The 72,089-nt window shown below is 41.1% G+C and overlaps 2 protein-coding genes across 2 annotated transcripts; both read left to right on the top strand.

The window, feature by feature from the left end:
• The first annotated feature begins 26,749 nt into the window (after nt 1–26,749).
• LOC148046981 (arylacetamide deacetylase-like 4) lies at nt 26,750–33,533 on the top strand. The gene is made up of 5 exons (XM_087711209.1): nt 26,750–27,019; nt 28,865–29,081; nt 30,342–30,400; nt 32,513–32,517; nt 32,759–33,533. Exons 1-5 carry the CDS (start codon nt 26,837–26,839, stop codon nt 33,531–33,533), a joined length of 1,239 nt encoding a protein of 412 aa, XP_087567335.1. The 5' UTR covers nt 26,750–26,836.
• Nucleotides 33,534–63,596: 30,063 nt separating this feature from the next.
• LOC106557393 (arylacetamide deacetylase-like 4) lies at nt 63,597–71,269 on the top strand. Its single transcript, XM_087711206.1, has 4 exons — nt 63,597–63,874; nt 66,276–66,492; nt 67,751–67,814; nt 70,495–71,269. The coding sequence occupies exons 1-4, from the start codon at nt 63,692–63,694 to the stop codon at nt 71,267–71,269; spliced, it is 1,239 nt and encodes a 412-aa protein (XP_087567332.1). The 5' UTR covers nt 63,597–63,691.
• The last annotated feature ends 820 nt before the right edge of the window (nt 71,270–72,089 follow it).

Genomic DNA, 72,089 nt, shown 5'->3' with positions numbered 1-72,089 from the left:
AAAAGGGGATGCTGTCCAACCACATCCAACTCAAGCCCGAGAATCTCGGAAGACTTATCTGACTTCTATGCAGGCCCGCAGTGAGCTCTGAGTGAATTAACTCCAGAAGCTCCAGCCGTAGCCTGTGGAAAGTTCCAGAAGTTTCCATCAGGCAGAACCGCAGAGCAAACAAGTCCGTCTGACTTGTCCGAAGGAACCACTCGCACTGAACTGTGCGGGTCAGGCAGAGCTACGCAAAAGCCCGCCTAGCTGCGTGACTACGTCACCAGCTGGGTTCATCTATTCTAGAGGGGAGGGGTGTCAGATATCCCCGCCACTGATAGAGGTTTCCACCAAGGTCCTCTGTTCCGGCGGGAACAGAGGTCGAATTCCATTGGTCAAGAGGTCTAACAGATCCCTTTAAAAGGGGATGCTGTCCGACCCGTCTGAGACGGATGTTTACTTGACTTGCAATAAAGAGCTGTTGTTACTGGAGCTTTTGTGTGCTTTCCTTTACCCGATCTAACACTGGTGACAAGGATGGGATCGGAAGGCAGCTCAGTCCTTCTCTTTGTTAGATCCAACATGACCAATCCCAGCAACCATTCTTTGTGTGTTTTAGCCTCCAGTCCCCTAATCACCTCTGTTGCTCTTCTCTACACTCTTTCTAGAGTCTCCGCCACTTTTTTACATTGGGGCAACCAAAAGTGGATGTAGCATTCCGAGTGTAGCCTTACCAAGGCCTTATAAAATGGCATTAACACTTCACGTGATCTTGATTCTGTTCCTCTGTTTATGCATCCCAGAACTGTGTTGGTGTTGGAGCTTCTTGATGTTGCTGACCTGGTGAGGCTGGCATTATGGAAAAAAGCATTAAAGGGGTACCTTCAGGAGCCGAGGTGGCACAGTGGTTAAATGCAGCACTGCAGGCTACTTCAGCTGACTGCAGTTCTGCAGTTCGGCTGTTCAAATCTCACCAGGCTCAGGGTTGACTCAGCCTTCCATCCTTCCGAGGTGGGTAAAATGAGGACCCGGATTGTTGGGGGCAATATGCTGACTCTGTAAACCGCTTAGAGAGGGCTGAAAGCCCTATGAAGCGGTATATAAGTGTAACTGCTATTGCTATTGCTAATCAAATAAATTGTGCACTTTTCTTTCTTTCTTTCTTTTTTGCTGCCCACCACCCATTATGAAGTCCTGCGCTGGGAAACCCCGAATCTGACCATTGTCTTACCTGAACGGTCCTTCTATGGGTGCTGCAAAGGGAATCCAATCATGGGTTAACTTTCTCCTTTAGCCTTGAGACTGAGTATGTAAAGTTTGACCACGCCTCCTCTGACTGGACCGATTCAGTTTTCACACGAAGTCCACCAAAGTATGCCAATGTCAATCATGCCGTAGGCAATTCCGGTACTAAGGTACAGTCAAAAAGTCCAGTCAGAAAAAGTGAAAGGTTAGTCACAGAGTCACAATCAAGGTGGAGCCCTGACCATCCGAAACTGTGGCCGGGTTTGGATTCCCTTCGCAGCACCCATAGAAGGACCGTTCAGGTAAGACAACGGTCATTCTCCTGTGTGCTGCTCAGGGAATCCAATCATGGGATATGCCAAAGCAATTAATTCCCAGGGCGGGAGCTAGGCTGGTCAGGCTCCTCCGCAGAAGGAAGGACCCTTTGCAACACTCTCCGCCCGAAGGAGGCCTCAGCCGAGGCATAGACATCAATCTTGTAGTGTCGAATAAATGGTGAGGGTGACGCCCAGGTGGCCGCCCTACATATTTCTTCCACTGATGAAGAGACTGCGCCTGCAGGGTGCAGGGGCCTCCCCAACCGATGGTCCACTTCACGGTTCCAATTCCTGAGACTGCTTCCCAATAAGACACGAAGGCTGCAATCTGGGTGAAATGGCAATCTCTGTCTTTCCAGAGTGCTCTTTTATTGACATGCTTGCATACATACGCCATATATTCCTTAGCCAATAGCAAAGCACCACACATATATTTTAAGTAACTTTCCAATGGCTAATTTCAGTTATGTACCATTCTACACATTCCTTTCAGGTGCAGATTGTTTTTGCTTAAGCTGCGGTTAAGCCGGGTTTCACAATGTCTATTTTCCGCTGCCAACTTCCTTAGCTTGTACTTTCTCAGAATTGTTTCCTTGACACGTCAGCCAACTGGCCTTGGTAAATTTCCACTAGGTTCTTAATTCAGATAGCTTTGTTCTATCCTTCTTTGGCCTAGCTATTTTACCTAGCCTGTCATGGCAACAGTTTGGTTCCCACATCTCCTCCTTTCTTTTTCTTTAAAGGGGAGGCAATTACCATGGGTTGTTTCTTTCTCAAAAATCCCTTTTTCATCGGGCAACCAGGAATTGTCAATTCTGGTGCGTTGGCAGCTACTAACATTGCATTATGTTTTTGAACCGCTGCTTCAGCAATACTCTGCATAGTGGAGCGTAACAATGGTAAAATACATGGTAGCATTATTAAACTTAATAAAATCATACCAATAAAAAACAATCCTTGTTTCCAATTGTGAAATATACCTCCTAACCATCCATCGGTATCTAACCTACCTTTCCAAGTTTGTATTGGAACATGTGCAGTCTGTATCATTTTTTGAGTTATTTTCTCTATTACAGTTCTGGAATCATCTATCTGTATACAACAGTTACTAAGATTAAATTTTCCACATACCCCGCCTTCAGCAGCAAGCAAGTAATCTAAAGCTAAACGATTTTGCATAATATAGGTTCTTGATAATACACTTTCTTTTGCAAGTTTTGTTAATGCCAATGCAGTTTCATTAGTAATTATTTCTAACACAGCTTGTAATCTAATAATTCTATTAAGCATATATATTGGTGTGCGATAGCCCCATGAGCCATCTTGTGCCCATGATGCAGGATCATAATATGCAATAATTCTTTCTGGGGGCCATTCATCACCCTTCCAATTTCCTATTTTTGTCCCTTTGGAAAGATTTACTGAACGTTTGCGTCTTTCAAGGGTGTCATATACAGGTATTCCTAATTTTTGTTTTTTCTCTATCGGAATTAGGAAGAATGAAGGTTGAATGGCACCCAGAATACACGACCCGTACCATCCTGCAGGTAACATATTATAAGCAAAATTACCACATATCCAATACAATCCATCCGGTGAATTCCATTCAATGGTATCATTTTCAGGGTCCGAAATTCCCTGTAATTTAGTCAAATTTATTAACGAGTTTTCAGGTTGAGTCATATTAGTTTGTGAAATCCAAGTATTATTTTCCCATTCATTTGAACATTTCAAAAATCCCATAGGTTTATTTCTATTGGTCTGGTTATTCTTATTTCTAGTATAACATATATGGCCAACAATATGTGAGGTAACTTGCCATGTCTCATTAAATTTATTATTAAAGGTAAAATTCCCATGCCATTGTGCTATTTCAGTATAATTTGCTTCTTGTACGTGGCATGGCCAGCGATCTCCCATAGTAGTACCTCCACAAACAAAACAATTCTTCAACATAAGCTCTCTAGCAACTTCTTGAGCTAAATTAATAAACATATTTTTTGCTCTTGGGGGTGTAGGTAGGTCATTAAGTTTTTCAATTTCCTGTTCATAACTCCAAAAAAACTTTACAGGCTGATTTGTTAATTTTGTGGCTTCAGTTTTTACAAGAATATATCCATAAGGATCCTTCCCTGTTCTATCTATACCAATACCATAATGATAGTACCGGGTACCCAAAGTACCTGCTACATGAGCAGAAAGGCAAATAGGTGTACAGTGATGAGATCGACAATCAGTACTAGCTGGGGTGATGGAGAGATTAAAATTATTAGGTCCCCGACCGCTCGTATACCAATACGCACTAGGTTGTCTATAGCCTCCATAAATATTTACGGTATTGGATATATGATTGTTCCCATGATTGTCCTCCACAAGGCACTCCAGCGGATCCCCACCCTTGTCCTTTATCAATTGCCAAACATGCATCAAAACAAACAGTAGTAGGTTTTTCTCCTCTGGTAATATTATGGGTTATATATCCTGATGATTTCTGTGCTTGAGCAAATTGATCTTCCAGACTAGTAGATCCACCCTTATAGCCATAAACATAAATACTACTAGTAACAGATCCTACTGCTTTTGGTTCATAACATTGTATCCCATTTGATGTGTGGCACTGATTATACTGTGTATTATTATATATACATGGCGGTAATGTAGTCCCATTACATTCTGGTTTCATAGTATAATATATTAAGGTCATAGAGACCTTTATACCCTGCTTAGTTTTTTGTAAACAGGCTGTACAAACGTTTTCTTCTATTGACCTTTTATTTAGGTGGCTAAAAGAACCTCTTCCCATTTCTTGTTGATAACTTAAGAACGCTAAGAACCATTCACTAACTGGGGAAAATTTTATACTTGCTCTGGAAGTTACTTCTGCTTTTATTATTTTATTAGTTAGACCTATTTGATATTGTATACATTGATACCAGCCTATCGAGTTTTTTGTAATTTTTATTTTTATTTGTGATAAACAGCCATTCTTTTTCGGGTGGGAAATACCTCTCACATACTTGAATGCCTTTTTATATTTTGCGGGCAAAAACCGCCATTTAGTTAAGCACGGTGCTTCCGGATTTTTCAAATAACAAGTTAAGGTAACTTGTGTATCGGCTTCTCCATATGTATTACGAGGGTAAATACATATCCCTTGAGAATTGCAATCTTCTCTATTAGAATATGGAATTATCGCTCTTTTTGAGCGATTATGCGGAAATGGAATTTCTTGAATAACCTCTGTTTTTTCATTGTAAAATTCATATTCAAGTGCTCCCCACATTATTAAAAGCACAATCCCCATCCCCAGCATCATAACCAAAAAATGCAACAAAAAATGCTTACAAGACATAGGAGGAACCCAATAGTCCCAAAATCCCATTTTTTCTCCGGGCAAAGGTCTTCTGAAAAAGGGACACCGAGGTTGTCGTGCCCTTGGGACATAAGAACGGCCAATGACTTGTTCCGGACGAATTTTCATTCTTCGTGATAACTGTTATAAAATGGATTGTCAATGGCCTGTTGCACTGTTGGTGTAAGACGAAGGTCAGTATGGGATGGATTGGTATAGGAAAAATGTTCCTGAAGACACTGTTCAATTATCACAATATCACATGGGATTTTACACAGATTACAAAGCACGCAATAGGGACAATGGAAGCAACAACAGGCTTCACAGGGGCAAAGGCAGAACCAACACATTGGCCACAATAGCCAATTAGTAGTCTGTTGCCTAGAACAAAAGTGACAGGCTTGCTTCTGGATCCTTTTTGTTATCCATTTCTACCGATTTTTCATGAAACGGTCGTATGCATCTACCGGGGACCCACAAAACCTTATCCGGGAGTTGTACTGCTGCGTAACCTCTTCCCCAGGTAACGAGTTCCACAGGTCCTTTCCACTGAGGATCTGGCAATTGTCTGTAATAAACAAGAGGGCGGGGAGAAACTACACTGTTCTGAAAATGCCTATCCGCTGCCGTAGAGGCTATAGGCGAGCCTGTAAGATTTAAAAAATTCTGAGTATATAAGGCTTTACTCAAACGGTTTTGAATTTCAGGCAACCCTATTTTAAAGGGATCTTGTTGCTTATCAAGCATCATTTTTAATATTAAATTTGCTCTCTCTACTATTCCTTGTCCTTGGGAATTGTATGGAATTCCAAATTTATGAACAATCTTCCACTGATCACAGAAGGTGGCAAAGGCAGCACTACTGTATGCAGGTCCATTGTCTGTTTTAATTTCCAATGGACTTCCTAAAACTGAGAAGGAACGCATACAGTGATTAATCATTTGTTTAGTTGTTTCTCCTCACTGTGGGGTTGCAAAAATAAATCCTGAAAAGGTATCCACCGTAACGTGAATATACTTCCAGGGTGCAAAAGGAGGGTACTGGGTGACATCCATTTGCCATATTTCACAGCGATTGATTCCTCGGGGGTTAACTCCCATAGGAATTGATGCTCCCTGCTTGCTACAGGTAGGACATTGTTGTATTATTGCTGTGGCTTCCATTTTTGAAATTTTAAACATTTTCATTAGTGCTTTTGCATTCTGGTGAAAATATTCATGACTTTCCCAAGGAGTTACAAACGCGATAAAACCTTCCCTAGCGGCTTTATCTGCATAATCATTTCCTTCTGTTAATATTCCAGGAAGTGACTGATGGCTTCTAATATGAGCCACAAAATATTGACATTTTCTATCCATAATTAATTGCTGTAATTGTACAAACATACTTAACAATTGTTTATCCAAAGCTGGTGAAAGATAGGCATCAAACAAATTATTAATTATTTGAAAAACGTACAATGAATCCACAATCAAATTAAATTCTTGATCTTTCAACTTTTCAAAAGCCAAAATAGAGGCAGCCAACTCTGAACGTTGAGCCGAACTCTGAGGGGTAGTATGGTAAACTACCCATTGTCCTTGAATTTGATACACGCAGGCACCTCTATTTTTTGTACCATCGGCAAAGACTGTGACCGCACCTTTTATTGGCATCTTACTTTGTAATGAGACTAATTGCAAATGTTGCTGATTAAGTAACAAAAATCTATAATCCGTAGGAAGATGGTATTTAATTGCTCCTACGTAATCACTTAAAGCCAATTGAAGTTCATCTGATATTTGAAAATATTTTTCCCACCATGGCAGTGGATATGGAACATAAATCGTTATTGGATCTATTCCTATTACAGCTCGGGTTCTTTCTCTAATCTTCAATATTATCTGAGATAACAGTAGCGGCTTAGGTGAAACTGTTCTTTTTGGAGTATTGGCTAAATGTATCCATTCAACAACAAAGGCTTTTTTCTGTTGTGTTTGCAATAAGCACCCTGTGGGCAAGTTTTCAGTATTAAAAATAGCCGCCGAAAGGGGTACCTGTGGAATCATCCTATCTACCCATCTCTTTGCCATGGCAGTTTGAATTATTTGAATACATTGTCTTTCCTTCTCTCCAATTGTTAACACTGTGGCGGGTTCTTTTCCTCCCGCCAAAAGTGCAAACAATGGTTGTAATTGACCTGTAGTCAGCCCCATATATGGACGTGCCCAATTAATAGAACCCAAATATTGTTGCAATTGTACTAAAGTACATTTATCCATTTCTGGCGATTTTGGAATTACTGGCGAGGCATAAGCTGTCATTATTTTGTGTCCTAAATACATATACGGTGGCATTTTTTGAATTTTTTCTTTAGCTATCACAAATCCTTTATTATTAAATTCTTTTATTATTTCCATCATTATTTGTAAATGTACACCTTGCACATTTTTTTCTGTTGCAATTAAAATATCATCCATATAATGATAAAATAAAATTCCCCTATATTTTAACCTAATTTTTTTAAAAATATTCTTAATATAGTATTGACAAAGTGTTGGACTATTTAACATTCCTTGAGGCAAAACTTTCCATTGATATCTTACTGTCGGTCTACTATAATTCAACACAGGAATAGTAAATGCGAATAATATCCTATCCTTTTTATGCAAGGGTATTGAAAAGAAAGCATCCTTTAAATCAATAACCATTAATTCATAGTTCTGAGGAATAATATTAGGGTTTGGTAGTCCACACTGTAAAGGACCCATTGGTTGTATTACTTCATTTATTTTTCTTAAATCTTGAAGCATTCTCCATTTTCCTGATTTCTTTTTTATTACAAAAACAGGCGTATTATACGGACTATTGGATAATTCTATTTTTTGATCTAACAATAATTGCTGAACAATTGTTTCTAAGGCTTCCAATTTAAATTTGGGGAGTGGCCACTGGTCGATCCATATGGGGGTGCTATCTTTTAGTGTAAGTTTCATAAGTGGGTCCATTTTATTCCAATGTCAAAGTTGCTCCAAATTGGGACATCAAGTCTCTACCCCACAAATTAACATGTAATTTTAAGACAACCGGACGAATACGTGCCTTGGTTGTAGAACCCGGGATAGAAGCTTCTAGCCACTCCACACTGGATTGAGCCAGTTGAACACCTCCCACTCCTTTAACGGCTGCTGCAGTTTGCAAGGGCCAAGAGGCTGGCTACTGTGTGGAACTGATTACTGATACATCAGCACCAGTATCTAAAATACCAGTAAAGGGAACACCATTGAGTACTCTAGTCAGAAACGGTTTTTGAGCTTTTACCCCTGTAGTAAAATATTCTTCATGGGTAGTTATTAAATCTCACAAAGGCATTTTTTCACAATGCCTCAGGGGGTTATATCCGTAGGGGTTGGCTTCTTAGGAAACAGGTATTACAATAGCAGCGTCCTCCCCCGCCCTGACTGTGAGCGGACTACCGCAAATACATGCCAAGGCTAGAGAGGAGATATCTGTATCCTCCAGTAAAAAAGGTGAAGCCAAAACCTTGCGAGATATAAGATCCCTGTGGGGATACATGATTAAGGGAGTTGCTGGTGGAAAATGAGCCGCTGACATATTTAGTGGCAAAAAGTACACTAATCCTGGAGTAAACATTTCAATTGTTTCTGAAGCTTGAATTACCACTGATTGCACAACTGCTTCTTTTTCTGCAAAATCCACTGGTTCTCTAGGGGAAGTTACTATAGCCATGGGTTCTGGTTTATCAGATGGTAGAGAAACTATCGATTTATGACTTTTTGAAATATAATTTGGACAATTTAGCAATAGCAATAGCAGTTAGACTTATATACCGCTTCATAGGGCTTTCAGCCCTCTCTAAGCGGTTTACAGAGTCAGCATATTGCCCCCAACAACAATCTGGGTCCTCATTTTACCCATCTCGGAAGGATGGAAGGCTGAGTCAACCTTGAGCCGGTGAGATTTGAACCGCCGAACTGCCGAACTAGCCGAACTAGCAGTCAGCTGAAATAGCCTGCAGTGCTGCATTTAACCACTGCACCACCTCGGCTTTACATTGAATATGGCTCCTTTGATTACCGGGCTGGAACCGCGCCCGTTATCTAGTTTCCCGAAAACTGTTGTCTATTCTCACTTTCCCTCTGGTTACCTTTCCCTCTACATTCTCTTGTCCAATGACCATTTTTTCCACATTTTGGACAAGGAGTTTTTGGTCAAACTCCTTCATTTCTATTATTTGATGGTCCCGCTCCTCCTCCCGGGGCTCTACATTGATTTTTTAAATGTCCAGGTTTTCCACAGTTAAAACAGTTTCCCATTCTAGGGCCTTTAGGTTTTTGACTATTTTGGCTAATTACTAACGCATCGGCCATTAATTGCGTCTGATAGGCAACTGATCCGACTACCGCGGCTTTGTGCAAGTAGTCTACCAAAGTTTTTGTGAGATCTCCTCTTAGTGGTTCCAAAACCCTTTTACAATCCTCATTGGCATTTTCAAAGGCTAATTTTATCATTAATTCTTTTCTCACTAATGCATTATTAATTTCCCTATTAATTACTTTTTGCAATTTTTCTACAAAGTTACTATATGGTTCCCCGTTCTCTTGCTTAATGGAAGTAAAACTAGATGTACTGGCGGATCCCATATCATCCAAATGAGCAAAAGCAAATACAGCTGCTTTTCCAGAGACCTTTAAAGAAGCTCTCGGAATGGCCATTTGTTGATCATGTGTGGCAAAGTTGCCCACTCCTTGTAACTGATCGGTGGGAAAATTGGCATTAGTACCATGTAATACCGCACATTGTTCTCGATAAATAGCCTTCCATAACATGGCTTGTGTCATACTAAGGACTGATTTTGCAACGGAGTACCATTCATTTGTCAGTAAAACGTAATTGTCAGATAAGTTTTGAAATAAACCCTGCACATATGGAGATTGTAGTCCATATGTTGATATTGCATTTTTCAAGTTTTTTAAGACTTGGAATGCCAGGGGAGTATGAACGGGATTTGCTCCTGCAAAATCAACAGGAAAAGCAGCCATCATTTGTAGATCATCTAATTCTACGTGTCCACTACTTCTTGCGGCCTGGACTCCCGTGGTCAAAGGGCCGTATGGACATCCAGTATTTAAAACTGGATAAATATTAGATTTTTCTTCCTGAGGAGTTTGTTGCATGATCTCCTTTTTATTTTCCTCCTTTACTTCCTCTACAACCTCTGTTGTCACCTCTTCATATTTTGGAGGGGCGCTTGGACCTATTAAAGGTTTCAATTCATTACTTTGTTTTTTGGAAAGAGTAAAAGTATCTCCCTGGTGTAAACAAAGGGCAGTTAAAACAGCCTTCCAATTTATTAATATGGATGGTGGCGCCCTAGGTTCCTCATGTAAATAAGAACCTATATCTGTCCATGTTTTAATATCCAATGATCCATATAGGGATATGATGGACAGTTTTGCCAAGTATATTTTAATAGTTCCTGAACTCCTTTCTTTGTAGGAAGTTCCCCTCTATTCTTTAATATATTTTTATGAGCTCCAACTATTTGTCCAATTTCCTTAAGGTGAGCCACCTGCTCTTTAGACAAATCTGCCCCCATACTTATGAATTTGCGCTGGGTAAGAGATGAGGGTGTTGGGCACGCGATGAGCACCTTCTGTCTCTCCGCGTTGCACCTCGACTGGTTCCTGGCATTGTAAAATGAATCACGTCGGGGTCACCACTTGAAGAGACTGCGCCTGCAGGGTGCCATATATGATAATATGTAGCATCGAGAGAACCACACCTCCAACATTTAGGCTGTACATTCAGATACATAGAAGCTAACTTTTTAGGATCTAAATGCCATCTATAGAACATCTTGTAAAAATTTTCTCTCAGATTTTGAGCTTGTGTAAATTTCACATTTCTTACCCAGATTCTTTCCCATGTATCCAACATTATTGGTTCCTCAATATTTTGAGCCCATTTTATCATACAATCTTTAACTAATTCTGTTTCCGAATCCATCTGTATTAATATATTATATATCCTCTTTATATGCATTAAGCTTTTTTTAAAAAAATATATATTTTATTCATTTTCACATTCCATTTTACAGTCACTTATATACTGAATATTTGCTATAAGAAAAGAAATAAAATAAAATAAAAAAGAAAACACAACTCATCATCATTCACAACCCCACCTGACACTTCCATCCTCCATACACCCCATCTTCCACCTCCAACTTTCCTTTCCTCCCTCTAACACTCCCCTTCCCTACTTCCCTTTCCCCTCAAACCTTCCTTTCTCCCCTTCCTCCTAGCATTCCCCTTACGCCCTCCTTACATTCCCCTTACTCCTTCCTTACTCCTCCCTCCTCTTTCCCTCTACCTCTCCCCTTGGTGTGTTCCTTTATTCAACTCTTATTTATTAATATTGAACTATAATATAATAAAAAATAAAAAATAAAATAAACCAAGGAAAAAAATATAAAGAAAGAAAAGAAAAAAAGAAAGAACAACCGTATACAAGTGCATTCTTCTTCTTATTGAAACTATATTAGCACCCACTCACCCACCCCCCGTAGATCCCCATCCCTAGTGCCCCCAACTTCCCAGGGCCCACACCTGGCACTGCCCTCTGTCAAACCCCTTCTAAAGTATCTTATGATCGTGTGAATTAAAGATAAAAGTAATATAAAAAAAATAGATAAAAAGAATTTACAAATTATAAAAAGGAAAAGAAAAGAAAAAAAAAGAGAAAAAAAGAAAAAGAAAAAAAGAACTCTTTGTATTAAGCTCAGCCCCCCATCTTTATTTATGTTTAAACAGTATAAATCATTCTATATGTATTTTATTCTCGTCTCTTGCTTCTTTGTTATTTACCCCAACCTCCTGTAGACTCTCCAGTTCATCTTCCTTAACCTTATATTCAAATAAAAATTTATACAAATTTGTGCAGACATCAGTTTACAATCTAGCTCAGAATAATCTCACCAAACTTTCCCTTCTAGTAAGATTTAAGCAGCGTGAATCATTCCACATATTCAAATAATACTTTACACAAGAATCAGTTTGCATTCTATCTTAAAATAATCTCATCAAGCTTTCCCTTCTAATAGGATTTAAACAACGTAAATCATTCCTCATGCATTTTACCCTCATCCCTTGCTTCTCTGATGTTTACCACTATTTCCCATAGTCCCTCCAAATAATCTTTCTTAACTTTATTTTCAAACAATAATTCACACAGAAGTCAGTTTACCTTTTAACTCGAAATACTCTGATCAGGCTTTCGCTCCCCCTCCACCTATCCCGCGTTACCCGGCTCCCTCCTCCCAAACTAAAGTTCAGTAAGGTTACCATCTCCACTCTCTTCACTTTAGAGTCCTGGACAGTTTAAATTAAAGTTCAGACATACAAGTCCCGTGAAATATACATTCAGCATCCACATAATTCAGTCCCAATATCACACCACCAATATCCAGTTCCGCTTTTTCTACCAGAGAGAGATCGCAAACCCCCATTCAATCCACAACTTTGGCGAATATTTTGGAATATCTAAATCCTCGATCTCCGCTCTTCTGCTTCTCCGAGAGAGGGAGAGCTACCCCCTCCATCTTGCAGCCATGTGGTCTGCTGCTTGCCTTCTCCTTCGGCTTGTCTTTCCTCTTTTCCAAGTGAATCAGGAAGTCCCGCCTTCAAAGTCTTATAGTAGAAATCTCGAGCCTCCGAAACAGAATTGAGACGAAATCTTTGATTCTCAAATGTGACCGTAATGCCGGCTGGGGCTTCCCATTTATATTGTATCTGGTGGTTTATAAGCTCTTTAGTTAAGAAAGTATAGTCTCTTCTTGCTTTTAACATCTGGGATGGTATTTCTTTGAAGACAATCAAATCCTGCCCATCGACTCGCAACCTGTTATTGTAAAACTTTTGCATGATCGCATTTCTGGATTCTTTTGTGGAGAAATATATAATTATGTCCCTCGGGAGCTGTCGCTGTTCCGCTACCAACGAATTCTGGCGATAGATTTTCCGAATCTGCCAATCAAAATTAAGTCCCGTGCTTCCCACCGCATGGCTGAAGGCCTCAACAAAGGTCTGTTTCAAATTCTCTCGCTCCTTTTCGCGCAATCCTCTGACTCTTATTGCAAATGCCTTCTTGTTAAAATTTATCATAACGAGCTGTTCTTGAGTATCTCTAATTTTTTGTTGTAATGTTTGGATATTAGTAGTCAAATTAGAATTAGCCTCCTCCAAGCTTTCCAATTTATTCTCCATTTCAGCGGTATAATCTGTCAGGGCAGACACGGCTACAAACATATTCGCCTTCATTTGGGCAATCTTAGACTTTAAATTACCATATAGCTCCAATACAAATTCTTTAATTTCCTGTTTAAAGTCATTAAGCATTTTAAAGAAAAATTCCTGTGTTAAGAATTCTCCAGTAGAGGGCGTAGGAGACAAGGGCAGCGATTTCATAGTAGATTCTTTAGATTCATTCGTAGATTCTTTAAGCACATTCGTAGAGAAACGCTTCGATTTTGACCTGGGAGCCATTATAAATAAACAAATAAACAGCGCTCTCGCTCCCCTCTGTTTCCAAAAAAAATTTATTTTGTTAAGGAGCGGTCTGCAGGAAGGTAAAGCCGGCTAAGTACATCCCCTATCAGTCACCAACGGAGAAAAATCACCATTTTGAAGTCCGTTTAAACAAAGAAGCCTCTGGGACAAATGAGGCTGGTGTTTAAGATAGTAATAAAAGCAAAAATCTCACAGGGGTGGGACCCGCCCGTATTAATCATAGCTTCAAACAACTTTGCTTTGTCCTGAGGGGGGAGTCACCTGTCTAGGGCTGCAAAAAAAAGCAGCTGAGAAGAACTGGCTGGAGATAAAAGCTCATATGCATTAAGCTTTGATCTCTTATTTGTTTAAACAGATTATCCTCAACTTGGATAAAACCAATTTTTTGATCTATTTTCTACCTAGCCTGTAATTGCCCATACTGGAACCATGTTTGAACTACCTTCTCCTCTTTTAATACCTCTAAAGATTTTAATTGTAATACCCCCCTTTCTGAGGTAAGAAGCTGTCTGTAAGTAATTCTGTCCTGTTTTTGTGCTGTATTCATATTTTCAATTGCGTGTCTAGGAATTGCCCACATGGGTATCTTGTCATTTAATTTATATTGGTATTTCTTCCAAACCCGCAATAAAGTATTTCTTAAAATATGACTTTTAAAATTCTTATCCAATTTTTTGTTGAATAACAGGTAAGCATGCCAGCCAAATACCAGATCGTGTCTCTCAATATTCAATATTCTATCATTGGTTAAATGAGTCCAATCACTAATTACAGATAATGCCACTGCATCATAATATAGTTTTAAATTAGGTAGTTTCAATCCTCCTCTCTCACGTACATCTTGCATTATTTTCATCTTTACCCTCGGCTTCTTTCCTGCCCACACAAATTTGTTGATACCCTTCTGCCATTCTAAAAGGTTCGCATCTTTTTTAAGTATAGGTAACATTTGGAAAAGAAATAAAAATTTTGGTAAAATGTTCATTTTCACTGCCGCTATCCTACCCAGCAAAGATAAGTGCAATTTCTCCCATTTTTTCATCTCTGTCTGTATGCTATGCCAAAGTGGTTCATAATTATGCTTATATAATTTCCCATTTGAAGTTAAAATGTTAACTCCAAGATATTTGACTTTTTTAACTACCTCACATCCTAGCATCACTCCTAATTCTTCCTTTTGTTTAATATTCATATTTATAGCTAATATTTTGGTTTTCCCTAAATTTATTTTAAAGCCAGACACTTGACCATATTGATTAATCGTATTCATTAAAACAATACTGGATTCCTGCGGTTGTTCCAATATTATGACATAGAGCCAAGGTGGCGCAGTGGTTAAATGCAGCACTGCAGGCTACTGCTAGATCAGCAGTTCAGCGGTTCAAATCTCACCGGCTCAGGGTTGACTCAGCCTTCCATCCTTCCGAGGTGGGTAAAATGAGGACCCAGATTGTTGGGGGCAATATGCTGACTCTCTGTAAACCGCTTAGAGAGGGCTGAAAGCCCTATGAAGCGGTATATAAGTCTACTGCCATGACCAAATCATCCGCAAAAGCGCGGACTCTATATTCTTGCTGCCTAATCTTGATCCCTTTTAAACCATCCAAGCCCCGTATTTTATTCAACAATACTTCCAAAGTTATAATAAACAATAATGGGGACAAAGGACAGCCCTGTCTTGTACCTTTTCCAATTTGAAAAGAGTCTGTTAAACTCCCATTGACTATGATTTGTGCTGTTTGCTGTTGGTATATTGCTTTAATTGACTGTAAAAAATTATCTCCTATCTGCATTTTTTGCAATATCTTCAGCAGAAATTGCCAGTTAACTCGATCAAAGGCCTTCTCAGCATCCAAAAATATAAACGCAGCAGGGATCTGGTTGTTCTTTCCCAAATATTCTAATGCATTAATAATTAATTTGACATTACTTTTCATCTGTCTCCCTTGTATAAAACCTGTTTGGTCCGTATGTATCAATTGTTGAATAACCAACATTAACCTATTTGCTAATATTTTAGTAAAAATTTTATAATCTACATTCAGTAATGAAATAGGTCTATAATTTTTGGGTTGAGTAGTATCTTGATCTTCTTTGGGTATCAAAGATATAAACGCTGTCTTCCAAGATGGAGGGACTTTACCTTCCGTTTGAATCATATTAAATAATTCTCTAAGAGGTTCTACCATTTCTAACTGTAAGTTTTTATAGTAAATCGCTGTCAAGCCATCTGTACCTGGTGCTTTCCCTGACTTTAATTGCTTAATTACCTGCAGGATTTCCCCCGAGGTTATTGGTTGATTCAATTTTTGCCTGTGCTCTTCTCTAACTGAAGGTATTTTCTCTTTGTCTAAATATTTGTCTATGTCTAAACCATTAATTTTATCCCTTTTATACAGTTCTGTAAAAAATTCCCAGAAAGCCTTTTGAATCTCTTCCTGTTGAAACACCTCCTTCCCTCTGTAAATCAGTTTAGATATATTTCGAGTTTTCCTTTTTTTCCTAATCTGATAAGCTAACCATCTGCCAGGTTTGTTTGCATTACAAAAAGTATTGTGTTTTGCATATAATAAATTAGTAGCTACCTGGTCAGAGATCAACATGTCAAATTGAGATTTTAATATGTTAATAGCTTCCTTAACCTTTGTATCGTCTGGGTTCATTGTTAACTCCAGCTCTTTTCTCTTAATTTCCTCTTCCAGTTCTGTTTGTTTTAACCCTTGCTTATTTCTATGTGTTTTATTTATATTCATCAAGACTCCTCTCATATACGCTTTGCTTGCATCCCATACAAATTCCATAGATATACCCTTATTCATATTCAAAACAAAATATTCAGATAGTAATTTTTTACAATCATTAATATACTTTTCATATCTAAATAAGTTTTCATTCAATCTCCAAGACCTTCAAGGTGGCGCAGTGGTTAAATGCAGCACTGCAGGCTACTGCTAGATCAGCAGTTCAGCGGTTCAAATCTCACCGGCTCAGGGTTGACTCAGCCTTCCATCCTTCCGAGGTGGGTAAAATGAGGACCCAGATTGTTGGGGGCAATATGCTGACTCTCTGTAAACCGCTTAGAGAGGCCTGAAAGGCCTATGAAGGGTATATAAGTCTACTGCTATTGCTATTGCTTCTTGCCTGCACTACCCTTCCCAACTCCATCCAAACTGGGTTATTGTCCGAAAGGACCCTAGCCGCAATCTTTGTTTTCTTGACCCTAGAAAGCAAATCATTAGTGGTTAGAATAAAATCAATCCTTGAAAGGGATTGATGCCTGTCCGAGAAGAAAGTGAAGTCATATTCCTCTGCATTTCTTTCTCGCCAAATATCTCTCAATTCAAAATCATCCATAATGTCAAAGAAAGGTTTGGGTAACTTTGCTCGCATCTTAGTATTTAGGCGGGAAATCTTCTTATCTCTCTTAGTGTCTATCATTCCATTCCAGTCACCCAATAGTATACAGGAACTATAGTCCCACTGTACTAATTTAGCATGAAGATTTCTATAGAATCTATCTTGCTGTTGATTGGGAGCATAAATTCCCAAAAGTAATGTCTTTTTCCCTTCTAAGATTAAATCTAAAGCAATATATCTTCTGAAGGGATCTGCTTCTATTAATTCAGCTTTCATATCTTTTCTTAAGTATACAACTATACCATTCTTCTTTTCCATAGCAGAAGCTGCAAAATGTTGACCAAGTTTTGAGTTGATCGAATATTTTTGATCAGTTGACTTGATATGAGTTTCTTGCAAACAAATTACATCGTTCTTAAACTGTTTGAGATAATGAAATATTTTCTTCCTCTTCTGTGGAGAATTCAGTCCGTTGACATTCCATGTTAAAATCTTAGTTGTCATCTTTGGTTGGTTGAAGCATTTTTAGAGCTTCCTGCATGGCCTGTTTAACCTTAGGTCTAGCTCCTCCCATTGCTTCCAGATTTGTTATTGTAGTTCCTTGATCGATGGACGATGATTGTTGATGCTGTTGCTTTTTAGCTTGTTTCTCCATATGTCTAGTAGTCATGCGGCTAGGTCAGTGATGGCGAACCTATGACACGCGTGTCAGTGCTGACACGCGTAGCCATTTGGGGTGACACGCACAGGATTTCATGCGATTCATCCTCGGCTCCTGCACGGCCGCCGAGGATGAAAGAATCTGTGCTGGAGGAACGGGGGGGCGGGACGTGTGATCTCCCCCGCCCACACTCACTTACTGTATCGCCGCCGCCCCTTTCTGAGTGCCGGGGCTGCTGGTAAGGCGTGCGTGCCATGCACACACACGTCATCAGCGCGGCGAGGGAGGACCCGCAGGAGAGGAGCGCGGGAACAGTGCGCGCCTCTCTCCAGTCAGGCCGGCACAGAGAGTCTACTCCTGGGACTGTTGGTTACGACCGCACCACAGCAGGGAACAGCGGAGTGCCAACGAGAACTGTGAGCACCATTAGCAGCAACTATTGGGGTGCCATGGACTTGTAATTGCCCACAATAACTGAGATAAGTGAGGGGGAGGTTGTGTTAGCTTGTTAGGCTAGTTAACCCCTAATTGGCTATCTATAATTCTATCTGCTGTCACTGGCCCACTAATGGAGCACCCAAAAAATAAAAAACAAAGGTTAAGTAAAGGGAGTGGTAGTGGCAGTGGCCGACCCTTTCAAGAGACATGGAGCGAGATGTATGGCATTATAGAAAAAAATGGCAGATCATTTTGCGTTCTATGTACTGAAACGGTAGTAAGCAGAACGTGGAATATAAATAGACATTTTGAAACTAATCATTCCCAGCTCTTGGAAAAAAGTGAGGATGAAAGAAGTTACTAAGCAGGTATGTTAAATAATTTGTTTTTGGTTTATTAAATACAATTATATATTGCAATTATACATTTTTGTAGTTTAAACTATAAATTGCGCAAAATTATGTTTTTGTCGAAGTGACACACAACGCGAGTTATGCTCGATTTTTTGCCGATTTTTGACACACCACGCCAAAAAGGTTGCCCATCACTGGGCTAGGTCTTGGTTCCACAGCACCTTGCACTTCTAGAGAAGAGAGATGCTCCTTCTTGTCTGGTGGTGGTGTAGTTTGCTGTCTATCCTGTCCTTCTTGTGATCTTTCTCTAGGTCCATATGGTGCAGGGTATCCGGCCTTCAATATATTATAATAAAAATCTCGGGCTTTCCATACAGAGTTGAGGTGGTACCTTTGCTTATCAAATGTAAATATGATGCCAAATGGTGCATCCCATCTATACTGTATCTGATGATTTCTGAGTTCTTTGACCAAAAAAGCGTAGTCTCTCCTGGCTCTTAACATTTGAGGTGGTATCTCTTTCAAAACAGCCAGGTCTTGACCGCCAATTTGAAGCTTAGTGTTATAAGACGCTTGCAGTACCATATTTCTAAGCTCTCTTGTAGTAAAATATATAACGATGTCTCGAGGAAGCTGCTTCTGCTTTGCCAGCCAGGAGTTAACGCGGTAAGCTTTGTCAATTTGCCAGTCTAGGTTGGTCCCTGGTCTTCCCATCAGGCGGTCAAAAGCTTCCGATAGGATCTGTTTCAGGTTCTCCTGTTTCTCCTCACGCAGCCCCCTTACTCTTAATGCAAACTCCATTTGTCGGTACTGTATCATAATAATTTCTTTTTCAGCATTTTCCACTTTTTGTTCCACCACCTCTGTTTTCAATGTCAAGTTAGCATTGGCATCATTAAGAACCTCTAGGCTTCCGGGGGAGGAGCCTGCCGTCGCCGGTGGCTCAAAGGAGCTGCCCTCAGAGTTCTGGTTTGTATATCTAAAAAATCTATAGATATCTCCCCTTTCAGGCAAAAAAGAGGCAGGGAGAAACTCAGTCATTAGAATCTCTTTGTAGTTCACAGCCTTTTGTTTTTCGCTGTGAACGGAAAAGAGGTTCAACAAAAGCTGAGGTTTTTTTTTACTCCAGCCAGATCTTCTCAGCTGTTTTTTTTCAGCTCAAGGCAGGTTGTCCCCCCCCTCAGGACAAATCTAAGCTATTTAAAATCAATCCGGGCAGCGACAATTCCTGAGAACCTTTTTGTTTATTATTATTCAAAATACCAGCTTCAATCTTACAAAAAACTCCTTTGTTTAACTGCTTTTCAAAATGGCGATTTTATAGCTTTCGCATTTGATATATAATATACTTAACTAGCCCCGTTTCCCTGAAGACTTCTCTTTACTAACTGCCAAAAGCTTATTGAAAGTATTTTATCTTAAATCAAGGTGAGCAGAGACTTTGTTTGTTTTCTTTTTTTTCTTTTATAATGGCTCCAAAGTCAAAGCATCTGAAACGTTTTTTCAACAATACATCCCAAGCAATTGCTATAAAGCCGCAGCCTTTGTCTTCTACACCCTCTACTGGAGATTTGTTAACGAAAGAATTTCTTTTTGAAACTCTTAAAGAATTTAGAGTGGAAATGAAGCAACTTGTTTCGGAATTATGTGATAAACTTGATGCCAAGATTGCTCAAACAAAGGAGAATATGATCGAGGTTATAACTGTAATGACAGATTATATTGCAGGAATGGAAGATAAACTGGAACTTTTGGAAGAAGCTAATTCTAATTTGACATCTAAAATTGAAATGTTGCAACGGGAAGTTGAAAATGCAGAAAGGCAACTTGTTATGACAAATTATAAAAAGACTGTGTTTGCAATAAGAGTTAGGGGATTGCGTGAAAATGAACAGGAGAATTTGAAACAGACCTTTTCTGAGGCTTTCAGTCGTTTGGTGGAAAGTCCGGGACTCAACTTTGATTGGCAGATCCAAAAAATTTACCGCCATAATTCATGGACAGCAAAACAGAGACAGCTTCCAAGAGATATAATTATATATTTTGCTACAAAAGAATCTAGAAATGTGATACTACAAGAGTTTTACAATAACAGGCTGTGAATTGATGGACAGGATTTGATCGTCTTCAAAGAAATACCACCCCAAATGTTAAGATCCAGGAGAGACTATGCTTTTTTAACCAAAGAACTCAGAAATAATCAAATAGTGTATAGATGGGAGGTGCCATTTGGTATTACGGTTACATTTGATGACCAGAAACATCGCCTCAACTCTGTTTGGGAAGCCCGATCTTTACTACAAGATCCTGAAGGCGGGACTTCCTGAATCACCCGGACACGGAGAAAGACAAGGAGAAGTAGAAGAGAAACAACCAAACATACAACTACAAGGCGGGAGGTATCGTTTTTCCCCTCCAGAAGGGCAGAAGAGCAGAGAACAAGGATTTAGTTTTGCTTCAAAAACATTTGCTTAATTTTAAGTTGAATAATACTTTGTGACTTCTGTCTTATATAAAATGGTATAGTGATATACCGATGAAGAGACATTAAGGTTGAAAGAAATGATGCTGATTTTCTCAGAAAATATACTGTATGGGACTTAAAAAAAAAGACTTGATGGATAACTTTGAACTTTTATATAAATTGTTTATGATTTATTCTCTAGGGTGAGGAGGGCGGAGATTGTGATGTTTCTGGATTGTGGCTTAGGTTGAATGGAGTTGGGAAGTGTGGTGCAGATGGGAGGGTAGTGAAGGTTCAATTAGAGCTTATTCGGAGCCAGAAAGTAAGTTGATTTTTATAGAAATTGTCATGGTATTTGAATATAATGCCTGGAAGGATATATTCAGGGAGTTTGAAGGAAGGCGGAGCAAATATGAGAGGAGTACGGATGATATAAAATATATATATGGACACGGGTAGAGGCAGGATGAGAGGAGTTAGAATGGAAACCGTGAGAAATATTTGAGGTGTTTAAATTGCTTTATAGAGAAGGAGGTAAAAGGGACAAATTAAAGGTTTGGAAATGGACACATATTTAGATAAAGAGATAAGGCCCCTAGCTACAGTAGAATTTTATCTGATTAACTCACTTGGTTTCAACATAGTTTGAAATCCTGCAAGTAATAAATTAACTGAGATTAGGAATGATGCACATTGCTTAAGTTTTAATAATGATGGGAAGCTGAGCTTAATATAGAGAGTTTATTGATTTTTCCCCTTTTTTTCTTTTTTTGTTTTTTCTTTTTTATTCCTTTCTTTTTTTCTTTTTTTTTAATCTTCTAATTCTTAATCTATTTGGTTTTAATATACTCCAGACTGTGCTTGATAAAGAGTTATGCCGGGAATGGGATCTGGGAAGTCGGAAGGGGGCTAAGGAGGGGGGTTCACGGGGGGGAGGGGGGGAGGGTGGAGAGATAGTTTCAATTTTCAAAACAATAAGAATGCACTTGTATACTGTTGCTCTTTTTTCTTTTTTTTTCTTTTCCTTTCCCCCCCCTTTTTTTTCTCTTTTCTTATAATTTTAGTGTAAAATACAAATTGAATAGATTAATGAATAGTAGAAATACACCGAAGTGAGGAGTAGAGGGAAAGAAGAGGGAGGAGTTAAGAGGGAGTGAGAGGGGAATGTAAGGAGGGTGAGATGGAGGGAAGGGGAGAAAGGAATGTTTGAGGGGGAGGGGAAGTAGAAGAGGGGAATGCTGGAGGGGAGAAATGAAAGTTGGAGGGGGAGAAGAAAGGGTGTATGGAGGATCGAAGTGTTATGTTGGTTTTCCATGGTGGAATAGAAGATGAGTTGTGTTTATTGCTTTTTTAATTGCACAGTATATAAGTGATTGTATATAAAGGAAAATGAAAATGAAATAAAACAGTTTTCAAACAAACAAAAAAAGAACCTCTAGAGTATCTTCAATTCCAGAAATATGTTCTGTTAATACAGTTACAAGTCTCAGCATTTCGTCTCTAATTTTACCAACCTTAGCGTCAAATTTCTCATACAGCTCCTGTTTAAGTCCTTTTATTTCACTTTTAATTTCTTCTTTCATTTCTTTTATTTCCTCTTTTCTCTCCTGCTTTACCACCTCTCTATTATCTCTAAACTTATCTTCCATTTTAATTGTCTGTGCATTAAGAGCCTCGCTTAGATTACTCAGGAAAAATTCTTTCGTTAACACATCCCCAGCAGGGGGCGTGGGAAGCGGAGGCTGCAGCTTTGTGCCAGGCACTGAGGATGTGCCCCTGGAAGTAGAGGGTGACGACTTCAAGTTAATATTTGGTTTTGAAGCCATTTCAAAATTTATCTGCCTGCAGTTAATAAAACTCTATTGCTTGAATATGCAGCTTTAAGTAAAGAGGCTGAGTTCCCCTTTTATTTTGAAGTTTAAGGCTTGGTTAAACTTTCAGTGAGTAAACATTGTAACAAGACCATTCAGCAGATTCATCACCGTTTAACTTCCAGATAAGCAAGATTAATGAAGGAGTAAAATTCTTGTAGAAATGAAACTAATTAAAAAGCTTCTGCTGGCCTATTGTGAAACCAAAACAGATGATAAGCAATCTCTTTTGTTTTGAATTCTTGTGACAATTAACAAAAAGTGTTCGTTATTACTGGAGAAACCAGCCTGCTCGGTGCCATTTTAAAAGCCTCTAAGTAAATAATTTTTCAGAGGAGAAAAAGAAAAGAAGCTAAAATGTTGATAAACAATTATTGTCCACGCAAACGGATTCAGCTCGTGATAAGATTAAATCAAATAAAACTTTGAACTGAGTGGGGGAGACCTACTTTGTCCCGCACAAGGCAGTTTGAAGTTCCCAGCACGGACTGCCTTGGGCTAGCCCCCCTTTCCCTGCAAGCACAAAAGCTGCAAAAATCGAAGAGCATTTGCCAGCAAAACAATTTCTTCTTGCCTGAAGGATAAGAAAACCTGATAAGACGTCAGATGGAAGATCCTCTAAACAGGTACGTAGCCAGGAATTCGGAGGCAGCTGATTTTTTTGCTGCCACCACCAGCAGGCTCCTCCCAGGAAGTCACTGGCGTTCTTGAGGATGGGAGGGATGTGGACAAAAGTCCGGCAGGACGAGTTCCTGAGTCCTGTGGAATAATGAGTTGATCTTAGGAAGGAAGGTTACAATTTGCTATGCTAGAAAACAACTAATTTCTGACAGTATACAATAATATAAGCAGAAGCCAATATTGATTCATATTGATTCATATACTCCTTCATTCCTCCCTTTTTATTATTGGACAGGTTTCTACCTGTCGGCGATGAAGTAGGGGAGCATATTCTTTAGGGATGGTGCTAAGAACCATAATATTAGCTGGGTAACCAGGAGTGGCAGAGTTCACCGAGGAGGCAATGACCGTCATACCAGAAACGGTAGACTGAAGTATACCCTGGGAAAGAGGGATGAGGCAAAGAAAGGAAAGGAGACCTCCAAAGGCCAACAAGATAAAAAATCCAATCCTTTTCCAGTTAGAGAACATATTAGCAAACCAGTCAAACTTGATAACACTAGTCCGAGTTCGTAGAGAGACATGAGCAAGTTTCCTAATCCGAGTAGTAATTTCCTCCATAGCTTTTCCTTGGTCATCGATCTGTAAACAGAATTTGTGAGATACTTTTTCCACAGAGACATCCTTTTGTTAACCAATCGTGTAAAGCAAAGGTATTCCGGGATATTGTTGTTTTAAAAGTTGGAGCACTAGAAGTTGCATTAGTTGTTATTGCAAGCATTGGCAGGGTCCGTATAATTCTATTCACCCTGTTCCCATGCTTCAAACCATTGGCTAGGCACATAGGCAAACCCTATGACCCAGCTGGAGCATGCAAATTAAGAGTTACCACATCCGTCCATAACTGCGATTTCTCAGCGGGTCGCCCATGAGGCCAATGATGAAAGAAGACTCGGAGGCAGGTCTCTCTCGGGATGGGCCAACACGGAATAGAATCCGGAGGCCTCTTTTATTGAGCATACACAAGGAAAAGGGTGGATTCACATGGTCTATGTGGACCAATCATGGTTGTACATGTTTATAGTATATGGTAACTCATGTACTTCCATGTAGACCTAAAGAATACCCATAGTCAATAAATATTTTACCAGCATGCAAACTTCTAATCCTTAATTAATGTTTGAGAGTTAAACAGTTGTAACCCCTGATTTAATCAACGCTTGTAATTAAGAGTCTGTGATTACTGATCTGCTTAATGCTTAGAGGGGAACAGTTTGTTTTAAACAGTTTGTTTTACTGATAGAGGAAAACAGTTTGTTTTACTGATCTAATTAATGCTATGGTTAATCATTACTGCTGTTGTATACGTGTTCCGACACAGCTATGCACTGCAACACATAACCCACTCCGTCTAGTTATATTTACAAACGAGTTACTTGGTTGTTTCAGTTTGATTCCAGACTGCAAGGTGACAGTAAGTGAAGAAAACACTCTTACTTGGAATGTATCCATCATGAGGAATGGGGGGTGCATATTCAGCAGGGATAGTGCGTGGCATGACAAAACCACGCTCGACTAAGCCGCGCCTGATTAAACCGTGTCACTGACGTCATCAACAGGACGACAACAGCGAGCGCGGAGAAAGAAGGGAGCTTTAAATAGCGCTTTGAAAGCAAGCCGATTCAACTTAAGGTAAGGGTTAGGTTTAGGGTTAGGGTTAGGGTTAGGGTTAGGGTTAGATTAAGGGTTAGGGTTAGGTTTAGGGTTAGGTTAAGGGTTAAGGGTTAGGGTTAAGGGTTAGGGTTAGGGTTAGGGTTAGGGTTAGGGTTAGGTTAAGGGTTAGGTTTAGGGTTACGTTTAGGGGGGTTAAGTTTAGGTTTAGGGGTTAATTTTAGGTTTAGCGTTTACAGCGTGCTTCTGTCTCCGCGCTGTTGTCGCCCTGTTGATGACGTCAGCTACGCGATTTCGTCGAGTGGGTTTAGTTGAACATGGTTTTGTAGTGGAACCGGGATAGTGTGGTGGACCATGATATTTGCAGGCTTATGATGAGGAGTGGTAGGCACGAGGACGCAGTGACTGCCGTTCCAGAACATATTGTAATTTCCAACTCATGTCTAATAATTCTAAAAAGGACAATAACTTGTGTTGCAAACAAACAAGCAGATAGACAAAATAGCATAGGGTGGGGCCTAGGGACTCAAAAGTGTTTAAAAATGCTCCCAAGCATAAAAGAGAGAATTTGAATTGTGAGCCGCCCTGAGTCCCCCCAGGGAAAAGGGCGGCATACAAATAAAGGAAATGAAATAAAAGAGAGAGGGAAGAAGAACAGCTTCAAAAAAGTATAAATATAAAAAAAGAAAAAAATTTGGAGTGTTAGTCAACACTCCAAAATATCAGCTTCCATTCAGTTGGAAGCAAATTCTCCAAAGGCAGATATCAGAAACAAACAAAGAAAGAAACAGTGACATAGGATGGAGCACTTTAGACTCCGACATCAAAGAGGGAGGTAGGAAGAACAGCTTTAAAAGTAAAACAAAACAGCTTCAAAATAAAACAAACTTAATGAGATAGGTTAAAACATATACAAATGTAAGCAAAATATCTCAAAATCATTTCTTTTCATAAGTTTAATTAAACATTTTAAACCTAAAAAAAATTCCAGAAGAAAAATCAAAATGGTATTCGGAACAGAAAAGGAAATATAACTGCATAGCTTTTATATGCAGATCAAAAAGATCAAAACAGTGAAAGATAAAAGTGCCTGAGCAGGTCACCCATTTGCCCCAAATTTTTCAGGAGAGAGAAAAAAAAGGTTAAAATGAAGAGAAAAACCACAGCCCCCTTTAATGACACAGAAGGAGGGGGAAAGAGGGGGGAATACACAGAGGCATTCACAGATCTCACTCAGGGCATCCCACACACACACATTCATGGTTAAAATGAGCAAACAGATGCACCCCACCCCCCTTGCTGCTTCCCTCCAAAGAATGACCCAGAAGGAAGAGGGGGAAGAAGGAAGGATTCAGAAAGAACATTCTTTGTTGTGCTTTTTTGATAAATAATTGATGATGAATTGTGAGAAGCAATAAGGAGAAATTTCCTGACAGTGAGAACAATTTATCAGTGGAACGGGTTGCCTCCAGAAGCTGTGGGGGTTGGACTAGAAGACCTCCGAAGGTCCCTTCCCACTCTGTTATTCTGTTGTATTCATTTCAAAAATTGTGTAAAGCTAATTGTCTGTTAGGAAACATGGTTTCCAGAGGCTCCCATCTAAATTACAGGGTGCCTCTGAAATCCTTAATTAAGGGGAATAAATTAAATAATAGCAGTAATCTTCAGGGATTATGATATCACTATCTCTTAGGACAACTGGTTCAGATCAGGTTGATCTGATGCAATGTCCCAATATATATGAAGTTTATATGGGAGCAATCATATAAGAAAAGGCTTGTCAGTCCACCCATCGCCTACTGTTCAAAGAACTGCCAGAACACCTGACGGTCGGACGAAGAACCAAGCAAATTTAACTTTAAGGCAATTTCCTTTGGCCGGATACTGAGTGGGGGGAAAAAAATCCCATCTCTGATCTCAGGACCTTCCCACCATGGAAATGACATGGGGTCAAACTCTGTGGACGATGGCACCTTACTTCTACATTTCAGCCCCGTTTTTATTCCTCGGGTGGGCTCTTTACTATGGCCTCACCAGCATGCATATCCCTCCGGGAATCGACCAGGGGACAAAACTGCGCTTTATCTTTTTGATCGTGAAAAGTTTTGCTGGACTGGTAAGTCTCTGACTTTGGATTCTAGTTTTGCTTTCGGTTGGTTTGCCTGGCCAGCACAACCCCTCCACTGGGTGTGCCGGAGCATCCGAAACAACAATTTGGTTAGCCGGATTTATAAGAAAACCAAAATCCAGGGTTTGTTTGTTTTTTGCCTCAGATTGCTTTGGGGATCTACCTCACCTTTGCCACTCTCTCCCTCTGATCCCGTGATCTCCCTGCAGTGCTCCCGTCCATCCAACACTGGAAGTTTTTAAGAAGACTTTGGATAACCATTTGTCTGAAGTGGTGAAGGGTTTCCTGCCTAAGCAGGGGGTTGGACTAGAAGACCTCCAAGGTTCCTTCCAGCTCTATTCTGATTGATTGATTGATTGATTGGAATATCTGCTTGATTTCAAAGGAGTTGAATTGATACAATACAATACAATACAATACAATACAATACAATACAATACAATACAATACAATACAATAGCTGTTTTTTTCTTTGAAGACGTTTTGCTTCTCATCCAAGAAGCTTCTTCAGCTCTGACTGGATGGTGGAGAATGGAAGGATTGAATAGAATAGAATAGAACAGAACAGAACAGAATAACAGATTTGCAAGGTGACCTTGGAGGTCTTCTAGTCCAACCCCCTGCCTAGGCAGGAAACCCTACAATATTTCAGACAAATGGCTATCCAACATCTTCTTAAAGACTTCCAGTGTTGGGGCATTCACAACTTCTGGAGGCAACTTCTGGAAGCAACTTCTGTTCCACTGATTAATTGTTCTAACTGTCAGGGAGTTTCTCCTCAGTTCTAAGTTGCTTCTCTCCTTGATTAGTTTCCACCCATTGCTTCTTGTTCTACCCTCAGGTGTCTTGGAGAATAGTTTGACTCCCTCTTCTTTGTGACAGCCCCTGAGATATCGGAACACTGCTATCATGTTTCCCCTAGTCCTTCTTTTCATTAAACTAGACATATCAGTAATCCAGTTTCTCTTGCAGTGGAAAAAGGGATTGCCTTCTATTCAAGCAGAGTCCATTTAGAAGCGTGTCTCACTCCAACGAGAACAGACAGAGTTATGGGATAGAGATAAAAGTGCCAATCACTAATGTGGGAACAAAATGCCACCTTCTCTGAAAGGAGGACATTGATAGGGTCGATTGCCCCAAAGTTTCCGAAGGCTCAGCTAAGGATACGAATTTGCTAACTAAAGCTATTTCTTCCGTGTTTTTATCCCTCCGATTCTGTTTCCCGGAAAAGAAATTACTTTTGACATTTCTTTCACAGCAGAAGAGAAAGTGAGGGATGTTAATAATTTATCTCACATTTCCCCAGAGATTCTCCGTCGGAGGAAAGGGAAAGATACAATAACCACAAAAACAGGAAAAAGAAAAAGAAGTTGTTAGAGGGAAGGGGGGAGAAGAAGGAAAAGAATTACAATTGGAATTTTTGAGAGGAAATGATAATGTATTGTTAATTGTAGAAAAAACTTGAAAGAAATGTTCTCTTTGCTTAAATTGAATGAGAGGATGTATGCTGTTCATAGCAAAATATACCAATGGAGAAAATAAGAAATGAAAATTTGGTGTATTTTTATAGGGGCGATGGAAGATACTGTTTGAAAAATAACTATAAAGATGAAAAACAATGGAAGGGGATAATTTGGCTGAAAGTGAAAACAAAACTATGATGTAAAAAGGATTATGTAAATGAGAGGATGTAAAAGAAAAGACCCAGACAACTCTTTGTTCCTATAATATGTATAACTTGTGTTAAAAAAAATAAAAAAACCTTGAAAAAAAAACCCCGAAACCCTTCATGCGTTATCACTCGGTTTCTTCCTTATGTTTTGCGCTGTGCAGGCCTTACTTCTGGATAAACTGGGCATCTGCCCTGAATATGTGATGTTTAGGCTTCTTATGAAAGGAACGTCCGCAGGGAGTCCGTCTGACTTGATCCTCAAGGATATGCTTTTTGATGGAGTGTCAGTAAGGGTTTATTGGCCCAAAACACCAAGTCCTGAGAAGAGGCGAGCAGTTGTCTGGATCTACGGAGGGATAGGCATGTTTGGGAATGTCGGTAAGTTCTCCAAATAATTAGCAATAGCAATAGTAGCAATAGCAGTTAGACTTATATACCGCTTCATAGGGCTTTCAGCCCTCTCTAAGCGGTTTACAGAGTCAGCATATTGCCCCCAACAATCCAGGTCCTCATTTTACCCACCTCGGAAGGATGGAAGGCTGAGTCAACCCTGAGCCGGTGAGATTTGAACAGCCGAACTGCAGAACTCCAGCCAGCTGAAGTAGCCTGCAGTGCTGCATTTAACCACTGCACCACCTCGGCTCCTTATTCTTTGATCTGCAAGAGGGATGGGGAAATGTGTGGGCTAAGGGGCATCAGGATTCCTCCACACCAGAGGTGGGTTCCTATCAGCTCGAACTGGTTTGGCCAAATAGGTAGTAACTCGGCCGGATAGGTAACCGAACCGATTCTATCCTCGGCGGCGCTATCTTGATTTTCTGTTCTGCACATGCGCAAAACAATCTTCATTGAAAAAATGTAATTTTCCCTTTTTTAATGTTGTGCACATGCGCAGACCTTTTTTTAAGTGCAAATGTGCATGCGAAGTGAGCCCGCCCATCAGTGGTGGGTTTCAAAAATTGTTCGAACCTACTCTGTGGGTGTGGCCTCCTTTGTGGGAGTGTTTTGCCACCCATGTGACTGGATGGGAGTGGCTTGCCGCCCATGTGACCGGATATGAAGATGCCGACGACACTTGTCAGAACCACCTTAAATTACCTCACACACAGCACTGGCATGCATAAGAATATGATGTAAACTTGTTTTTTTAAAGGCATCTTTGGTTTGCGTTAAAACAACTTCAACACACACAATGTTCTGATTGCACCACAAACGCAGTAGTCATCCTTACCTTTCACAGAGGCACTGAGTTTTATAAATATGAGCATGATAGTGTAGAATAATCATATTTAAGGACCAGTGGTGGGTTTCAAAAATTTTTGGGAATCTCTTCTGTAGGTGTGGCCTGCTTTCCGGGTCCACTAGTGGAACCTCTTCTAACCGGTTCGGTAGATTTGAGGAACCGGTTCTACCGAATAGGTGCGAACTGGTAGAAACCCACCTCTGCCGCCCACGCAAAACTTTTTGGGCACCAAACCAGTAGTAATGCTGGCAGGAAACACCCCCTACTCCGGCAGCACACAAAGGACCAAATTGGAAAAAGGGATGTGCTCAGAGAAAAATCTATGAGTTACGGGTGGGAGGAATGGGATCTTCTCATCTGAACATCAATTCAACCAATTCTTTGTGGTATTTCAGAAAGCCATGAAAAGCTGTCCCACTTCCTTGTCCGGAAAAGTGACACTGTGGTCGTATCCGTCAGATAAGTGAACTCTGATTGACTTGCATTGCAGAAGGCTCAAAATCCAATTGCCGTAACCAGTGGTGGGTTTCAAAAAATTTTCGAACCTACTCTGTGGATGTGGCCTCCTTTGTGGGAGTGGCTTGCCGGCCATGTGACCTGGTGGGAGTGGTTTGCCGGCCATGTGTTTTCTCTCTCTCTCTCTCTCCTTCTTTTTGTCTCTCTGTCCCTTTTTCCTTTTTTTCTTTCATCTCTCTCTCACTTTTTCTTTCTTTTTTTCTTTTTTTCTTTCTTTCTTTCTTTCTTTCTTTCTTCCTTTCTTTCTCTTTCTCTCTCTGGGTGAGTCTCTGTGTGTGTGTTGTGTGTGTGTGTGTCAGTGGTGGGTTTCAAAATTTTTTGGAACCTCTTCTGTAGTGTGGCCTGCTTTCCGGGTCCACTGGTGGAACTTCTTCTAACCGGTTTGGTAGATTTGACGAACCGGTTCTACCGAACTGGTGTGAACTGGTAGGAACCCACCTCTGGCCGTAACCCTTCTCTTTCTGGATGGGCCACTAAGATACTGACAGCCATGAGGGACAAACAAGGATGCAGTACATTACTTTCAGCCCTCTCTAAGCGGTTTACAGAGTCAGCATATTGCCCCCAACAACAATCCGGGTCCTCATTTTACCCATCTTGGAAGGATGGAAGGCTGAGTCAACCCTGAGCCGGTGAGATTAGAACCGCTGAACTGCAGATAACAATCATCTGAAGTGGCCTGCAGTACTGCACCCTAACTACTGTACCACCTCGGCTTTCTGACTATAACTATGACTACAACTGACCCCCAACATTTCTGTTGCTAAGTGTTAAGTGAGTTTTACCCCCTTTTGGACCACAGTTGTTGCATGCTGCCCAGTCTTTGTGGGGCAACAACAACAACCACAACAATAATGGGGGTTAGTAGATGCCTGGAGACAGCAGAATAGAAGAGAAAGAACTGGAGAAGATAACAAAAAAGAAAGCCCTACAAATAGAAATAGAACAACTGTAGCAAAGGCAAGGAAGCGTAGAACCAATAGTAATAGGCGCCTTGGGTGCAATCCCAAAACAGCTGGAGCATCATTTGAACGCCATGAGTGGCATTGACAAATTCGCCATCAGTCAATTGCAGAAGGCAGCTTCACTTGGAACAGCTTCCATCCTGCAATGGTGTCTGTAACACCATCAAACATCCAGATCTGCCTATTTAGAGTTTAGAGTTTTATTTCATTTGTATGCCGCCCTTTTCCCTAAGGGGACTCAGGGCAGCTCACAACTCAAAAAGGGAAGGGGGGGATACAGACAGTTTAACAACAACACAAAACAATACATAGTTAAAAAGCGCAACAATCATACCATTCGAGATAGGGGCAGCAAATCTTTAGCCCCAGGCCTGTCGGAACAGCCAGGTTTTAAGGGCTATGCGGAAGGCCTGGAGGGTGGTGAGGGTATGAATCTCCATGGGGAGTTCATTCCAGAGGGTCAGAGCAGCCACAGAGAAGGCTCTCCTCCGGGTAGTCGCCAGTCGACACTGGCCGGCGGATGGAATTCGGAGGAGGCCTAGTCTGTGGGATCTAATCGGTCTAGTGGAGGTAATTGGCAGTAGGCGGTCTCTCAAGTACCCAGGTCCAATACCATGAAGGGCTTTATAAGTGACGACTAACGCCTTGAAGCGTATCCGGAGACCATTAGGCAGCCAGTGCAGCTCGCGGAGGATAGGTGTTACGTGGGTGAACCGAGGTGCACCCACAATCGTTCGCGCGGCTGCATTCTGGACAAGCTGAAGTCGCCGAATACTCTTCAAGGGCTGCCCCATGTAGAGCACGTTGCAGTAGTCCAGTCTGGAGGTCACAAGGGCGCGAGTGACTGTTGTGAGAGCCTCCCGGTTCAGGTAGGGACACAACTGGTGCACCAGGCGAACCTGGGCAAATGCCCCCCTGGTCACAGCTGACAAATGGTGTTCAAAAGTCAGCTGTGGGTCCAGGAGGACTCCCAAGTTGCGGACCCTGTTGAGGGGCGTACTGTTTGACCCCCCCCCCAGCCTGAGAGATGGAACACTTGGCCAATTAGTAGGAGGGAAGCACAGCAGCCACTCGGTCTTATCTAGATTGAGTACAAGCTTGTTAACCCCCATCCAGTCCCTAACAGCCTCGAGGCCCTGGCACATCACGTCAATCGCTTCATTGCTTCATTACTCTATCCCAGATCCTTGGTAAGGACTCGATAGGTAGACAAAATGCCAAATCCAGTCTGAACATCTGGATGACTGGGCGATGATGATGATGAGGAGGAGGAGGAGGATAGGCAGGCCAATGCATTTGAAATATTTTGTTTTGACTCCCTGTTGCTTCAGATATCCCTTGGCACCGGAGCACCCCTATCCAGCTCAACAATGCAGCTGCTACACGGCCGTAGCGCACTTTTTGAAGAATGCGCAGGACTACGGGGTGGACCCTAAGCGGATTGTGTTAGCCGGTGACAGCAGCGGAGGCACAATTGCTGCCAGCATTGCTCAGCAACTTGTGACAACGAAGGACCTGCCGCAGCTCCGGGGACACATCCTACTCTACCCTTTCCTCCAATGTCTGGATTTTAATTTACCTTCTTACCAGCAAAATCGCTCTGTTCCCCTCTTAACCAAGGAACTAGCCATTCGGCATGGCACAGTTTATATCTCAGGAAGGAGGGACAGAGCCGATGAGATTATGGCCAATGCCCACGTTCCCCAGGAATTCATGAGAAAGTATCAGAACTGGATCAATGTAGAACTCATTCCGGAAGAATTTAAAAGCCGGGGTTACGTGCCATTTGTACCTGGTCCGGTTTCAGAAGAACTTTTCACAAAATGCCAAATAATTTTCGAACCCACATTTTCCCCACTCTTGGCGGAAGATGCCATCATCCAGAAATTTCCAGAGACTTTCCTTTTAACCTGCGAATACGACATTTTCCGAGACGATGGCTTGCTCTACAAGAAGAGGCTGGAAGACAACGGTGTGCCTGTCACCTGGGTTCATCTCAAGGAGGGATTCCACGGGATCAGCATGATGATAGGTATGGGGCTACTGGAGTTCCCGGGTACGAGGAAGAGTCTCAACAGTGTGATCCAGTTTCTACAACGCTTCTAGAATTCAACAGAACTGTTTTATGTCGAGGACTACCTTTATTCCAGTAGAGAGGAATTCCCTGAGGATGGGCTCCATCAGAAATCCGAAAACTCGGAAGAGTGAACCTCTCGTCCCGGTGACCAACCCAGATTTGATCTTACAACGTTATCCTGGGACACATATATATGTTCCTTCATTCTTCATGGAAAACCCAATGTAGCTCTTTCAGGGGTTCACTGTTCCCACAGGCGGACAAAAGTGAATTAAAAAAACCAGATTTACCCCACCCACCCACCCCCCGAAAAGTCTCTCGATGGCTTTTGTGCCAGCCTCCCTCAACTATAGGCGTAAGTTCTGTTTCCTAGCAGGACCTTGCCTTGAACTGTACTTTACTTTCACCTTAGGCTTAGACCAACTTTATTGTCACTTCAAATGTACCCGAATCGGCATACATTGAAATTACATTTCGCTGCATGTAGCTCTCAAAAGGTCACCGCCTCCAATATATACTACATAAACATGACTAAATAAATAAATAAATAAATAAATACCAACTTATGCATATATACAAACTGATCTATCTGTCTCTGAAGAGACGTTTCTCTACAGCAAGACCGATGTAGTCAAATCTGAAGGGACCTCTCCTTGTTGACGCTTCCACCCCGTCTTTCCCTCTGTCCTCTTTCCTTGCTCCCTCTTTGCTTTGGTAGCAGGTTGTTTCCCCTCCCCCTCCCCTCAGTTGCTGAGCTTCTGGAAGAGCGATGGCTGACTTCATGTGAATCCTTGGGGCATCAGTAAAAAAGCAAACAATAAATCCCGGTCTGTTTCATTTCCGAGTTTCATTTCTGCCCGCCGCAAAAGACAAAGGGAGAAAAGGGAGGGTGGCGCCGAGGTGTTGCAAATGGCACGGCCGTGTTGACAGAATGGGGGGGTGCAGGTCGGTGTTCTCTGCATGTGTTGGAAGAGCAGGAACTAGCAAGGCCCTTCAGTGGGTACAAGACTGCAAGCCCCTCATGAAACGTGTGGTCCTTTGTCCTCAGCGCCTCTGCAATCAGGGACTGCAGGGATAAATGTGTGGGAATTACACAGCCAATGTCCAAATGGAGTCAGAGATGCTGACACAGACATGTAGTTTTATACAAAGAAATACTGTATATTATCAGTAAACAAGATAGTCAATGTTAGATATCAGAGGTCGAATTCCATTGGTCAAGAGGTCTGACCGATCCCTTTAAAAGGGGATGCTGTCCAACCACATCCAACTCAAGCCCGAGAATCTCGGAAGACTTATCTGACTTCTATGCAGGCCCGCAGTGAGCTCTGAGTGAGTTAACTCCAGAAGCTCCAGCTGCAGCCTGTGGAAAGTTCCAGGAGTTTCCATCAGGCAGAACCGCAGAACAAACAAGACTTGTCCAAAGGAACCACTCGCACTGAACTGTGCGGGTCAGGCAGAGCTACGCAAAAGCCCGCCTATCTGCGTGACTACGTCACCAGCTGGGTTCATCTATTCTAGAGGGGAGGGGTGTCAGATATCCCCCCCCCCACTGATAGAGGTTTCCACCAAGGTCCTCTGTTCCGGCGGGAACAGAGGTCGAATTCCATTGGTCAAGAGGTCTGACAGATCCCTTTAAAAGGGGATGCTGTCCAACCCGTCTGAGACGGATGTTTACTTGACTTGCAATAAAGAGCTGTTGTTACTGGAGCTTTTGTGTGCTTTCCTTTACCCGATCTAACACTGGTGACAAGGATGGGATCGGAAGGCAGCTCAGTCCTTCTCTTTGTTAGATCCAACATAACCAATCCCAGCAACCATTCTTTGTGTGTTTTAGCCTCCAGTCCCCTAATCACCTCTGTTGATCTTCTCTACACTCCTTTTAGAGTCTCCACCACTTTTTTACATTGGGGCAACCAAAAGTGGATGTAGCATTCCGAGTGTAGCCTTACCAAGGCCTTATAAAATGGCATTAACACTTCATGTGATCTTGATTCTGTTCCTCTGTTTATGCATCCCAGAACTGTGTTGGTGTTGGAGCTTCTTCCAGCTCCAACGGTCCTTGGAAGAAGCAAACTATCTAGACCCCTTCCAGTCAGGCTTCAGGCCCGGTTACAGCACAGAAACCGCTTTGGTCGCATTGATGGATGATCTCTGGAGAGCCAGAGATGAAGGACATTCCTCCATCCTGGTCCTCCTTGACCTCTCAGCGGCTTTCGATACCATCGACCATGGTATCCTTCTGCGACGACTGCGGGAGGTGGGAGTGGGAGGCACCGTGCTACGGTGGTTCTCCTCCTACCTCTCGGACAGGTCACAGTCGGTGTTAGTGGGGGGGCAGAGATCGTCCCCTAGGCCCCTAAATTATGGGGTGCCTCAGGGCTCGGTCTTATCCCCCCTACTATTCAACATCTACATGAAACCGCTGGGAGAGATCATCCGCAGGCACGGGATTAGATACCATCAATATGCGGACGATACTCAATTGTATCTGTCCGCCCCGTGCCAACTCAATGAAGCGGTAGACGTGATGAGCCGGGGCCTTGAGGCCGTTATGGACTGGATGAGGGTTAACAAGCTTGTGCTCAACCCAGAAAAGACCGAGTGGCTGTTGTGTTTTCCTCCCAAAGATTTGGCTAATATTCCACCACTCAGGCTGGGGGGTCAAATTTTATACCCCTCAGAGAGGGTACGCAACTTGGGAGTCCTCCTGGATCCACAGCTGTCATTTGACCACCACTTAACGGCTGTGACCAGGGGGGCATTCGCCCAGGTTCGCCTGGTGCGCCAGTTGCAACCCTACCTGAATCGGGAGGCGCTCACAACAGTCACTCGGGCCCTTGTGACCTCTAGGCTGGAATACTGCAATGTGCTCTACATGGGGCTGCCCTTGAGGAGCATCCGGCGACTTCAGCTAGTGCAGAACGCAGCCGCGCGAGTGATTGCGGGTGCACCTCGATTCACCCGCATAACACCTATCCTCCGCGAGCTGCGCTGGCTACCTGTCGATTTCCGGATGCGCTTCAAGGTGCTATTAATCACCCATAAAGCCCTACATGGCGGTGGATCTGGATACTTGAGAGACCGCCTTCTGCCAATTACATCCCTGCGACCGATAAGATCCCATAGATTAGGCCTCCTCCGTATCCCATCGGCCAGCCAGTGTCGGCTGGCAACTACAAGGAGGAGGGCCTTCTCAGCAGTAGCCCCGACCCTTTGGAACGAGCTCCCCGTGGAGATTCGTACCCTCTCCACCGTCCAAGCCTTCCGCATAGCCTTGAAGAACTGGCTCGCCCGTCAGGCCTGGGGATAAGGATAGTTACCCCTCCCGAATGATGAATGTATGTTGCTTACTATTTTATTATATGTTTCTGTCTTAATGTTTGTATTCCCCCTTCCCGGTTTTGTGTGAGCCGCCCTGAGTCCCCTCAGGGAAAAGGGCGGCCTACAAATACTAATAAAATTCTAATAAAATTCTAAAATTCTTGATGTTGCTGACCTGGTGAGGCTGGCATTATGGAAAAAAGTATTAAAGGGGTACCTTCAGGAGCCGAGGTGGCACAGTGGTTAAATGCAGCACTGCAGGCTACTTCAGCTGACTGCAGTTCTGCAGTTCGGCTGTTCAAATCTCACCAGGCTCAGGGTTGACTCAGCCTTCCACAAGAGCCAAGGTGGCGCAGTGGTTAAATGCAGCACTGCAGGCTACTGCTAGATCAGCAGGTCAGCGGTTCAAATCTCACCGGCTCAGGGTTGACTCAGCCTTCCATCCTTCCGAGGTGGGTAAAATGAGGACCCAGATTGTTGGGGGCAATATGCTGACTCTCTGTAAACCGCTTAGAGAGGCCTGAAAGGCCTATGAAGCGGTATATAAGTCTACTGCTATTGCTATTGCTAACTGCTATTGCTATTGCTAATCAAATAAATTGTGCACTTTTCTTTCTTTCTTTCTTTTTTGCTGCCCACCACCCAGTGAATGGATTGTGAAGTCCTGCGCTGGGAAACCTCGAATCTGACTGTTGTCTTACCTGAACGGTCCTTCTATGGGTGCTGCAAAGGGAATCCAATCATGGGTTAACTTTGTCCTTTAGCCTTGAGACTGAGTATGTAAATTTTGACCACGCCTCCTCTGACTGGACCGATTCAGTTTTCGCACGAAGTCCGCCAAAGTATGCCAATGTCAATCATGCTGTAGGCAATTCCGGTACTAAGGTACAGTCAAAAAGTCCAGTCAGAAAAAGTGAAAGGTTAGTCACAGAGTCACAATCAAGGTGGAGCCCTGACCATCCGAAACTGTGGCCGGGTTTGGATTCCCTTCGCAGCACCCATAGAAGGACCGTTCAGGTAAGACAACGGTCATTCTCCTGTGTGCTGCTCAGGGAATCCAATCATGGGATATGCCAAAGCAATTAATTCCCAGGGCGGGAGCTAGGCTGGTCAGGCTCCTCCGCAGAAGGAAGGACCCTTTGCAACACTCTCCGCCCGAAGGAGGCCTCAGCCGAGGCATAGACATCAATCTTGTAGTGTCGAATAAATGGTGAGGGTGACGCCCAGGTGGCCGCCCTACATATTTCTTCCACTGATGAAGAGACTGCGCCTGCAGGGTGCAGGGGTCTCCCCAACCGATGGTCCACTTCACGGTTCCAATTCCTGAGACTGCTTCCCAATAAGACACGAAGGCTGCAATCTGGGTGAAATGGCAATCTCTGTCTTTCCAGAGTGCTCTTTTATTGACATGCTTGCATACATACGCCATATATTCCTTAGCCAATAGCAAAGCACCACACATATATTTTAAGTAACTTTCCAATGGCTAATTTCAGTTATGTACCATTCTACACATTCCTTTCAGGTGCAGATTGTTTTTGCTTAAGCTGCGGTTAAGCCGGGTTTCACAATGTCTATTTTCCGCTGCCAACTTCCTTAGCTTGTTCTTTCTCAGAATTGTTTCCTTGACACGTCAGCCAACTGGCCTTGGTAAATTTCCACTAGGTTCTTAATTCAGATAGCTTTGTTCTATCCTTCTTTGGCCTAGCTATTTTACCTAGCCTGTCATGGCAACAGTTTGGTTCCCACATCTCCTCCTTTCTTTTTATTTAAAGGGGAGGCAATTACCATGGGTTGTTTCTTTCTCAAAAATCCCTTTTTCATCGGGCAACCAGGAATTGTCAATTCTGGTGCGTTGGCAGCTACTAACATTGCATTATGTTTTTGAACCGCTGCTTCAGCAATACTCTGCATAGTGGAGCGTAACAATGGTAAAATACATGGTAGCATTATTAAACTTAATAAAATCATACCAATAAAAAACAATCCTTGTTTCCAATTGTGAAATATACCTCCTAACCATCCATCGGTATCTAACCTACCTTTCCAAGTTTGTATTGGAACATGTGCAGTCTGTATCATTTTTTGAGTTATTTTCTCTATTACAGTTCCGGAATCATCTATCTGTATACAACAGTTACTAAGATTAAATTTTCCACATACCCCGCCTTCAGCAGCAAGCAAGTAATCTAAAGCTAAACGATTTTGCATAATATAGGTTCTTGATAATACACTTTCTTTTGCAAGTTTTGTTAATGGCAATGCAGTTTCATTAGTAATTATTTCTAACACAGCTTGTAATCTAATAATTCTATTAAGCATATATATTGGTGTGCGATAGCCCCATGAGCCATCTTGTGCCCATGATGCAGGATCATAATATGCAATAATTCTTTCTGGGGGCCATTCATCACCCTTCCAATTTCCTATTTTTGTCCCTTTGGAAAGATTTACTGAACGTTTACGTCTTTCAAGGGTGTCATATACAGGTATTCCTAATTTTTGTTTTTTCTCTATCGGAATTAGGAAGAATGAAGGTTGAATGGCACCCAGAATACACGACCCGTACCATCCTGCAGGTAACATATTATAAGCAAAATTACCACATATCCAATACAATCCATCCGGTGAATTCCATTCAATGGTATCATTTTCAGGGTCCGAAATTCCCTGTAATTTAGTCAAATTTATTAACGAGTTTTCAGGTTGAGTCATATTAGTTTGTGAAATCCAAGTATTATTTTCCCATTCATTTGAACATTTCAAAAATCCCATAGGTTTATTTCTATTGGTCTGGTTATTCTTATTTCTAGTATAACATATATGGCCAACAATATGTGAGGTAACTTGCCATGTCTCATTAAATTTATTATTAAAGGTAAAATTCCCATGCCATTGTGCTATTTCAGTATAATTTGCTTCTTGTACGTGCCATGGCCAGCGATCTCCCATAGTAGTACCTCCACAAACAAAACAATTCTTCAACATAAGCTCTCTAGCAACTTCTTAAGCTAAATTAATAAACATATTTTTTGCTCTTGGGGGTGTAGGTAGGTCATTAAGTTTTTCAATTTCCTGTTCATAACTCCAAAAAAACTTTACAGGCTGATTTGTTAATTTTGTGGCTTCAGTTTTTACAAGAATATATCCATAAGGATCCTTCCCTGTTCTATCTATACCAATACCATAATGATAGTACCGGGTACCCAAAGTACCTGCTACATGAGCAGAAAGGCAAATAGGTGTACAGTGATGAGATCGACAATCAGTACTAGCTGGGGTGATGGAGAGATTAAAATTATTAGGTCCCCGACCGCTCGTATACCAATACGCACTAGGTTGTCTATAGCCTCCATAAATATTTACGGTATTGGATATATGATTGTTCCCATGATTGTCCTCCACAAGGCACTCCAGCGGATCCCCACCCTTGTCCTTTATCAATTGCCAAACATGCATCAAAACAAACAGTAGTAGGTTTTTCTCCTCTGGTAATATTATGGGTTATATATCCTGATGATTTCTGTGCTTGAGCAAATTGATCTTCCAGACTAGTAGATCCACCCTTATAGCCATAAACATAAATACTACTAGTAACAGATCCTACTGCTTTTGGTTCATAACATTGTATCCCATTTGATGTGTGGCACTGATTATACTGTGTATTATTATATATACATGGCGGTAATGTAGTCCCATTATATTCTGGTTTCATAGTATAATATATTAAGGTCATAGAGACCTTTATACCCTGCTTAGTTTTTTGTAAACAGGCTGTACAAACGTTTTCTTCTATTGACCTTTTATTTAGGTGGCTAAAAGAACCTCTTCCCATTTCTTGTTGATAACTTAAGAACGCTAAGAACCATTCACTAACTGGGGGAAATTTTATACTTGCTCTGGAAGTTACTTCTGCTTTTATTATTTTATTAGTTAGACCTATTTGATATTGTATACATTGATACCAGCCTATCGAGTTTTTTGTAATTTTTATTTTTATTTGTGATAAACAGCCATTCTTTTTCGGGTGGGAAATACCTCTCACATACTTGAATGCCTTTTTATATTTTGCGGGCAAAAACCGCCATTTAGTTAAGCACGGTGCTTCCGGATTTTTCAAATAACAAGTTAAGGTAACTTGTGTATCGGCTTCTCCATATGTATTACGAGGGTAAATACATATCCCTTGAGAATTGCAATCTTCTCTATTAGAATATGGAATTATCGCTCTTTTTGAGCGATTATGCGGAAATGGAATTTCTTGAATAACCTCTGTTTTTTCATTGTAAAATTCATATTCAAGTGCTCCCCACATTATTAAAAGCACAATCCCCATCCCCAGCATCATAACCAAAAAATGCAACAAAAAATGCTTACAAGACATAGGAGGAACCCAATAGTCCCAAAATCCCATTTTTTCTCCGGGCAAAGGTCTTCTGAAAAAGGGACACCGAGGTTGTCGTGCCCTTGGGACATAAGAACGGCCAATGACTTGTTCCGGACGAATTTTCATTCTTCGTGATAACTGTTATAAAATGGATTGTCAATGGCCTGTTGCACTGTTGGTGTAAGACGAAGGTCAGTATGGGATGGATTGGTATAGGAAAAATGTTCCTGAAGACACTGTTCAATTATCACAATATCACATGGGATTTTACACAGATTACAAAGCACGCAATAGGGACAATGGAAGCAACAACAGGCTTCACAGGGGCAAAGGCAGAACCAACACATTGGCCACAATAGCCAATTAGTAGTCTGTTGCCTAGAACAAAAGTGACAGGCTTGCTTCTGGATCCTTTTTGTTATCCATTTCTACCGATTTTTCATGAAACGGTCGTATGCATCTACCGGGGACCCACAAAACCTTATCCGGGAGTTGTACTGCTGCGTAACCTCTTCCCCAGGTAACGAGTTCCACAGGTCCTTTCCACTGAGGATCTGGCAATTGTCTGTAATAAACAAGAGGGCGGGGAGAAACTACACTGTTCTGAAAATGCCTATCCGCTGCCGTAGAGGCTATAGGCGAGCCTGTAAGATTTAAAAAATTCTGAGTATATAAGGCTTTACTCAAACGGTTTTGAATTTCAGGCAACCCTATTTTAAAGGGATCTTGTTGCTTATCAAGCATCATTTTTAATATTAAATTTGCTCTCTCTACTATTCCTTGTCCTTGGGAATTGTATGGAATTCCAAATTTATGAACAATCTTCCACTGATCACAGAAGGTGGCAAAGGCAGCACTACTGTATGCAGGTCCATTGTCTGTTTTAATTTCCAATGGACTTCCTAAAACTGAGAAGGAACGCATACAGTGATTAATCATTTGTTTAGTTGTTTCTCCTCACTGTGGGGTTGCAAAAATAAATCCTGAAAAGGTATCCACCGTAACGTGAATATACTTCCAGGGTGCAAAAGGAGGGTACTGGGTGACATCCATTTGCCATATTTCACAGCGATTGATTCCTCGGGGGTTAACTCCCATAGGAATTGATGCTCCCTGCTTGCTACAGGTAGGACATTGTTGTATTATTGCTGTGGCTTCCATTTTTGAAATTTTAAACATTTTCATTAGTGCTTTTGCATTCTGGTGAAAATATTCATGACTTTCCCAAGGAGTTACAAACGCGATAAAACCTTCCCTAGCGGCTTTATCTGCATAATCATTTCCTTCTGTTAATATTCCAGGAAGTGACTGATGGCTTCTAATATGAGCCACAAAATATTGACATTTTCTATCCATAATTAATTGCTGTAATTGTACAAACATACTTAACAATTGTTTATCCAAAGCTGGTGAAAGATAGGCATCAAACAAATTATTAATTATTTGAAAAACGTACAATGAATCCACAATCAAATTAAATTCTTGATCTTTCAACTTTTCAAAAGCCAAAATAGAGGCAGCCAACTCTGAACGTTGAGCCGAACTCTGAGGGGTAGTATGGTAAACTACCCATTGTCCTTGAATTTGATACACGCAGGCACCTCTATTTTTTGTACCATCGGCAAAGACTGTGACCGCACCTTTTATTGGCATCTTACTTTGTAATGAGACTAATTGCAAATGTTGCTGATTAAGTAACAAAAATCTATAATCCGTAGGAAGATGGTATTTAATTGCTCCTACGTAATCACTTAAAGCCAATTGAAGTTCATCTGATATTTGAAAATATTTTTCCCACCATGGCAGTGGATATGGAACATAAATCGTTATTGGATCTATTCCTATTACAGCTCGGGTTCTTTCTCTAATCTTCAATATTATCTGAGATAACAGTAGCGGCTTAGGTGAAACTGTTCTTTTTGGAGTATTGGCTAAATGTATCCATTCAACAACAAAGGCTTTTTTCTGTTGTGTTTGCAATAAGCACCCTGTGGGCAAGTTTTCAGTATTAAAAATAGCCGCCGAAAGGGGTACCTGTGGAATCATCCTATCTACCCATCTCTTTGCCATGGCAGTTTGAATTATTTGAATACATTGTCTTTCCTTCTCTCCAATTGTTAACACTGTGGCGGGTTCTTTTCCTCCCGCCAAAAGTGCAAACAATGGTTGTAATTGACCTGTAGTCAGCCCCATATATGGACGTGCCCAATTAATAGAACCCAAATATTGTTGCAATTGTACTAAAGTACATTTATCCATTTCTGGCGATTTTGGAATTACTGGCGAGGCATAAGCTGTCATTATTTTGTGTCCTAAATACATATACGGTGGCATTTTTTGAATGTTTTCTTTAGCTATCACAAATCCTTTATTATTAAATTCTTTTATTATTTCCATCATTATTTGTAAATGTACACCTTGCGCATTTTTTTCTGTTGCAATTAAAATATCATCCATATAATGATAAAATAAAATTCCCCTATATTTTAACCTAATTTTTTTAAAAATATTCTTAATATAGTATTGACAAAGTGTTGGACTATTTAACATTCCTTGAGGCAAAACTTTCCATTGATATCTTACTGTCGGTCTACTATAATTCAACACAGGAATAGTAAATGCGAATAATATCCTATCCTTTTTATGCAAGGGTATTGAAAAGAAAGCATCCTTTAAATCAATAACCATTAATTCATAGTTCTGAGGAATAATATTAGGGTTTGGTAGTCCACACTGTAAAGGACCCATTGGTTGTATTACTTCATTTATTTTTCTTAAATCTTGAAGCATTCTCCATTTTCCTGATTTCTTTTTTATTACAAAAACAGGCGTATTATACGGACTATTGGATAATTCTATTTTTTGATCTAACAATAATTGCTGAACAATTGTTTCTAAGGCTTCCAATTTAAATTTGGGGAGTGGCCACTGGTCGATCCATATGGGGGTGCTATCTTTTAGTGTAAGTTTCATAAGTGGGTCCATTTTATTCCAATGTCAAAGTTGCTCCAAATTGGGACATCAAGTCTCTACCCCACAAATTAACATGTAATTTTAAGACAACCGGACGAATACGTGCCTTGGTTGTAGAACCCGGGATAGAAGCTTCTAGCCACTCCACACTGGATTGAGCCAGTTGAACACCTCCCACTCCTTTAACGGCTGCTGCAGTTTGCAAGGGCCAAGAGGCTGGCTACTGTGTGGAACTGATTACTGATACATCAGCACCAGTATCTAAAATACCAGTAAAGGGAACACCATTGAGTACTCTAGTCAGAAACGGTTTTTGAGCTTTTACCCCTGTAGTAAAATATTCTTCATGGGTAGTTATTAAATCTCACAAAGGCATTTTTTCACAATGCCTCAGGGGGTTATATCCGTAGGGGTTGGCTTCTTAGGAAACAGGTATTACAATAGCAGCGTCCTCCCCCGCCCTGACTGTGAGCGGACTACCGCAAATACATGCCAAGGCTAGAGAGGAGATATCTGTATCCTCCAGTAAAAAAGGTGAAGCCAAAACCTTGCGAGATATAAGATCCCTGTGGGGATACATGATTAAGGGAGTTGCTGGTGGAAAATGAGCCGCTGACATATTTAGTGGCAAAAAGTACACTAATCCTGGAGTAAACATTTCAATTGTTTCTGAAGCTTGAATTACCACTGATTGCACAACTGCTTCTTTTTCTGCAAAATCCACTGGTTCTCTAGGGGAAGTTACTATAGCCATGGGTTCTGGTTTATCAGATGGTAGAGAAACTATCGATTTATGACTTTTTGAAATATAATTTGGACAATTTAGCAATAGCAATAGCAGTTAGACTTATATACCGCTTCATAGGGCTTTCAGCCCTCTCTAAGCGGTTTACAGAGTCAGCATATTGCCCCCAACAACAATCTGGGTCCTCATTTTACCCATCTCGGAAGGATGGAAGGCTGAGTCAACCTTGAGCCGGTGAGATTTGAACCGCCGAACTGCCGAACTAGCCGAACTAGCAGTCAGCTGAAATAGCCTGCAGTGCTGCATTTAACCACTGCACCACCTCGGCTTTACATTGAATATGGCTCCTTTGATTACCGGGCTGGAACCGCGCCCGTTATCTAGTTTCCCGAAAACTGTTGTCTATTCTCACTTTCCCTCTGGTTACCTTTCCCTCTACATTCTCTTGTCCAATGACCATTTTTTCCACATTTTGGACAAGGAGTTTTTGGTCAAACTCCTTCATTTCTATTATTTGATGGTCCCGCTCCTCCTCCCAGGGCTCTACATTGATTTTTTAAATGTCCAGGTTTTCCACAGTTAAAACAGTTTCCCATTCTAGGGCCTTTAGGTTTTTGACTATTTTGGCTAATTACTAACGCATCGGCCATTAATTGCGTCTGATAGGCAACTGATCTGACTACCGCGGCTTTGTGCAAGTAGTCTACCAAAGTTTTTGTGAGATCTCCTCTTAGTGGTTCCAAAACCCTTTTACAATCCTCATTGGCATTTTCAAAGGCTAATTTTATCATTAATTCTTTTCTCACTAATGCATTATTAATTTCCCTATTAATTACTTTTTGCAATTTTTCTACAAAGTTACTATATGGTTCCCCATTCTCTTGCTTAATGGAAGTAAAACTAGATGTACTGGCGGATCCCATATCATCCAAATGAGCAAAAGCAAATACAGCTGCTTTTCCAGAGACCTTTAAAGAAGCTCTCGGAATGGCCATTTGTTGATCATGTGTGGCAAAGTTGCCCACTCCTTGTAACTGATCGGTGGGAAAATTGGCATTAGTACCATGTAATACCGCACATTGTTCTCGATAAATAGCCTTCCATAACATGGCTTGTGTCATACTAAGGACTGATTTTGCAACGGAGTACCATTCATTTGTCAGTAAAACGTAATTGTCAGATAAGTTTTGAAATAAACCCTGCACATATGGAGATTGTAGTCCATATGTTGATATTGCATTTTTCAAGTTTTTTAAGACTTGGAATGCCAGGGGAGTATGAACGGGATTTGCTCCTGCAAAATCAACAGGAAAAGCAGCCATCATTTGTAGATCATCTAATTCTACGTGTCCACTACTTCTTGCGGCCTGGACTCCCGTGGTCAAAGGGCCGTATGGACATCCAGTATTTAAAACTGGATAAATATTAGATTTTTCTTCCTGAGGAGTTTGTTGCATGATCTCCTTTTTATTTTCCTCCTTTACTTCCTCTACAACCTCTGTTGTCACCTCTTCATATTTTGGAGGGGCGCTTGGACCTATTAAAGGTTTCAATTCATTACTTTGTTTTTTGGAAAGAGTAAAAGTATCTCCCTGGTGTAAACAAAGGGCAGTTAAAACAGCCTTCCAATTTATTAATATGGATGGTGGCGCCCTAGGTTCCTCATGTAAATAAGAACCTATATCTGTCCATGTTTTAATATCCAATGATCCATATAGGGATATGATGGACAGTTTTGCCAAGTATATTTTAATAGTTCCTGAACTCCTTTCTTTGTAGGAAGTTCCCCTCTATTCTTTAATATATTTTTATGAGCTCCAACTATTTGTCCAATTTCCTTAAGGTGAGCCACCTGCTCTTTAGACAAATCTGCCCCCATACTTATGAATTTGCGCTGGGTAAGAGATGAGGGTGTTGGGCATGCGATGAGCACCTTCTGTCTCTCCGCGTTGCACCTCGACTGGTTCCTGGCATTGTAAAATGAATCACGTCGGGGTCACCACTTGAAGAGACTGCGCCTGCAGGGTGCCATATATGATAATATGTAGCATCGAGAGAACCACACCTCCAACATTTAGGCTGTACATTCAGATACATAGAAGCTAACTTTTTAGGATCTAAATGCCATCTATAGAACATCTTGTAAAAATTTTCTCTCAGATTTTGAGCTTGTGTAAATTTCACATTTCTTACCCAGATTCTTTCCCATGTATCCAACATTATTGGTTCCTCAATATTTTGAGCCCATTTTATCATACAATCTTTAACTAATTCTGTTTCCGAATCCATCTGTATTAATACATTATATATCCTCTTTATATGCATTAAGCTTTTTTTTAAAAAATATATATTTTATTCATTTTCACATTCCATTTTACAGTCACTTATATACTGAATATTTGCTATAAGAAAAGAAATAAAATAAAATAAAAAAGAAAACACAACTCATCATCATTCACAACCCCACCTGACACTTCCATCCTCCATACACCCCATCTTCCACCTCCAACTTTCCTTTCCTCCCTCTAACACTCCCCTTCCCTACTTCCCTTTCCCCTCAAACCTTCCTTTCTCCCCTTCCTCCTAGCATTCCCCTTACGCCCTCCTTACATTCCCCTTACTCCTTCCTTACTCCTCCCTCCTCTTTCCCTCTACCTCTCCCCTTGGTGTGTTCCTTTATTCAACTCTTATTTATTAATATTGAACTATAATATAATAAAAAATAAAAAATAAAATAAACCAAGGAAAAAAATATAAAGAAAGAAAAGAAAAAAAGAAAGAACAACCGTATACAAGTGCATTCTTCTTCTTATTGAAACTATATTAGCACCCACTCACCCACCCCCCGTAGATCCCCATCCCTAGTGCCCCCAACTTCCCAGGGCCCACACCTGGCACTGCCCTCTGTCAAACCCCTTCTAAAGTATCTTATGATCGTGTGAATTAAAGATAAAAGTAATATAAAAAAAAATAGATAAAAAGAATTTACAAATTATAAAAAGGAAAAGAAAAGAAAAAAAAAGAGAAAAAAAGAAAAAGAAAAAAAGAACTCTTTGTATTAAGCTCAGCCCCCCATCTTTATTTATGTTTAAACAGTATAAATCATTCTATATGTATTTTATTCTCGTCTCTTGCTTCTTTGTTATTTACCCCAACCTCCTGTAGACTCTCCAGTTCATCTTCCTTAACCTTATATTCAAATAAAAATTTATACAAATTTGTGCAGACATCAGTTTACAATCTAGCTCAGAATAATCTCACCAAACTTTCCCTTCTAGTAAGATTTAAGCAGCGTGAATCATTCCACATATTCAAATAATACTTTACACAAAAATCAGTTTGCATTCTATCTTAAAATAATCTCATCAAGCTTTCCCTTCTAATAGGATTTAAACAACGTAAATCATTCCGCATGCATTTTGCCCTCGTCCCTTGCTTCTCTGATGTTTACCACTATTTCCCATAGTCCCTCCAAATAATCTTTAAAAATTTATACAAATTTGTGCAGACATCAGTTTACAATCTAGCTCAGAATAATCTCACCAAACTTTCCCTTCTAGTAAGCTTTAAGCAGCGTGAATCATTCCACATATTCAAATAATACTTTACACAAGAATCAGTTTGCATTCTATCTTAAAATAATCTCATCAAGCTTTCCCTTCTAATAGGATTTAAACAACGTAAATCATTCCGCATGCATTTTACCCTCATCCCTTGCTTCTCTGATGTTTACCACTATTTCCCATAGTCCCTCCAAATAATCTTTCTTAACCTTATTTTCAAACAATAATTCACACAGAAGTCAGTTTACCTTTTAACTCGAAATACTCTGATCAGGCTTTCGCTCCCCCTCCACCTATCCCGCGTTACCCGGCTCCCTCCTCCCAAACTAAAGTTCAGTAAGGTTACCATCTCCACTTTCTTCACTTTAGAGTCCTGGACAGTTTAAATTAAAGTTCAGACATACAAGTCCCGTGAAATATACATTCAGCATCCACATAATTCAGTCCCAATATCACACCACCAATATCCAGTTCCGCTTTTTCTACCAGAGAGAGATCGCAAACCCCCATTCAATCCACAACTTTGGCGAATATTTTGGAATATCTAAATCCTCGATCTCCGCTCTTCTGCTTCTCCGAGAGAGGGAGAGCTACCCCCTCCATCTTGCAGCCATGTGGTCTGCTGCTTGCCTTCTCCTTCGGCTTGTCTTTCCTCTTTTCCAAGTGAATCAGGAAGTCCCGCCTTCAAAGTCTTATAGTAGAAATCTCGAGCCTCCGAAACAGAATTGAGACGAAATCTTTGATTCTCAAATGTGACCGTAATGCCGGCTGGGGCTTCCCATTTATATTGTATCTGGTGGTTTATAAGCTCTTTAGTTAAGAAAGTATAGTCTCTTCTTGCTTTTAACATCTGGGATGGTATTTCTTTGAAGACAATCAAATCCTGCCCATCGACTCGCAACCTGTTATTGTAAAACTTTTGCATGATCGCATTTCTGGATTCTTTTGTGGAGAAATATATAATTATGTCCCTCGGGAGCTGTCGCTGTTCCGCTACCAACGAATTCTGGCGATAGATTTTCCGAATCTGCCAATCAAAATTAAGTCCCGTGCTTCCCACCGCATGGCTGAAGGCCTCAACAAAGGTCTGTTTCAAATTCTCTCGCTCCTTTTCGCGCAATCCTCTGACTCTTATTGCAAATGCCTTCTTGTTAAAATTTATCATAACGAGCTGTTCTTGAGTATCTCTAATTTTTTGTTGTAATGTTTGGATATTAGTAGTCAAATTAGAATTAGCCTCCTCCAAGCTTTCCAATTTATTCTCCATTTCAGCGGTATAATCTGTCAGGGCAGACACGGCTACAAACATATTCGCCTTCATTTGGGCAATCTTAGACTTTAAATTACCATATAGCTCCAATACAAATTCTTTAATTTCCTGTTTAAAGTCATTAAGCATTTTAAAGAAAAATTCCTGTGTTAAGAATTCTCCAGTAGAGGGCGTAGGAGACAAGGGCAGCGATTTCATAGTAGATTCTTTAGATTCATTCGTAGATTCTTTAAGCACATTCGTAGAGAAACGCTTCGATTTTGACCTGGGAGCCATTATAAATAAACAAATAAACAGCGCTCTCGCTCCCCTCTGTTTCCAAAAAAAATTTATTTTGTTAAGGAGCGGTCTGCAGGAAGGTAAAGCCGGCTAAGTACATCCCCTATCAGTCACCAACGGAGAAAAATCACCATTTTGAAGTCCGTTTAAACAAAGAAGCCTCTGGGACAAATGAGGCTGGTGTTTAAGATAGTAATAAAAGCAAAAATTTCACAGGGGTGGGACCCGCCCGTATTAATCATGGCTTCAAACAACTTTGCTTTGTCCTGAGGGGGGAGTCACCTGTCTAGGGCTGCAAAAAAAAGCAGCTGAGAAGAACTGGCTGGAGATAAAAGCTCATATGCATTAAGCTTTGATCTCTTATTTGTTTAAACAGATTATCCTCAACTTGGATAAAACCAATTTTTTGATCTATTTTCTACCTAGCCTGTAATTGCCCATACTGGAACCATGTTTGAACTACCTTCTCCTCTTTTAATACCTCTAAAGATTTTAATTGTAATACCCCCCTTTCTGAGGTAAGAAGCTGTCTGTAAGTAATTCTGTCCTGTTTTTGTGCTGTATTCATATTTTCAATTGCGTGTCTAGGAATTGCCCACATGGGTATCTTGTCATTTAATTTATATTGGTATTTCTTCCAAACCCGCAATAAAGTATTTCTTAAAATATGACTTTTAAAATTCTTATCCAATTTTTTGTTGAATAACAGGTAAGCATGCCAGCCAAATACCAGATCGTGTCTCTCAATATTCAATATTCTATCATTGGTTAAATGAGTCCAATCACTAATTACAGATAATGCCACTGCATCATAATATAGTTTTAAATTAGGTAGTTTCAATCCTCCTCTCTCACGTACATCTTGCATTATTTTCATCTTTACCCTCGGCTTCTTTCCTGCCCACACAAATTTGTTGATACCCTTCTGCCATTCTAAAAGGTTCACATCTTTTTTAAGTATAGGTAACATTTGGAAAAGAAATAAAAATTTTGGTAAAATGTTCATTTTCACTGCCGCTATCCTACCCAGCAAAGATAAGTGCAATTTCTCCCATTTTTTCATCTCTGTCTGTATGCTATGCCAAAGTGGTTCATAATTATGCTTATATAATTTCCCATTTGAAGTTAAAATGTTAACTCCAAGATATTTGACTTTTTTAACTACCTCACATCCTAGCATCACTCCTAATTCTTCCTTTTGTTTAATATTCATATTTATAGCTAATATTTTGGTTTTCCCTAAATTTATTTTAAAGCCAGACACTTGACCATATTGATTAATCGTATTCATTAAAACAATACTGGATTCCTGCGGTTGTTCCAATATTATGACATAGAGCCAAGGTGGCGCAGTGGTTAAATGCAGCACTGCAGGCTACTGCTAGATCAGCAGTTCAGCGGTTCAAATCTCACCGGCTCAGGGTTGACTCAGCCTTCCATCCTTCCGAGGTGGGTAAAATGAGGACCCAGATTGTTGGGGGCAATATGCTGACTCTCTGTAAACCGCTTAGAGAGGGCTGAAAGCCCTATGAAGCGGTATATAAGTCTACTGCCATGACCAAATCATCCGCAAAAGCGCGGACTCTATATTCTTGCTGCCTAATCTTGATCCCTTTTAAACCATCCAAGCCCCGTATTTTATTCAACAATACTTCCAAAGTTATAATAAACAATAATGGGGACAAAGGACAGCCCTGTCTTGTACCTTTTCCAATTTGAAAAGAGTCTGTTAAACTCCCATTGACTATGATTTGTGCTGTTTGCTGTTGGTATATTGCTTTAATTGACTGTAAAAAATTATCTCCTATCTGCATTTTTTGCAATATCTTCAGCAGAAATTGCCAGTTAACTCGATCAAAGGCCTTCTCAGCATCCAAAAATATAAACGCAGCAGGGATCTGGTTGTTCTTTCCCAAATATTCTAATGCATTAATAATTAATTTGACATTACTTTTCATCTGTCTCCCTTGTATAAAACCTGTTTGGTCCGTATGTATCAATTGTTGAATAACCAACATTAACCTATTTGCTAATATTTTAGTAAAAATTTTATAATCTACATTCAGTAATGAAATAGGTCTATAATTTTTGGGTTGAGTAGTATCTTGATCTTCTTTGGGTATCAAAGATATAAACGCTGTCTTCCAAGATGGAGGGACTTTACCTTCCGTTTGAATCATATTAAATAATTCTCTAAGAGGTTCTACCATTTCTAACTGTAAGTTTTTATAGTAAATCGCTGTCAAGCCATCTGTACCTGGTGCTTTCCCTGACTTTAATTGCTTAATTACCTGCAGGATTTCCCCCGAGGTTATTGGTTGATTCAATTTTTGCCTGTGCTCTTCTCTAACTGAAGGTATTTTCTCTTTGTCTAAATATTTGTCTATGTCTAAACCATTAATTTTATCCCTTTTATACAGTTCTGTAAAAAATTCCCAGAAAGCCTTTTGAATCTCTTCCTGTTGAAACACCTCCTTCCCTCTGTAAATCAGTTTAGATATATTTCGAGTTTTCCTTTTTTTCCTAATCTGATAAGCTAACCATCTGCCAGGTTTGTTTGCATTACAAAAAGTATTGTGTTTTGCATATAATAAATTAGTAGCTACCTGGTCAGAGATCAACATGTCAAATTGAGATTTTAATATGTTAATAGCTTCCTTAACCTTTGTATCGTCTGGGTTCATTGTTAACTCCAGCTCTTTTCTCTTAATTTCCTCTTCCAGTTCTGTTTGTTTTAACCCTTGCTTATTTCTATGTGTTTTATTTATATTCATCAAGACTCCTCTCATATACGCTTTGCTTGCATCCCATACAAATTCCATAGATATACCCTTATTCATATTCAAAACAAAATATTCAGATAGTAATTTTTTACAATCATTAATATACTTTTCATATCTAAATAAGTTTTCATTCAATCTCCAAGACCTTCAAGGTGGCGCAGTGGTTAAATGCAGCACTGCAGGCTACTGCTAGATCAGCAGTTCAGCGGTTCAAATCTCACCGGCTCAGGGTTGACTCAGCCTTCCATCCTTCCGAGGTGGGTAAAATGAGGACCCAGATTGTTGGGGGCAATATGCTGACTCTCTGTAAACCGCTTAGAGAGGCCTGAAAGGCCTATGAAGGGTATATAAGTCTACTGCTATTGCTATTGCTTCTTGCCTGCACTACCCTTCCCAACTCCATCCAAACTGGGTTATTGTCCGAAAGGACCCTAGCCGCAATCTTTGTTTTCTTGACCCTAGAAAGCAAATCATTAGTGGTTAGAATAAAATCAATCCTTGAAAGGGATTGATGCCTGTCCGAGAAGAAAGTGAAGTCATATTCCTCTGCATTTCTTTCTCGCCAAATATCTCTCAATTCAAAATCATCCATAATGTCAAAGAAAGGTTTGGGTAACTTTGCTCGCATCTTAGTATTTAGGCGGGAAATCTTCTTATCTCTCTTAGTGTCTATCATTCCATTCCAGTCACCCAATAGTATACAGGAACTATAGTCCCACTGTACTAATTTAGCATGAAGATTTCTATAGAATCTATCTTGCTGTTGATTGGGAGCATAAATTCCCAAAAGTAATGTCTTTTTCCCTTCTAAGATTAAATCTAAAGCAATATATCTTCTGAAGGGATCTGCTTCTATTAATTCAGCTTTCATATCTTTTCTTAAGTATACAACTATACCATTCTTCTTTTCCATAGCAGAAGCTGCAAAATGTTGACCAAGTTTTGAGTTGATCGAATATTTTTGATCAGTTGACTTGATATGAGTTTCTTGCAAACAAATTACATCGTTCTTAAACTGTTTGAGATAATGAAATATTTTCTTCCTCTTCTGTGGAGAATTCAGTCCGTTGACATTCCATGTTAAAATCTTAGTTGTCATCTTTGGTTGGTTGAAGCATTTTTAGAGCTTCCTGCATGGCCTGTTTAACCTTAGGTCTAGCTCCTCCCATTGCTTCCAGATTTGTTATTGTAGTTCCTTGATCGATGGACGATGATTGTTGATGCTGTTGCTTTTTAGCTTGTTTCTCCATATGTCTAGTAGTCATGCGGCTAGGTCAGTGATGGCGAACCTATGACACGCGTGTCAGTGCTGACACGCGTAGCCATTTGGGGTGACACGCACAGGATTTCATGCGATTCATCCTCGGCTCCTGCACGGCCGCCGAGGATGAAAGAATCTGTGCTGGAGGAACGGGGGGGCGGGACGTGTGATCTCCCCCGCCCACACTCACTTACTGTATCGCCGCCGCCCCTTTCTGAGTGCCGGGGCTGCTGGTAAGGCGTGCGTGCCATGCACACACACGTCATCAGCGCGGCGAGGGAGGACCCGCAGGAGAGGAGCGCGGGAACAGTGCGCGCCTCTCTCCAGTCAGGCCGGCACAGAGAGTCTACTCCTGGGACTGTTGGTTACGACCGCACCACAGCAGGGAACAGCGGAGTGCCAACGAGAACTGTGAGCACCATTAGCAGCAACTATTGGGGTGCCATGGACTTGTAATTGCCCACAATAACTGAGATAAGTGAGGGGGAGGTTGTGTTAGCTTGTTAGGCTAGTTAACCCCTAATTGGCTATCTATAATTCTATCTGCTGTCACTGGCCCACTAATGGAGCACCCAAAAAATAAAAAACAAAGGTTAAGTAAAGGGAGTGGTAGTGGCAGTGGCCGACCCTTTCAAGAGACATGGAGCGAGATGTATGGCATTATAGAAAAAAATGGCAGATCATTTTGCGTTCTATGTACTGAAACGGTAGTAAGCAGAACGTGGAATATAAATAGACATTTTGAAACTAATCATTCCCAGCTCTTGGAAAAAAGTGAGGATGAAAGAAGTTACTAAGCAGGTATGTTAAATAATTTGTTTTTGGTTTATTAAATACAATTATATATTGCAATTATACATTTTTGTAGTTTAAACTATAAATTGCGCAAAATTATGTTTTTGTCGAAGTGACACACAACGCGAGTTATGCTCGATTTTTTGCCGATTTTTGACACACCACGCCAAAAAGGTTGCCCATCACTGGGCTAGGTCTTGGTTCCACAGCACCTTGCACTTCTAGAGAAGAGAGATGCTCCTTCTTGTCTGGTGGTGGTGTAGTTTGCTGTCTATCCTGTCCTTCTTGTGATCTTTCTCTAGGTCCATATGGTGCAGGGTATCCGGCCTTCAATATATTATAATAAAAATCTCGGGCTTTCCATACAGAGTTGAGGTGGTACCTTTGCTTATCAAATGTAAATATGATGCCAAATGGTGCATCCCATCTATACTGTATCTGATGATTTCTGAGTTCTTTGACCAAAAAAGCGTAGTCTCTCCTGGCTCTTAACATTTGAGGTGGTATCTCTTTCAAAACAGCCAGGTCTTGACCGCCAATTTGAAGCTTAGTGTTATAAGACGCTTGCAGTACCATATTTCTAAGCTCTCTTGTAGTAAAATATATAACGATGTCTCGAGGAAGCTGCTTCTGCTTTGCCAGCCAGGAGTTAACGCGGTAAGCTTTGTCAATTTGCCAGTCTAGGTTGGTCCCTGGTCTTCCCATCAGGCGGTCAAAAGCTTCCGATAGGATCTGTTTCAGGTTCTCCTGTTTCTCCTCACGCAGCCCCCTTACTCTTAATGCAAACTCCATTTGTCGGTACTGTATCATAATAATTTCTTTTTCAGCATTTTCCACTTTTTGTTCCACCACCTCTGTTTTCAATGTCAAGTTAGCATTGGCATCATTAAGAACCTCTAGGCTTCCGGGGGAGGAGCCTGCCGTCGCCGGTGGCTCAAAGGAGCTGCCCTCAGAGTTCTGGTTTGTATATCTAAAAAATCTATAGATATCTCCCCTTTCAGGCAAAAAAGAGGCAGGGAGAAACTCAGTCATTAGAATCTCTTTGTAGTTCACAGCCTTTTGTTTTTCGCTGTGAACGGAAAAGAGGTTCAACAAAAGCTGAGGTTTTTTTTTACTCCAGCCAGATCTTCTCAGCTGTTTTTTTTCAGCTCAAGGCAGGTTGTCCCCCCCCTCAGGACAAATCTAAGCTATTTAAAATCAATCCGGGCAGCGACAATTCCTGAGAACCTTTTTGTTTATTATTATTCAAAATACCAGCTTCAATCTTACAAAAAACTCCTTTGTTTAACTGCTTTTCAAAATGGCGATTTTATAGCTTTCGCATTTGATATATAATATACTTAACTAGCCCCGTTTCCCTGAAGACTTCTCTTTACTAACTGCCAAAAGCTTATTGAAAGTATTTTATCTTAAATCAAGGTGAGCAGAGACTTTGTTTGTTTTCTTTTTTTTCTTTTATAATGGCTCCAAAGTCAAAGCATCTGAAACGTTTTTTCAACAATACATCCCAAGCAATTGCTATAAAGCCGCAGCCTTTGTCTTCTACACCCTCTACTGGAGATTTGTTAACGAAAGAATTTCTTTTTGAAACTCTTAAAGAATTTAGAGTGGAAATGAAGCAACTTGTTTCGGAATTATGTGATAAACTTGATGCCAAGATTGCTCAAACAAAGGAGAATATGATCGAGGTTATAACTGTAATGACAGATTATATTGCAGGAATGGAAGATAAACTGGAACTTTTGGAAGAAGCTAATTCTAATTTGACATCTAAAATTGAAATGTTGCAACGGGAAGTTGAAAATGCAGAAAGGCAACTTGTTATGACAAATTATAAAAAGACTGTGTTTGCAATAAGAGTTAGGGGATTGCGTGAAAATGAACAGGAGAATTTGAAACAGACCTTTTCTGAGGCTTTCAGTCGTTTGGTGGAAAGTCCGGGACTCAACTTTGATTGGCAGATCCAAAAAATTTACCGCCATAATTCATGGACAGCAAAACAGAGACAGCTTCCAAGAGATATAATTATATATTTTGCTACAAAAGAATCTAGAAATGTGATACTACAAGAGTTTTACAATAACAGGCTGTGAATTGATGGACAGGATTTGATCGTCTTCAAAGAAATACCACCCCAAATGTTAAGATCCAGGAGAGACTATGCTTTTTTAACCAAAGAACTCAGAAATAATCAAATAGTGTATAGATGGGAGGTGCCATTTGGTATTACGGTTACATTTGATGACCAGAAACATCGCCTCAACTCTGTTTGGGAAGCCCGATCTTTACTACAAGATCCTGAAGGCGGGACTTCCTGAATCACCCGGACACGGAGAAAGACAAGGAGAAGTAGAAGAGAAACAACCAAACATACAACTACAAGGCGGGAGGTATCGTTTTTCCCCTCCAGAAGGGCAGAAGAGCAGAGAACAAGGATTTAGTTTTGCTTCAAAAACATTTGCTTAATTTTAAGTTGAATAATACTTTGTGACTTCTGTCTTATATAAAATGGTATAGTGATATACCGATGAAGAGACATTAAGGTTGAAAGAAATGATGCTGATTTTCTCAGAAAATATACTGTATGGGACTTAAAAAAAAAGACTTGATGGATAACTTTGAACTTTTATATAAATTGTTTATGATTTATTCTCTAGGGTGAGGAGGGCGGAGATTGTGATGTTTCTGGATTGTGGCTTAGGTTGAATGGAGTTGGGAAGTGTGGTGCAGATGGGAGGGTAGTGAAGGTTCAATTAGAGCTTATTCGGAGCCAGAAAGTAAGTTGATTTTTATAGAAATTGTCATGGTATTTGAATATAATGCCTGGAAGGATATATTCAGGGAGTTTGAAGGAAGGCGGAGCAAATATGAGAGGAGTACGGATGATATAAAATATATATATGGACACGGGTAGAGGCAGGATGAGAGGAGTTAGAATGGAAACCGTGAGAAATATTTGAGGTGTTTAAATTGCTTTATAGAGAAGGAGGTAAAAGGGACAAATTAAAGGTTTGGAAATGGACACATATTTAGATAAAGAGATAAGGCCCCTAGCTACAGTAGAATTTTATCTGATTAACTCACTTGGTTTCAACATAGTTTGAAATCCTGCAAGTAATAAATTAACTGAGATTAGGAATGATGCACATTGCTTAAGTTTTAATAATGATGGGAAGCTGAGCTTAATATAGAGAGTTTATTGATTTTTCCCCTTTTTTTCTTTTTTTGTTTTTTCTTTTTTATTCCTTTCTTTTTTTCTTTTTTTTTAATCTTCTAATTCTTAATCTATTTGGTTTTAATATACTCCAGACTGTGCTTGATAAAGAGTTATGCCGGGAATGGGATCTGGGAAGTCGGAAGGGGGCTAAGGAGGGGGGTTCACGGGGGGGAGGGGGGGAGGGTGGAGAGATAGTTTCAATTTTCAAAACAATAAGAATGCACTTGTATACTGTTGCTCTTTTTTCTTTTTTTTTCTTTTCCTTTCCCCCCCCTTTTTTTTCTCTTTTCTTATAATTTTAGTGTAAAATACAAATTGAATAGATTAATGAATAGTAGAAATACACCGAAGTGAGGAGTAGAGGGAAAGAAGAGGGAGGAGTTAAGAGGGAGTGAGAGGGGAATGTAAGGAGGGTGAGATGGAGGGAAGGGGAGAAAGGAATGTTTGAGGGGGAGGGGAAGTAGAAGAGGGGAATGCTGGAGGGGAGAAATGAAAGTTGGAGGGGGAGAAGAAAGGGTGTATGGAGGATCGAAGTGTTATGTTGGTTTTCCATGGTGGAATAGAAGATGAGTTGTGTTTATTGCTTTTTTAATTGCACAGTATATAAGTGATTGTATATAAAGGAAAATGAAAATGAAATAAAACAGTTTTCAAACAAACAAAAAAAGAACCTCTAGAGTATCTTCAATTCCAGAAATATGTTCTGTTAATACAGTTACAAGTCTCAGCATTTCGTCTCTAATTTTACCAACCTTAGCGTCAAATTTCTCATACAGCTCCTGTTTAAGTCCTTTTATTTCACTTTTAATTTCTTCTTTCATTTCTTTTATTTCCTCTTTTCTCTCCTGCTTTACCACCTCTCTATTATCTCTAAACTTATCTTCCATTTTAATTGTCTGTGCATTAAGAGCCTCGCTTAGATTACTCAGGAAAAATTCTTTCGTTAACACATCCCCAGCAGGGGGCGTGGGAAGCGGAGGCTGCAGCTTTGTGCCAGGCACTGAGGATGTGCCCCTGGAAGTAGAGGGTGACGACTTCAAGTTAATATTTGGTTTTGAAGCCATTTCAAAATTTATCTGCCTGCAGTTAATAAAACTCTATTGCTTGAATATGCAGCTTTAAGTAAAGAGGCTGAGTTCCCCTTTTATTTTGAAGTTTAAGGCTTGGTTAAACTTTCAGTGAGTAAACATTGTAACAAGACCATTCAGCAGATTCATCACCGTTTAACTTCCAGATAAGCAAGATTAATGAAGGAGTAAAATTCTTGTAGAAATGAAACTAATTAAAAAGCTTCTGCTGGCCTATTGTGAAACCAAAACAGATGATAAGCAATCTCTTTTGTTTTGAATTCTTGTGACAATTAACAAAAAGTGTTCGTTATTACTGGAGAAACCAGCCTGCTCGGTGCCATTTTAAAAGCCTCTAAGTAAATAATTTTTCAGAGGAGAAAAAGAAAAGAAGCTAAAATGTTGATAAACAATTATTGTCCACGCAAACGGATTCAGCTCGTGATAAGATTAAATCAAATAAAACTTTGAACTGAGTGGGGGAGACCTACTTTGTCCCGCACAAGGCAGTTTGAAGTTCCCAGCACGGACTGCCTTGGGCTAGCCCCCCTTTCCCTGCAAGCACAAAAGCTGCAAAAATCGAAGAGCATTTGCCAGCAAAACAATTTCTTCTTTCCTTCTTGCCTGAAGGATAAGAAAACCTGATAAGACGTCAGATGGAAGATCCTCTAAACAGGTACGTAGCCAGGAATTCGGAGGCAGCTGATTTTTTTGCTGCCACCACCAGCAGGCTCCTCCCAGGAAGTCACTGGCGTTCTTGAGGATGGGAGGGATGTGGACAAAAGTCCGGCAGGACGAGTTCCTGAGTCCTGTGGAATAATGAGTTGATCTTAGGAAGGAAGGTTACAATTTGCTATGCTAGAAAACAACTAATTTCTGACAGTATACAATAATATAAGCAGAAGCCAATATTGATTCATATTGATTCATATACTCCTTCATTCCTCCCTTTTTATTATTGGACAGGTTTCTACCTGTCGGCGATGAAGTAGGGGAGCATATTCTTTAGGGATGGTGCTAAGAACCATAATATTAGCTGGGTAACCAGGAGTGGCAGAGTTCACCGAGGAGGCAATGACCGTCATACCAGAAACGGTAGACTGAAGTATACCCTGGGAAAGAGGGATGAGGCAAAGAAAGGAAAGGAGACCTCCAAAGGCCAACAAGATAAAAAATCCAATCCTTTTCCAGTTAGAGAACATATTAGCAAACCAGTCAAACTTGATAACACTAGTCCGAGTTCGTAGAGAGACATGAGCAAGTTTCCTAATCCGAGTAGTAATTTCCTCCATAGCTTTTCCTTGGTCATCGATCTGTAAACAGAATTTGTGAGATACTTTTTCCACAGAGACATCCTTTTGTTAACCAATCGTGTAAAGCAAAGGTATTCCGGGATATTGTTGTTTTAAAAGTTGGAGCACTAGAAGTTGCATTAGTTGTTATTGCAAGCGTTGGCAGGGTCCGTATAATTCTATTCACCCTGTTCCCATGCTTCAAACCATTGGCTAGGCACATAGGCAAACCCTATGACCCAGCTGGAGCATGCTAATTAAGAGTTACCACATCCGTCCATAACTGCGATTTCTCCGCGGGTCGCCCATGAGGCCAATGATGAAAGAAGACTCGGAGGCAGGTCTCTCTCGGGATGGGCCAACACGGAATAGAATCCGGAGGCCTCTTTTATTGAGCATACACAAGGAAAAGGGTGGATTCACATGGTCTATGTGGACCAATCATGGTTGTACATGTTTATAGTATATGGTAACTCATGTACTTCCATGTAGACCTAAAGAATACCCATAGTCAATAAATATTTTACCAGCATGCAAACTTCTAATTCTTAATTAATGTTTGAGAGTTAAACAGTTGTAACCCCTGATTTAATCAACGCTTGTAATTAAGAGTCTGTGATTACTGATCTGCTTAATGCTTAGAGGGGAACAGTTTGTTTTAAACAGTTTGTTTTACTGATAGAGGAAAACAGTTTGTTTTACTGATCTAATTAATGCTATGGTTAATCATTACTGCTGTTGTATACGTGTTCCGACACAGCTATGCACTGCAACACATAACCCACTCCGTCTAGTTATATTTACAAACGAGTTACTTGGTTGTTTCAGTTTGATTCCAGACTGCAAGGTGACAGTAAGTGAAGAAAACACTCTTACTTGGAATGTATCCATCATGAGGAATGGGGGGTGCATATTCAGCAGGGATAGTGCGTGGCATGACAAAACCACGCTCGACTAAGCCGCGCCTGATTAAACCGTGTCACTGACGTCATCAACAGGACGACAACAGCGAGCGCGGAGAAAGAAGGGAGCTTTAAATAGCGCTTTGAAAGCAAGCCGATTCAACTTAAGGTAAGGGTTAGGTTTAGGGTTAGGGTTAGGGTTAGGGTTAGGGTTAGGGTTAGATTAAGGGTTAGGGTTAGGTTTAGGGTTAGGTTAAGGGTTAAGGGTTAGGGTTAAGGGTTAGGGTTAGGGTTAGGGTTAGGTTAAGGGTTAGGTTTAGGGTTACGTTTAGGGGGGTTAAGTTTAGGTTTAGGGGTTAATTTTAGGTTTAGCGTTTACAGCGTGCTTCTGTCTCTGCGCTGTTGTCGCCCTGTTGATGACGTCAGCTACGCGATTTCGTCGAGTGGGTTTAGTTGAACATGGTTTTGTAGTGGAACCGGGATAGTGTGGTGGACCATGATATTTGCAGGCTTATGATGAGGAGTGGTAGGCACGAGGACGCAGTGACTGCCGTTCCAGAACATATTGTAATTTCCAACTCATGTCTAATAATTCTAAAAAGGACAATAACTTGTGTTGCAAACAAACAAGCAGATAGACAAAATAGCATAGGGTGGGGCCTAGGGACTCAAAAGTGTTTAAAAATGCTCCCAAGCATAAAAGAGAGAATTTGAATTGTGAGCCGCCCTGAGTCCCCCCAGGGAAAAGGGCGGCATACAAATAAAGGAAATGAAATAAAAGAGAGAGGGAAGAAGAACAGCTTCAAAAAAGTATAAATATAAAAAAAGAAAAAAATTTGGAGTGTTAGTCAACACTCCAAAATATCAGCTTCCATTCAGTTGGAAGCAAATTCTCCAAAGGCAGATATCAGAAACAAACAAAGAAAGAAACAGTGACATAGGATGGAGCACTTTAGACTCCGACATCAAAGAGGGAGGTAGGAAGAACAGCTTTAAAAGTAAAACAAAACAGCTTCAAAATAAAACAAACTTAATGAGATAGGTTAAAACATATACAAATGTAAGCAAAATATCTCAAAATCATTTCTTTTCATAAGTTTAATTAAACATTTTAAACCTAAAAAAAATTCCAGAAGAAAAATCAAAATGGTATTCGGAACAGAAAAGGAAATATAACTGCATAGCTCCCCGTGGAGATTCGTACCCTCTCCACCGTCCAAGCCTTCCGCATAGCCTTGAAGAACTGGCTCGCCCGTCAGGCCTGGGGATAGGATAGTTACCCCTCCCGAATGATGAATGTATGTTGCTTGCTATTTTATTACATATTTTTTGTCTTAATGTCTGTATTCCCCCTTCCCAGTTTGTGTGAGCCGCCCTGAGTCCCCTCAGGGAAAAGGGCGGCCTACAAATACTAATAAAATTCTAAAATTCTAAAAATTCTAAATATGCAGATCAAAAAGATCAAAACAGTGAAAGATAAAAGTGCCTGAGCAGGTCACCCATTTGCCCCAAATTTTTCAGGAGAGAGAAAAAAAAGGTTAAAATGAAGAGAAAAACCACAGCCCCCTTTAATGACACAGAAGGAGGGGGAAAGAGGGGGGAATACACAGAGGCATTCACAGATCTCACTCAGGGCATCCCACACACACACATTCATGGTTAAAATGAGCAAACAGACGCACCCCACCCCCCTTGCTGCTTCCCTCCAAAGAATGACCCAGAAGGAAGAGGGGGAAGAAGGAAGGATTCAGAAAGAACATTCTTTGTTGTGCTTTTTTGATAAATAATTGATGATGAATTGTGAGAAGCAATAAGGAGAAATTTCCTGACAGTGAGAACAATTTATCAGTGGAACGGGTTGCCTCCAGAAGCTGTGGGGGTTGGACTAGAAGACCTCCGAAGGTCCCTTCCCACTCTGTTATTCTGTTGTATTCATTTCAAAAATTGTGTAAAGCTAATTGTCTGTTAGGAAACATGGTTTCCAGAGGCTCCCATCTAAATTACAGGGTGCCTCTGAAATCCTTAATTAAGGGGAATAAATTAAATAATAGCAGTAATCTTCAGGGATTATGATATCACTATCTCTTAGGACAACTGGTTCAGATCAGGTTGATCTGATGCAATGTCCCAATATATATGAAGTTTATATGGGAGCAATCATATAAGAAAAGGCTTGTCAGTCCACCCATCGCCTACTGTTCAAAGAACTGCCAGAACACCTGACGGTCGGACGAAGAACCAAGCAAATTAAACTTTAAGGCAATTTCCTTTGGCCGGATACTGAGTGGGGGAAAAAATATCCCATCTCTGATCTCAGGACCTTCCCACCATGGAAATGACATGGGGTCAAACTCTGTGGACGATGGCACCTTACTTCTACATTTCAGCCCCGTTTTTATTCCTCGGGTGGGCTCTTTACTATGGCCTCACCAGCATGCATATCCCTCCGGGAATCGACCAGGGGACAAAACTGCGCTTTATCTTTTTGATCGTGAAAAGTTTTGCTGGACTGGTAAGTCTCTGACTTTGGATTCTAGTTTTGCTTTCGGTTGGTTTGCCTGGCCAGCACAACCCCTCCCCTGGGTGTGCCGGAGCATCCGAAACAACAATTTGGTTAGACGGCTTTATAAGAAAACCAAAATCCAGGGTTTGTTTGTTTTTTGCCTCAGATTGCTTTGGGGATCTACCTCACCTTTGCCACTCTCTCCCTCTGATCCCGTGATCTCCCTGCAGTGCTCTCGTCCATCCAACATTGGAAGTTTTTAAGAAGACTTTGGATAACCATTTGTCTGAAGTGGTGAAGGGTTTCCTGGTTCCACCACAAAATCGCGGAGGACAAAATCGCGCTCGACGAAAGCGCGCATTTGACATCATCACAGCGCGACGAAAACATCGCACTGTGATCGAAAAATGTAAAAATAAAGCGAAAACCTTACCCTAACCCCCCCAAACCTAACCCTAAACCTAACCCTAAACCTAACCCTTAACCTAACGCTAAACCTAATGCTAACCCTTAACCTAACGCTAAACGTAACCCTAACGCTCTAAACCTAACCCAAACCCTTAACCTAACCCTAACCCTAACCCTAACCTAAACCTTACCTTTATGTGAATCGGCTTGCTTTAATTTTATTTTTATTTCAATTTTTAATTTTTTTCGTCGCGCTGTGATGACGTCAAATGCACGCTTTCGTCGAGCGCGATTTTGTCCAGTGCGGTTTTGACGGGTCACGGGTTTCCTGCCTAAGCAGGGGGTTGGACTAGAAGACCTCCAAGGTTCCTTCCAGCTCTATTCTGATTGATTGATTGATTGATTGGAATATCTGCTTGATTTCAAAGGAGTTGAATTGATACAATACAATACAATACAATACAATACAATACAATACAATACAATACAATACAATACAATACAATACAATACAATACAATAGCTGTTTTTTTCTTTGAAGACGTTTTGCTTCTCATCCAAGAAGCTTCTTCAGCTCTGACTGGATGGTGGAGAATGGAAGGATTGAATAGAATGGAATAGAACAGAACAGAACAGAATAACAGATTTGCAAGGGACCTTGGAGGTTTTCTAGTCCAACCCCCTGCCTGGGCAGGAAACTCTATACCATTTCAGACAAATGGCTATCCAACATCTTCTTAAAGACTTCCAGTGTTGGGGCATTCACAACTTCTGGAGGCAACTTCTGGAAGCAACTTCTGTTCCACTGATTAATTGTTCTAACTGTCAGGGAGTTTCTCCTCAGTTCTAAGTTGCTTCTCTCCTTGATTAGTTTCCACCCATTGCTTCTTGTTCTACCCTCAGGTGTCTTGGAGAATAGTTTGACTCCCTCTTCTTTGTGACAGCCCCTGAGATATCGGAACACTGCTATCATGTCTCCCCTAGTCCTTCTTTTCATTAAACTAGACATATGAGTAATCCAGTTTCTCTTGCAGTGGAAAAAGGGATTGCCTTCTATTCAAGCAGAGTCCATTTAGAAGCGTGTCTCACTCCAACGAGAACAGACAGAGTTATGGACAGATAAAGGGGCCAATCACTAATGTGGGAACAAAATGCCACCTTCTCTGAAAGGAGGACATTGATAGGGTCGATTGCCCCAAAGTTTCCGAAGGCTCAGCTCAGGACACGAATTTGCTAACTAAAGCTATTTCGTCCGTATTTTTATCCCTCTGATTCTGTTTCCCGGAAAAGAAATTACTTTTGACATTTCTTTCACAGCAGAAGAGAAAGTGAGGGATGTTAATAATTTATCTCCCATTTCCCCAGAGATTCTCCATCGGAGGAAAGGGAAAGATACAATAACCACAAAAACAGGAAAAAGAAAAAGAAGTTGTTAGAGGGAAGGGGGGAGAAGAAGGAAAAGAATTACAATTGGAATTTTTGAGAGCCCAAGAGAAAATGGTTCAAAGAGGAAGAAAGGGTGAAAGAGTTACTTTAGTAGACTAAAGAGAATAGTAGTAAGATTGTTATTGTTACGTAATTAATTAAGAAGTAAGGAAATGATATTATATTGTTAATTGTAGAAAAAAATTGAAAGAAATCTTTTCTTTGTTTAAATTGAATGAGAGGATGTATGCTGTTTATAGCAAAATATACCAATGGAGAAAATAAGAAATGAAAATTTGGTGTATTTTTGAAGGGGCGATGGAAGATACTGTTTGAAAAATAACTATAAAGATGAAAAACAATGGATGGGAATAATTTGGCTGAAAGTGAAAACAAAACTACGATGTAAAAAGGATTATGTAAATGAGAGGATGTAAAAGAAAAGACCCAGACAACTCTTTGTTCCTATAATATGTATTACTTGTGTTAAAAAAAAAAAAAAACCTTGAAGAAAAAAAACCCCGAAACCCTTCATGCGTTATCACTCGGTTTCTTCCTTATGTTTTGCGCTGTGCAGGCCTTACTTTTGGATAAACTGGGCATCTGCCCTGAATATGTGATATTTAGGTTTCTTATGAAAGGAACGTCCGCAGGGAGGCCGTCTGACTTGATCCTCAAGGATATGCTTTTTGATGGAGTGTCAGTAAGGGTCTATTGGCCCAAAACACCAAGTCCTGAGAAGAGGCGAGCAGTTGTCTGGATCTACGGAGGGATAGGCATGTTTGGGAATGTCGGTAAGTTCTCCAAATAATTAGCAATAGCAACAGTAGCAATAGCAGTTAGACTTATATACCGCTTCATAGGGCTTTCAGCCCTCTCTAAGCGGTTTACAGAGTCAGCATATTGCCCCCAACAATCCGGGTCCTCATTTTACCCACCTCGGAAGGATGGAAGGCTGAGTCAACCCTGGGCCGGTGAGATTTGAACAGCCGAACTGCAGAACTGCAGTCAGCTGAAGTAGCCTGCAGTGCTGCATTTAACCACTGCACCACCTCGGCTCCTTATTCTTTGATCTGCAAGAGGGATGGGGAAATGTGTGGGATAAGGGGCATCAGGATTCCTCCACACCAGAGGTGGGTTCCTATCAGCTCAAACTGGTTCGGCCAAATAGGTAGTAACTCGGCCAGATAGGTAACCGAACCGATTCTATCCTCGGCGGCGCTATTTTGATTTTCTGTTCTGCACATGCGCAAAACAATCTTCATTGAAAAAATGTAATTTTCCCTTTTTTAATGTTGTGCACATGCGCAGACCTTTTTTTAAGTGCAAATGTGCATGCGAAGTGAGCCCGCCCACCAGTGGTGGGTTTCAAAAATTGTTCGAACCTACTCTGTGGGTGTGGCCTCCTTTGTGGGAGTGGCTTGCCACCCATGTGACTGGATGGGAGTGGCTTGCCACTCATGTGACCGGATATGAAGATGCCGACGACACTTGTCAGAACCACCTTAAATTACCTCACACATAGCACTGGCATGCATAAGAATATGATGTAAACTTGTTTTTTAAAAGGCATCTTTGGTTTGCATTAAAACAACTTCAACATACACAATGTTCTGATTGCACCACAAATGCAGTAGTCATCCTTACCTTTCACAGAGGGACTGAGTTTTATAAATAGGAGCATGATAGTGTAGAATAATCCTATCCCATCCAGTGGTGGGTTTCAAAAAAAATTTGGAACCTCTTCTGTAGATGTAGCCTGCTTTCCGGGTCCACTGGTGGAACCTCTTCTAACCGGTTCGGTAGATTTGACGAACCGGTTCTACCGAATAAGTGTGAACTGGTAGGAACCCACCTCTGCCGCCCACACAAAACTTTTTGGGCACCAAACCAGTAGTAATGCTGGCAGGAAACACCCCCTACTCCGGCAGCACACAAAGGACCAAATTGGAAAAAGGGATGTGCTCAGAGAAAAATCTATGAGTTAGGGGTGGGAGGAATGGGATCTTCTCATCTGAACATCAATTCAACCAATTCTTTGTGGTATTTCAGAAAGCCATGAAAAGCTGTCCCACTTCCTTGTCCGGAAAAGTGACACTGTGGTCGTATCCGTCAGGTAAGTGAACTCTGATTGACTTGCATTGCAGAAGGCTCAAAATCCAACTGCCGTAACCAGTGGTGGGTTTCAAAAAAATTTTGAACCTACTCTGTGGATGTGGCCTCCTTTGTGGGAGTGGCTTGCCGGCCATGTGACATGGTGGGAGTGGCTTGCCAGCCATGTGTTTTCTCTCTCTCTCTCTCCCCCCTTCTTTTTGTCTCTCTGTCCCTTTTTCCTTTTTTTCTTTCACCTCTCTCTCACTTTTTCTTTCTTTTTTTCTTTTTCTTTTTTCTTTCTTTCTTTCTTTCTTTCTTTTTCTTTCTTTCTTTCTTTCTTTCTTTCTTCCTTTCTTTCTCTTTCTCTCTCTGGGTGAGTCTCTCTCTGTGTGTGTGTGTGTTATGTGTGTGTGTGTGTGTGTGTCAGTGGTGGGTTTCAAAAAATTTTCGAACCTACTCTGTGGATGTGGCCTCCTTTGTGGGAGTGGCTTGCCGGCCATGTGACCTGGTGGGAGTGGTTTGCCGGCCATGTGTTTTCTCTCTCTCTCTCTCTCTCCTTCTTTTTGTCTCTCTGTCCCTTTTTCCTTTTTTTCTTTCATCTCTCTCTCACTTTTTCTTTCTTTCTTTCTTTCTTTCTTTCTTTCTTCCTTTCTTTCTCTTTCTCTCTCTGGGTGAGTCTGTGTGTGTGTGTTGTGTGTGTGTGTGTCAGTGGTGGGTTTCAAAAATTTTTGGAACCTCTTCTGTAGGTGTGGCCTGCTTTCCGGGTCCACTGGTGGAACTTCTTCTAACCGGTCTGGTAGATTTGACGAACCGGTTCTACCGAACTGGTGTGAACTGGTAGGAACCCACCTCTGGCCGTAACCCTTCTCTTTCTGGATGGGCCACTAAGATACTGACATCCATGAGGGACAAACAAGGATGCAGTACATTACTTTCAGCCCTCTCTAAGCGGTTTACAGAGTCAGCATATTGCCCCCAACAACAATCCGGGTCCTCATTTTACCCATCTTGGAAGGATGGAAGGCTGAGTCAACCCTGAGCCGGTGAGATTAGAACCGCTGAACTGCAGATAACAATCATCTGAAGTGGCCTGCAGTACTGCACCCTAACTACTGTACCACCTCGGCTTTCTGACTATAACTATGACTACAACTGACCCCCAACATTTCTGTTGCTAAGTGTTAAGTGAGTTTTACCCCCTTTTGGACCACAGTTGTTGCCTGCTGCCCAGTCTTTGTGGGGCAACAATAACAACCACAACAATAATGGGGGTTAGTAGATGCCTGGAGACAGCAGAATAGAAGAGAAAGAACTGGAGAAGATAACAAAAAAGAAAGCCCTACAAATAGAAATAGAACAACTGTAGCAAAGGCAAGGAAGCGTAGAACCAATAGTAATAGGTGCCTTGGGTGCAATCCCAAAACAGCTGGAGCATCATTTGAACGCCATGAGTGGCATTGACAAATTCGCCATCAGTCAATTGCAGAAGGTGGCTTCACTTGGAACAGCTTCCATCCTGCAACGGTGTCTGTAACACCATCAAACATCCAGATCTGCCTATTTAGAGTTTAGAGTTTTATTTCATTTGTATGCCGCCCTTTTCCCTAAGGGAACTCAGGGCAGCTCACAACTCAAAAAGGGAAGGGGGGGATACAGACAGTTTAACAACAACACAAAACAATACATAGTTAAAAAGCGCAACAATCATACCATTCGAGATAGGGGCAGCAAATCTTTAGCCCCAGGCCTGTCGGAACAGCCAGGTTTTAAGGGCTATGCGGAAGGCCTGGAGGGTGGTGAGGGTATGAATCTCCATGGGGAGTTCATTCCAGAGGGTCGGAGCAGCCACAGAGAAGGCTCTCCTCCGGGTAGTCGCCAGTCGACACTGGCCGGCGGATGGAATTCGGAGGAGGCCTAGTCTGTGGGATCTAATCGGTCTAGTGGAGGTAATTGGCAGTAGGCGGTCTCTCAAGTACCCAGGTCCAATACCATGAAGGGCTTTATAAGTGACGACTAACGCCTTGAAGCGTATCCGGAGACCAATAGGCAGCCAGTGCAGCTCGCGGAGGATAGGTGTTACGTGGGTGAACCGAGGTGCACCCACAATCGTTCGCGCGGCTGCATTCTGGACAAGCTGAAGTCGCCGAATACTCTTCAAGGGCTGCCCCATGTAGAGCACGTTGCAGTAGTCCAGTCTGGAGGTCACAAGGGCGCGAGTGACTGTTGTGAGAGCCTCCCGGTTCAGGTAGGGACACAACTGGTGCACCAGGCGAACCTGGGCAAATGCCCCCCTGGTCACAGCTGACAAATGGTGTTCAAAAGTCAGCTGTGGGTCCAGGAGGACTCCCAAGTTGCGGACCCTGTTGAGGGGCGTACTGTTTGACCCCCCCCAGCCTGAGAGATGGAACACTTGGCCAATTAGTAGGAGGGAAGCACAGCAGCCACTCGGTCTTATCTAGATTGAGTACAAGCTTGTTAACCCCCATCCAGTCCCTAACAGCCTCGAGGCCCTGGCACATCACGTCAATCGCTTCATTGCTTCATTACTCTATCCCAGATCCTTGGTAAGGACTCGATAGGTAGACAAAATGCCAAATCCAGTCTGAACATCTGGATGACTGGGCGATGATGATGATGAGGAGGAGGAGGATAGGCAGGCCAATGCATTTGAAATATTTTGTTTTGACTCCCTGTTGCTTCAGATATCCCTTGGCACCGGAGCACCCCTATCCAGCTCAACAACGCAGCTGCTACACGGCCGTAGCGCACTTTTTGAAGAATGCGCAGGACTACGGGGTGGACCCTAAGCGGATTGTGTTAGCCGGCGACAGCAGCGGAGGCACAATTGCTGCCAGCATTGCTCAGCAACTTGTGACAACGAAGGACCTGCCGCAGCTCCGGGGACACATCCTACTCTACCCTTTCCTCCAATGTCTGGATTTTAATTTACCTTCTTACCAGCAAAATCGCTCTGTTCCCCTCTTAACCAAGGAACTAGCCATTCGGCATGGCACAGTTTATATCTCAGGAAGGAGGGACAGAGCCGATGAGATTATGGCCAATGCCCACGTTCCCCAGGAATTCATGAGAAAGTATCAGAACTGGATCAATGTAGAACACATTCCGGAAGAATTTAAAAGCCGGGGTTACGTGCCATTTGTACCTGGTCCGGTTTCAGAAGAACTTTTCACAAAATGCCAAATAATTTTCGAACCCACATTTTCCCCACTCTTGGCGGAAGATGCCATCATCCAGAAATTTCCAGAGACTTTCCTTTTAACCTGCGAATACGACATTTTCCGAGATGACGGCTTGCTCTACAAGAAGAGGCTGGAAGACAACGGTGTGCCTGTCACCTGGGTTCATCTCAAGGAGGGATTCCACGGGATCAGCATGATGATAGGTATGGGGCTACTGGAGTTCCCGGGTACGAGGAAGAGTCTCAACAGTGTGATCCAGTTTCTACAACGGTTCTAGAATTCAACAGAACTGTTTTATGTCGAGGACTACCTTTATTCCAGTAGAGAGGAATTCCCTGAGGATGGGCTCCATCAGAAATCCGAAAACTCGGAAGAGTGAACCTCTCGTCCCGGTGACCAACCCAGATTTCATCTTACAACGTTATCCTGGGACACATATATATGTTCCTTCATTCTTCATGGAAAACCCAATGTAGCTCTTTCAGGGGTTCACTGTTCCCACAGGCGGACAAAAGTGAATTAAAAAAACCAGATTTACCCCACCCACCCACCCCGAAAAGTCTCTCGATGGCTTTTGTGCCAGCCTCCCTCAACTATAGGCGTAAGTTCTGTTTCCTAGCAGGACCTTGCCTTGAACTGTACTTTACTTTCACCTTAGGCTTAGACCAACTTTATTGTCACTTCAAATGTACCCTAATCGGCATACATTAAAATTACATTTCGCTGCATGTAGCTCTCAAAAGGTCACCGCCTCCAATATATACTACATAAACATGACTAAATAAATAAATAAATAAATAAATACCAACTTATGCATATATACAAACTGATCTATCTGTCTCTGAAGAGACGTTTCTCTACAGCAAGACTGATGTAGTCAGATCTGAAGGGACCTCTCCTTGTTGACGCTTCCACCCCGTCTTTCCCTCTGTCCTCTTTCCTTGCTCCCTCTTTGATTTGGCAGCAGGTTGTTTCCCCTCCCCCTCCCCTCAATTGTTGAGCTTCTGGAAGAGCGATGGCTGACTTCATGTGAATCCTTGGGGCGTCAGTAAAAAAGCAAACAATAAATCCCGGTCTGTTTCATTTCCGAGTTTCAT

The sequence above is a fragment of the Thamnophis sirtalis genome, unplaced genomic scaffold (genome assembly GCF_051295495.1).
Source record: "Thamnophis sirtalis isolate CommonGarterSnake01/CBP01778 unplaced genomic scaffold, rThaSir2_p1.2 scaffold_3, whole genome shotgun sequence".
In the NCBI taxonomy this organism is placed as follows: Eukaryota; Metazoa; Chordata; class Lepidosauria; order Squamata; family Natricidae; genus Thamnophis; species Thamnophis sirtalis.
Note: the sequence above shows the minus strand (reverse complement) of the source record. Positions and strands in the feature narration are given on the sequence as shown.

Bases quoted from the DNA above. Each gene is read 5' to 3' on its own strand.
- LOC148046981 (XM_087711209.1), top strand. From the start codon at position 26,837: ATGGAAATGACATGGGGTCAAACTCTGTGGACGATGGCACCTTACTTC. The intron at 27,020-28,864 runs GTAAGTCTCTGA...TGCGCTGTGCAG, and splicing joins TGAAAAGTTTTGCTGGACTG to GCCTTACTTCTGGATAAACT. The intron at 29,082-30,341 runs GTAAGTTCTCCA...GTGGTATTTCAG, and splicing joins AGGCATGTTTGGGAATGTCG to AAAGCCATGAAAAGCTGTCC.
- LOC106557393 (XM_087711206.1), top strand. From the start codon at position 63,692: ATGGAAATGACATGGGGTCAAACTCTGTGGACGATGGCACCTTACTTC. The intron at 66,493-67,750 runs GTAAGTTCTCCA...GTGGTATTTCAG, and splicing joins AGGCATGTTTGGGAATGTCG to AAAGCCATGAAAAGCTGTCC. The intron at 67,815-70,494 runs GTAAGTGAACTC...CTGTTGCTTCAG, and splicing joins ACTGTGGTCGTATCCGTCAG to ATATCCCTTGGCACCGGAGC.